General features: G+C 45.0%; 4 protein-coding genes across 5 annotated transcripts in view; 2 read left to right on the forward strand and 2 right to left on the reverse strand.

Annotated features, from left to right (window-relative positions):
- LOC125740713 (beta-1,4-galactosyltransferase 6-like) overlaps window positions 1-4,917 on the forward strand; it is a 14,611-nt gene extending 9,694 nt beyond the window's left edge. Inside the window, exons 7-9 of the mRNA XM_049012247.1 lie at window positions 11-133; window positions 408-509; window positions 985-4,917. Coding sequence (XP_048868204.1) covers window positions 11-133; window positions 408-509; window positions 985-1,132 — 373 coding nt within the window. The 3' untranslated portion in view covers window positions 1,133-4,917. The remainder of the gene's footprint in view (window positions 1-10; window positions 134-407; window positions 510-984) is intronic.
- On the reverse strand, window positions 4,907-7,344 carry ttr (transthyretin (prealbumin, amyloidosis type I)). Its single transcript, XM_049012249.1, has 4 exons — window positions 7,166-7,344; window positions 6,203-6,324; window positions 5,939-6,074; window positions 4,907-5,466 (listed from the first exon to the last, which is right to left on the reverse strand). The coding sequence occupies exons 1-4, from the start codon at window positions 7,229-7,231 to the stop codon at window positions 5,359-5,361; spliced, it is 432 nt and encodes a 143-aa protein (XP_048868206.1). The 5' UTR covers window positions 7,232-7,344; the 3' UTR covers window positions 4,907-5,358.
- Window positions 7,345-8,415: 1,071 nt separating this feature from the next.
- LOC125740710 (desmoglein-2-like) lies at window positions 8,416-22,593 on the reverse strand. The gene is made up of 14 exons (XM_049012242.1): window positions 22,357-22,593; window positions 21,180-21,299; window positions 17,385-17,540; window positions 17,155-17,296; window positions 16,798-16,964; window positions 16,446-16,580; window positions 15,408-15,593; window positions 15,035-15,294; window positions 14,756-14,901; window positions 14,334-14,555; window positions 13,798-14,025; window positions 13,438-13,556; window positions 11,916-12,233; window positions 8,416-11,125 (listed from the first exon to the last, which is right to left on the reverse strand). Exons 1-14 carry the CDS (start codon window positions 22,408-22,410, stop codon window positions 10,121-10,123), a joined length of 3,258 nt encoding a protein of 1,085 aa, XP_048868199.1. The 5' UTR covers window positions 22,411-22,593; the 3' UTR covers window positions 8,416-10,120.
- A 5,915-nt stretch (window positions 22,594-28,508) lies between these two features.
- Window positions 28,509-42,477, forward strand: LOC125740711 (desmocollin-3-like). Of its 2 annotated transcripts, XM_049012243.1 has the most exons (16): window positions 28,513-28,757; window positions 29,433-29,523; window positions 30,991-31,214; window positions 31,500-31,616; window positions 31,908-32,063; window positions 32,449-32,593; window positions 33,539-33,693; window positions 34,715-34,849; window positions 34,977-35,162; window positions 35,911-36,158; window positions 37,105-37,247; window positions 38,041-38,262; window positions 38,611-38,832; window positions 39,631-39,746; window positions 40,140-40,373; window positions 40,913-42,477. In XM_049012243.1, the coding sequence occupies exons 1-16, from the start codon at window positions 28,674-28,676 to the stop codon at window positions 41,108-41,110; spliced, it is 2,676 nt and encodes an 891-aa protein (XP_048868200.1). In that variant the 5' UTR covers window positions 28,513-28,673; the 3' UTR covers window positions 41,111-42,477. The 2 variants fall into 2 exon arrangements, 1 of the variants encoding a protein (XP_048868200.1); XR_007397739.1 differs by lacking the exon at window positions 40,913-42,477 and having other exon boundaries at window positions 28,509-28,757; window positions 38,611-39,284; window positions 39,426-39,746; window positions 40,140-40,172.
- The last annotated feature ends 28,857 nt before the right edge of the window (window positions 42,478-71,334 follow it).

Here is a 71,334-nt window from a genome sequence, read left to right on the forward strand (position 1 = left end):
CCCAACTCAGCCTTCCATACGCGGAATTCTTCGGAGGTGTGAGTGGGTTGACTGTGGACCAGTTCCGGAAGATCAATGGGTTTCCCAATGCGTTCTGGGGCTGGGGCGGCGAGGACGACGACCTCTGGAACAGGTCACTGTTACTGATAAGTGCAGAACCTCACAGCTGGAAACAATTTCTTGCATGTGCTGCAGCTTAGATGCTGCATGCTAATAGGATGTGCTCTGGCATAGATGTAGCTATAGTTACAATCCTCCATCTTTTTCGGCCATTGCCTCTGTAGCCCCCTCTAAAAAGGCAGAAATGAAGTGATGGCCATTGGCTTTGATCCGGTGAGATTGTAGATATTCGCTCTAGGATGTTCTTGGTTGTACTTAAGCGACATGCTCTGCTGGTTGGCTTTTAGGGTGCACTATGCGGGCTTCAACGTCACCAGGCCAGAAGGGGACTTAGGAAAGTACAAATCCATCCCTCACCACCATCGGGGAGAAGTTCAGTTCCTGGGGAGGTGAGTCCTGAGATGTTCCCGGGAGGGGCTTGTCCACGACCCCTGGAGAGGTGCCTCCGTCTTGGCCAGCAGTGCCCATGAGGTCGCTGACCCCACGGCCTCTGCCCAGACGCCTTTCACATCACAGGATCTTGACCTTTTAACCTGAAGAAGCTTCTGCTGTTGACGAAAGCCTAGTGCAAACAGTGGTTTGAACAGTTTCATTTCCTGTCACAGACGTTTTAATTGTAGATGCTTGCTGTGTGTGAAAATATTTCTGTAAAATTCCTTGCGGTTAGAATCGTTAATCTGGTTGTCTTAGGATGTGTTATTGCTGGAACCATACAGTAGAAGGTATAGCTGTTTAACTGTATTCTTAAATATTCATTTAAGTATTTGACACTTCATATCTGATGCTTAAAATGACGTGTTACTGTGTTTCAGAAGATGAAGCCTCAGTATAAATGCTGACTGGAGTTCCCATTTCACTTCACAGGTACAAGCTTCTGAGATATTCCAAAGAGAGACAGTACCTAGACGGTTTGAACAACTTGAACTACACACCCAAGATCACTCTGAGCAGACTATACAAAAACATATCAGTTAACCTTTCCCCAGAACTGGCTCCTGTCGCCGACTATTGAACTGGCTTGTTTGTCTCTTGAATGGATTCCAGGACCTGACACAAGCAAAATCCGGTTTCTGAATCCTTTCAGCTGTATGAAGGAAAAAAAATAAAATAAAAAAAAAATGGAGTCCGGTTTGACGTGGCTGGGTCGCCCTACGTGAAGAGCCGAGACCCACACCGCCGGAATGATCGCGTCGCCATTTGCATGTTAGGGGGGCCGTGTCGGCTTCCACTAGTAAATTACCATCTTATTTTGGAACAGCAGAGTGCCAGTGTTAGCCAACACAACGTTTACTGCATAGCCTTAAATCCACAGGAGTTCTGTATCACCAGTCTTTTGTTTGAGTAGTAAGGTGCTGTGGAAGGAGAGTGGTTGGCCAAGGGTTCCACTTTGTGCCAGGAGAGATGGGGTCGACGCCCTGCATAACTCACACAGGCTTCTTCAATCAATTCTTGCTGATTTTTTTTTTTTTTTTTAATTCCGGCGGTGAGGAGTTCAGGTTCAGAAAGTACAAATCCAGGCCAAGGTTTTGTTTCAACCTGCCATTTGAGTCTGAAGAGTCACAGAGCACTCCAGCTGGTTGGTTGAAAGAAAACCTTGGTCTGGATTTGCACTTTCTGGGCCTGAAATTTCCACCACTGTTAAATTCACCTCATTTTTGGGGGGCTGGGGGGGAGGTATGGCAAATCAAAGTAGGAACCAGTTAAAAAAAAAAAAAAAAAGATGATTCAAGGTAAGTGTGCAGTTCATTGTACAAATATTTGCTCTGTTCCTGGGAAGTGTTCCTCCTCCCCCCATTTGGAATGTCAGATCCGCTGCTAGCGTGGTGCTGTCAGGCTGGGGGAGCAGGAGACCCTGGAGCTTATGCAGGGCTTTGGAAACCCGTTTCCGTACAGCAGCAGTGTCAAATGAAACCCAGCCGCTCATTTTAACGACGACCTTAGGAGACAATGGGCCTTGTTCTGGCTGGTCGTCGTGTCCATTTTCGTTCACTCCTGACCGGGTTTAATTTCCTGAAGATGGTGATTTGTATATGTGATGTAAATTTTGGATATGTTTTATTTTTTTGTATTTATTTATTTCGTAGAAGCACTCCAGGTCATGTGAAACGTGGTCTCATTCCTCTGGCTGTATATTGTACTGTCGAGACGGTTTGCATGAAGAAAACCAATGTAAATACAGGCCTTTTAAAATCTAAAGCGTATTAGGGTTATTAGACAATTTAGTGCAACTTTGTTCATTTTCCTTTGGCAGCTATGACATTTCTCCAGATCGCTAGGCAATTTAGCTGAATGGAGCGAGAACCCGTCTGCTGAGATTAGCCACGCTTTTTGCGCACTGATCCCCTGGTTTCCGCACCAGATTTTCACTTGCACCCCCCCCCCCCTCCCCCCAAAGAAAAAGTCTGCGTTGATCGAGTTCTGCATGCCTTTATGATTTTTTTACATTTTTTTTTTTGCCTGTGTTTTTGGAAGTGCACTGTGTACCGGTCAGCCACGCCTCTGAGGAGTGGGGGACGCTGGGACAGAAGGGGGTCGCTGAGCTACGCTGGCGCCGCCCACCAGAATGTCCCCCATGAACGGGCGTGCCTGATCGTACGTCCCTCTCTCTGGGGGTGTATTTATTTTGAGCTCCGGACTGTAAAATAAGCCGTAATGTGAGGATGGCTGTTGCGCCCTCCTTGAACGGCGTGTAGAATAAACGTGGGCTATGACGACTCCAACTAAACGGTTTTGAGCGCTACATTGTTTATTTTGTTTGTCTTTTTAAACGAATGGCTTTTGTCTTCTGTTTGATGTATTTCCTGTGGGTTGTTTCTCTCAAAAAGCCCTAAATATCGTTGCCTTTGCTGTCTGTTTAGCGTGTGGGATCTCTGGCCGAGATTCAGGAGGTGTTTCACCCGACCGCCTGAACCTTCCATCCGGTTTGGATTGAGACTTGCCGTTTGCCAGGTTCTCTAAATGAGGGTGTTAAATTCACCCAGTCTCAGCAAACGTCCTGTAAGATCTTGGAGGTCACCCACGCCAGTTGCAGCTCCGAACGTGCACTGTTGTAAATTAGTTCGATTACAATGCCATAACCCTCTAGCTTGGTTTTATTGCTGATGCAAACGCATGGGTTACTTTTAACTTTACCGTGAATTTTCAGGGTTTTGGGTGGGGGGCCTCAAATACTATCAACCAAATGTAGCTCTCTGGAGTGTTTTGAGATTTTAAACAATCTTTCTAAGATGCATTTCATAAGTAAGTGGCGTTTATAGGCCTGCGTGATGATGCATTTATAAAGCCAATTGTTTAATGACCACTGTAATTGTGTCCGGTATGGAAGTGGGATCCTCATGCAGCTGTAACAGCCATTAAAACCTGACCTCAGTCACAGCAGGTCAGGTCCCAGTACTGTGGACAATATACAGCGGTTATACCTTTTGAAGGGGACGGCAGCTTCCATACCTGATACGCAAGTCCAGAACACAATCACCCGTATTTCATTTACTGCTATTATTAGTTTTTCAAATCGATTTCCAGCACCTGTTTTTTCAGACTCAAGATTGTATAAATGTAGAAATGGGTCAGCCATTTTGGGGGGGGGGGGGGTTTGTTACGATAAATTTGTGCTCTGCCCCTCCCCCAGCCAGTGAGTAGTCAAGGTGAGATTGCAAACTGCAGCGATGTTGTGGTTTATTGGTTAAACCTCAGAGCTTGGATCAGGTAACTTCCTGGGGATTTCATTGTGGTACTGTTTAAAGGGAAGTACTACTACTGGGAAGATCTGGAATGTAATTATGGCTGGGCTATTCTTTCTAAAGTGGCTTATTATGCGAGATGAAGATATCATGAGAGGTTTCTGCTGAAGTCGGTGCATTAGCGTAATGAAACTTATCTAGCATAAAGGCAGAGAGTTCACAGTTGATGGGTGGATTTCACTGGAAGTTCATCGACGTTTAAGTCTGGCTTCGCGGCAGATTTTGAATCTATGGTGGAATATTCTGTAGGAGGGAAGATACTCTGAGCTGATGAGCCTCCTGTCTTCCTGATGGAGTACCACCCAGCCCGATCTTTCATGTAGGAAATGGCGGTCCCCAACCAGGAAACGCTCCCAGTGGATTTGACGCCAGAAGTTGTCCTTGTAATCAACTGCAGCAGCTCCTCGCGTCTGAAAGCGCTGATGTTAAAAGCCTCACCTATTCGGTTTTTCCTCTTCTGCCACCCAAAAGTTCCTTTTGATGGTGTGTGATGGGGCCGCGTAGCGTCAAGCGTGTGCTGAGGCATTCCACCTCGGATACACGCGTTCCCTGCTGTCAGCGTGCTGGAAGGTTGTCTATACTCCGCGTGCATCACCAATAGGGTTATTTGTAATGTTGAGTATTACATATTGCAGTATTCATATTAATGTGCCTTGGGTTTTTAAATTTCAGTTGAAATATTTTAGAAATATTTGATTTTAGGTTTTTAGCAGTGAACATTGACTTGAGTTTATAGGAAATTTGAGTGCATATGCGTTTTTTTTTTCTTCCTTCCTCTTGTTTTTATTTTTTATTTGTTTTACCTAGATGTGAATATATGAAAATTTAAGATTATTATTATTATTTTTTTTAAAGAACATTTCACAAAATATTTTGACGTTGCTTTACAGTGTTTGTATAATCAATTGCTTTGGAATTACGTTCACACTGTTCTGTCTGATACAGTGGACTTTGTAACCCTGTTTTTTCAGTAAAGTAAACGATTATGTTGCCATGTTCATGTAACACCGCTTTAGCATATTTTTTTATTCAAATAAAGAAGTGAATTTCAGTGTCATCTAGTGTATTTAATGGAATTACTTCAGTACACAGTCGATACTGACGCTTCCGTCACCAGTACATGATCTGTCTTCCAGAGAAGGTCAGTAAACATCCAACTTTGAAGGGATGACCTTAGGTATCTTCTCTAGCCTTACTGGTTTATAAACCTCATCGAAGCAAATTACCTCTGCAGTCTTAACATGAGCACATTTGTGGGACATAACTGCGATTCACCTTGATATCATCAAAAAGTGCAAAGTACACTTGCATTCAGACTAGCCCTAGTTTACACCTGCAATATTTTAACCCCCCCCCCCCCCCCCCCAATTAATACACAAAGGAATGGATGTGCTACTTAAGGTCAGTTCCCTGCATGTTTAAATGATGATTGTGTTTGTGTTCTCTGTCCCTGTTACAGGCGTGTTGAGCTGGGATGCTTTGCGTGTCATTCGGCATGTTACTCCTGCGGGTTGGTGACCACAGCAGTGGTCGAGTATGAGTAAGGACTTAGTAGTAGAGCCAAGGTGTAGTGACGATGACCTTGCCCGTGGGCTGCGAAAATCACCTGTAAACAGAGTATTTGGACAGACAGGAGCTGGTAAATACGACGTTGCATTTCTCTCAGTTTGTGACTTCTGAAGAAGCGATTATACATGTCGTTGCTCGCATCAAGGAGTACAGATAGGGCACCATCGCATTAAGACTAGCATCCTCTAGTTCATATTTGATGATGTTGTGAATTAAAACATGAATGTGCCTGAGATGATAGATGTGCTCTGTTCGGCAACTGCGTACTTCTAACTTATTAATTACGCACCAGCTGCCACTCGGGTTCATGGATGGAAAGCGGAAAGGATGTGTTCGCATTTATTTTGTCACACGCTTGGAGAGGTGTGTATATGCAGGGCAGGACTGAGATTAAAAGTGAGCTCTGGACTTTGAGGTACCGCGTGACGGATCTCGTCCCACCAGGAAAATGCCCGATATGCCAGATGACCAGTCCAGTCCTGTATATACATGCACACATTTTTACTTACTTCTGCTGTCTCGTGAAATGCTTCCTGATCCTTTGACTTCCAGTATGCTTTGGTCTGGAAGATGACTTTGTAAAGTCCTGGCACAAAATCCTTCTCTTCAATGAGACCATGGACCTCTCCTGTACTATCAGTGGCCCTGCATGACGGATGCACAAGAGGCGGTAATGCGTAAAAACGTCTGGAGGAGGCAGCTGGAAGATGGAAAGAAAGGATGGAAAGTGTCGGACTCAAGATCCTTAAACGGTGATTTGTGGATCCTGTTACCCTTCCTGAATGAGGCTCCAGTTGTTGTCCGTCTGTCGGTACACCTCCAGCTTGACGGCGGAGGCCGGCAGCCCGCTCACCGCATCCAGCACTTTCACCATCAACGGGCACGTTTTGTAGTCCTGGTGGGTGATTGGGTGGGGGGGTGAGCCGTACCGGGGATGTAATGACAAGTTGTGTAAGAGATATCACCACCTTTTCGGAATATTTCAGCTATTGCAGCTGACTGTGTAGTTATCTATAAACCGCTGCCAGCGTTTTGATTAAAACTGATCTGCTGATCTTGGGTACGTTTCCCAGCAGCGTTAGTAATATACATAGTTGGAACCGTTCAGTTGCGTGGGTCCAACTAATGTAAGTTGCCAACGGCGGCTTTCGGCAAACGCACCCTGTGTAAATGCTGAGATTCGACATTTTTTATGGCGATTACCATAATCGTTAAACCGAGGATATGAAAGTTAATGGGGGTGGCTTTTATTTGTCCTGTTTTTTTGCACTGTCTGCATACTTATGAAATGTTTTCCCAGAGCAAACGAACAAACAAGCGGTGCAAATATGCGTTGAGATCTTGGATATTCATGAGGACAAACCGAGACTTTACGTAACGGGAGACTGATACCGATACGAAATGGTGTCATAAATTATAATACCAAGGCGGATTGCAACGCTGAATGTTTGTACTTTTACACTTAAAGATCTGTCAACCCGATGAAAGATATAACGTGATGAAAGTTATAAATGGTTATCTCATTATGTCTTCGTAGTTTTCATATCAGTAACTTTCTGGGGTGTATTTTTTTCCACATAGATTATAGGAGCCTTTAAAAGCCGCCACACTGTGATCTATTAAAAGTTTTAATACACTATTGTCACTGTGCGGAAAATCGAATTTGCATAATCCAGAAAGTGCCAGCAGTCATTAAGGATTGGTGGCACCCAGCAGAAAAGTTAATGGGAACTTACCTCCGGCGTGGCATCGCAAAACAGGACGGTTATCGCTACTACCAGCGAGATCGCTGTGCGGGTCATGCTTACTCGGCAGTACCGTCTCCGCTGGATTGTTCCCACAGCTCTCCTGGCTTTTTAAAGCCAGTCCCGGTAACTGTGCCTGCCTTTGCCCGTGACCTTGTGGCCGAGGACCTGCTGACTGCCGTTATTGCTTCAGTGAAGGGAGTGGAGTTTGGGGGGGGGGGGGGGCTCGTCAGGCTAAAATCGCATTGTAAGAATCTAATAAAAACGGGATTTACGTACCGCTGATTATCTCCTCAGATCACTTTTCTCAAATGGAGAAAAAGGTAAACAGTGGGCGTGCCTGCAGAGAACATTACATCCCGTCTTCTTGCCCCTCTTTTTATGAATAGTATTGATTGGACAAATTCATAAAAACCAACACAACACACAGGTCACAAATCACGGTCACTGCATGTTTTAAGGATGAGGAAACAGTTATTTCCACGTTTCATTATTTGCTCCAAACGCACTGCTATTTTTTTTTTTAGGTTCAGCCCTCAGATCCTAAATTACTTCTGGGGTTTAATCTTCTATGTTCTACTGTTGAAAATATTAGACACTTTACTATATGTTGAGAGGGTTTAATTATAAACTGGCCGGTGTTTCAGTATTGCATGCTTGGGGATTTGTTTTGAATTATTAATTGTAGGGGATTGAAGGGAAGGGTCCCATTTATCTTGTGTTCATATTATAATTTAGATATTTTTTAGAAATTAAATTGAAAGTATAGCCAATGAATGCTTGCCGGCCGCAGTATTTGAACTAACAACCTTCTAATCACGATCATGCAAGCAAGCGGCGTCACTCACCGTTATTTCTGTTTTTACACATATGAACGATTTCACAGCACTAATGAAGGCAACGGGCAAAACTTAGCGATGTTACAAAGGGCCTTATAAGCTGTTGGGCCTTTTATGTAAGAGTCTGTAAAGTTCAAAGGTCAAAAGGCCATGCCCATGTCCCCTCACATACAGGTTTTAAATATACTATATTTAGATGGAGAAGCGTTTTATATTCATATATAGCATGTGCAAGATCTGGAATACCTAGTTTCATACACAATCAACAAACCACAATAGCACTGGAAAATCCTTAAAACAGTCATAGCCCTGTATGTTCCCTATTCTGTTATCCCTACTGTGATGTACATTTGCAATGCACTGTACCGGCCGAGTGCGCATCACAATGACAGGCGTACACCGTTTAACAGCTGTTTACTGTTTATTGAAGAACACGTTTCAATCCAAATCGTCGCAGACTGCTGCCATACAATGGTGGATTTTACTAAGGTGCCTATAGTTTGGTGACAATGCACTGGCCATGCGGCGATATTGCCGGCGATAGGGCATCTACAGTTATTTACCGTGCACCAGTGTACAGTTTCAGGAATACCTTTTATGCAAGACCACCCAGAAGGTAAATAGTAAATATTACCTTTGTACCATGGATGAAGAGGGACAAGAAGAAAAAAAAATGATTATAGGTCACTTACAATGAACACAGTGAATAGAGTAATGTACATGTACAAAAATATGGTTATGGTTCTGATTGAATACTGAAGAGATTTTTTTTTAATACATTTGTACTCCACTCCATAATTTCCAACCTGCCCTGTTCCTGAATTGTACATTTAACCTAATAAAATAAAAAGAAATAAAAAACCCACAGCCAAGGTAATTTACCCAACGTACAACAGCCTTGTTACTTTGCAAAACGTTCAAGACCTAACTATGAATTCAGGGACGAAGTGCACTTTACAAAGAACGAAACAAACAAGATACATTTTCGTCTGACTTTTTTTAAATGTTCTATTTAGAAAAAAATACATGTCCGTTGTGAATAAAGATCTCTGCTGTAAACAAAACACCCAAAGGTACCGAAAGCCTTGCAATCGCTGTTTGATCCTGGGATGATTCCAGTGATTGATCATTTTCAATCAATTGTACAATTCAGTGCATTGACTTTATTGCCTCATAATAGAGGAATAATAGAAAATCATGTTGAACTATAGAACACAAATTATGGAAATATTGTTCTCAGCATAGGATAAATGGGCATAGAAAATGGATGGATGGATGTTTTCAGCATGTAAAATCCATAAAATGGGATTAACTCATTCATAAATTCAGAGTGTACAAGTAACGTGGTAAATACAGCAGTATATACAGGGACCAAAAACTCATCAAATCAAATTTTTGTGATTAATATTTGAAGCAGGTTAGCGGAATGCTGGCATCTGCAGCAATTTTCTGTTCTGTCACTAGAGGGAGACAGCGCACAGCCCTTCTTATATTAAAAGCAAGCTTTTATCGGAAAGATGGAAACGCGTGCTGCAAGTATGCAGTGTTTCAAAGAGTCCTCCTGTTCCTTGCAACTAAGTTGAATTCTGGCTCCATAAAAATGAAAACGCAATTTATCAGTTTGCATGTTTGCTTAACTTAGCTTAAGTCTGCTCGCATGAATAGATTTACCCGAATTTAGATAACGATCAAACTGTCCGTTAATACCCCTATTTTGTCACTGTGGTTCAGAACATGTGAAAACTAGACTAGGAATGCAGTTTGCGTCCTACAGATCCAGCGGTTGGTGTTATTCAATATACACCATGACCTGACTTTTCATAATAGGGGCTAATAACAGCATTACTGTGCTCCATCAATAAATCAAAGTGCATTTCAATAACGACGTAGGGACAGGAGCTTTTCCACCTGGAGTTTCTGAATACAGTGGAAAAGCAAACACGGCTGACTGAGCCCGACTTTGAGGAAGACTGAAGTCTCGTGTGATAATTCAGTGTCTCGGGTTCAGAAGTCAGGTGATGTGGACGGGAGGTTTAACTCTTTATGCGGACGGTCATACTCCTTAACATGTAACTGTTCCATTGTTAGGGACGGCGAGTCACCTTGGTCACCCATGGATGCTCCTCTCGGTGACGTAGACCTTTTCCTGGACGACCAGCTTGTTAGAACTTGTCTGGCTCAAAGCATTCAGGGCACCCTGAGACTCTACGGCCTCGTCTCCCAGTAGAGGCGACCCTTGCCGGGCTTCCAGCAGGAAGGACTTGCCTTCCGGTAACAGCAGGTGTGTATCACCGGGGAAGACCACCTCCTGCCTGGCGCCACTTTGGGCCAGCAGGCCCCCGTTCGCCTGTGTCGCGCCGCCCTGTCTCCTCTCCACCAGCACCACCTGCTGGGCCGCGGCCGTCCCGGCGGGGACGAGGTTTATCTGAGATGCTTGACCGGCGCTCACCTCCTGTTCCAGGATCACCACTTTGCCAGACTTGCTAAGAGTGCCGTGTGCCACTGGGCCAGCCAGGACACCGCTGGGCTTGACGGTGTCACTCAGCACGTACATGCCCTGCAGCGCCGCCTCCTGGTCCACCAAGTAGTGCGCGGTCTGCAATCTGGGCGCGGCCGCTATGTACATCGGTTGCGGCTGGAGGATGAAGGCCGGCTGCGGGAGCACCATGGTCCGCTGGGCTGCGCCGTGTTGCTGCACCGTTGCTGCGGTTTGCTGCACCGCTGCTGCGGCCGACACCATCTGCTCCTCCAGCACGGCGGACGAGGACGAGCTGGACATGTGGAGGCTACCAGTCCTCCCAGCTTCTGTCCCGGTTGCCATTGTGGCGAATCCTTTCTGAGCCATTGTGAGGCTGGGGGCGGGGCTTGGGCGGGGGTAGGCGGCAGGCTTGGGCTGGGGCGCTGGCCCCTCCACCTCAATGCTCTTGCCTGTGCAGATCTCAGCCAGGGTCTTAAACTTCGAGTCCAGGTGGTTCAGGAAGTCCAGGTCATTGTCCGCCTCCAGGATGCTACAGCAGCCCACAGAGCCTGCGAGGGACCCGCCCCCTTCATAATCGTAAAGCAGCAGAGCATCAGCATGGGGGTCTGATTCCATGGGGGCGAGACTTGCTCTCTATAAAAGGAAAAGAAAAAAAAAAACACACACAGACACACGTTACTGCTGCAGGCATGAAATGCCACATATTTCACTGTCTGCTTTTTACTTTTCAATATACAATTCTGTATTGATAAAATACACAATCGAAAGCAGTCAGGTCAGTGGGGCGGCAGGAAAAAAGAATCCAGATAATGCAATGAGTGACGCGGGCGGGCGAGCTGCTGATTCGGAGCTACAGTCTGCCGGGATTTACTTAAATCTCCTTGGTTCACTGTTCCAGCCACCTCAGTAACAGCATCAATTTTACTTCAATACGTATCCATACATAATATGAAGATGCTGGTTATAGAAACTCCTACAACTCAAATGAATATCATTTTACAGTGCTACACAATGGCTGAAAATGGATTTGAGGGAAGTAATTTTCCCCTAAAATACACGCAGTGGCATTGGTCTGTGATACAGAAAGACAGCGGAGATCTACGAAATGGAATCCTTTATTGATATCGTGCAGGCAGCGAGTACCACAAAATTCAATCGTCGTACTCGTCTGTGTCTGTGAGATGCTTGCATATACAGGTGAGGGAGAAGCTTGTGGTCAGAGTACAAGGTCGCCCATTCATCCTGCAGCCTGGAGCAGCTTCTGCGGTTAAGAGTCTTGCTGACGGGCGGATATGATAACTCTGCCAGCCACGGGATTTAAACTGGAGAACTGCCAGACTCAGACACAAACACCCACCCCACAGAGACGTACGAGCGTACACCCCTCCACTGTAAGGTAAAAGCCGCTTTTATGGTCACGTACCTGGCTGTAGTATTCTTGCAGAAACTCTTCAGACAGCGCTATCCCTTGGAAGGCATCTTCTGCCATTCCTACTGAGACCTGAGACGTATTTCCAAGATTATGTCTCCAAAACTCTCCTTTGCTTAGCCTTTCTGCTTGAAGATGGTTGTAGTTTTTCATGCTCATCGCCATTTCATGGCTTGACCCCATCCCAAACCCCCCAGCATACCCCGCCCCGTACATCCCCGAAATCCCTGCCCCTAACCCTGTCACTGTGTGCTTCTTTATTGCACCCAGAGGGTGGTCAATCTCCATAGTCTGTTGCAGAAGTGGGATCGCCTGTAGAGGGAACACAGGACACATTACCAAAGCATTGATAAATACAAATTGGCACAAAACAAATGGCGCCACCCAGAGGTAAGCATGGGCATCGCCGCCATTAAATCTGAGAGAGACGTGTCCCCCTCACATTTCATAATTATTCGTTTGGACCCCCCCACATTTAGCATAAAATATTACGTTATGTCCCAGAGTCCCTGCCAGTGCCCCCCCCCCCCCACCCATATTCAAAATGTTTCTGACGCCCCGGTATGGAAGTATTTTAACCCAATGAGAAAACTGCAGTCTTACAAGCTATTTAAGCACTAGCAATATCAGTAATTTATCTCTGTTAACTTATGTCTATTTTGTTACTCAAAACATTTTTTTTCCCACATCACTTATACAGCAGTACCTTGGTTTGCGAGCATAATTCGTTCCGGAAACGTGCTTGTAATGCAAAGCACTCGTATACCAAAGCAAATTTTCCCATAAGAAATAATGGCAACTCGGATGATTCGTTCCACAACCCAAAAATATTCATATCAAAATGGTTAATACAAAATATAAAGTAAAAATACATAAAACAAATTAACCTGCACTTTACCTTTGACAAGAATCATGGATGGTGCGAGGGAGACGAGAGAGAGGAGGGTTATTTTGTAGGACGACTTTCACTATAACTAACGGAATCACTGCTATCTCTTGGTTCACTGGAATCTTTTTCTTTTTCTGCGACTTTAACAAAGAACCTATCCAATGACAGCCGCTTTTGCCTCCTTTTCGATGTCGCAGAAATATGACATTGCATTGTCGTTAAACATATTCATCGCTTGCACTACTACACCCTTATTCAGGTGGTGATTTTCTACTATATTTTTACTATATGAGTGAGGCACGTTGACTGAGACCGAGCATGGGAGACAATTACCCACAATCCTACAGCATGACAGAGAGAAGAACCATCGGCTCAGCTGTGATCACGTGATGCTCGGCAGACAAAGCGTATACATAATACTCGTATTGCAAGACCTCGCTTGTTTATCAAGTCAAAACGTATTTAAAATTTGTGCTCGTCTTGCAAAACACTTGCAGACAAAGTTACTCGCAAAAGGTTTTACTGTATTTGCCCAAACCACAACGTTGCTGACTGAAAGCTATTTAAACACAACACCAAAAGTCACCAAACATGCTCACAACATAACCAGCACGGAGGGCCACTTACTTTATCCTCCCCAATTCTTTCCGTGTTTCCCAAGCTCAGGGGTGCCAAACTGTCGAAGGGAATGTCGAGAAAGTGCCCCTTAGTGCTGCAGGCACAGAACAGCAGCAGGAGAGGGACGACTGCGGGCACATCAGAGATGGCTTCAGCCACACACCACTTTTACTTCAATGCAGTAAAATATGTTGACATTTCCCTATCAAGCATCACACTTCGAAGTCTAAATATTTACGTAGACTGAAGTGGATGGATATGAGTGTTTTTATGGTGAAGAATGGCTGAAATAATGGAAACTAACCACGAGGCACTAGCCACGAGAAACCATTCTGCAAAGGAACAGCAACTGGATGTTTCGTTACTCACGTAGAAGTAAAAGCAACCCCAAGAGGAAAAGGACGATGGCCGACGGCCCGAACACAGCGGAGGACTTCTGTGTGCTGGCACACATGCCATCCTTAGCACATGTGCACACCTGGAAGTTCACAACTTGAGCTTGGCTGCAAGCCTTCCCCTGCTGGTCCCGAACTTCCAGTGCCACCTGGTAGGTGCCTGGCCACAGGGACTTCGTGGCCCGGAGGACAGCTGTGGTATCTGCACGAGAAATGCCACGGGTTTCCTGTACCGCTAAGGAGCTTGTCCATAAAGTTCATGTAAATTAGGCTATGAGTTTGTGCAACCCATATGGTCAGATGCTTTGGAAAACATATAGCACTTTTAGATACTCATGGAAATGGTAATGGCAACCACATGCAGATCTGTTCATAAAAGAATAATAATAATAATAATAATAATAATAGTAAAAACAAATCTCTGCAAGCGTTATGTCAATCATCTTCCTTCAACAGCTCATTCGTCTTAAAACAAGCGAACAGCAAATACGTCAACAGAACCGTCCTCACCGTTGATCCGTTCCACCGTCAGAGCCTCCTTGGTGCTGCCGGGAAGTAATGTGAACTCAAAAGGTGGGCCATTGGGCTCAAGGTCGTTGTCCATAGCCGTGACGTAAATGACATTGTGGTCTGTGCACATCGTCTGAGGCATTTTGACCAGGACTGGACAGTGGTCGTTGGTGTCCTCCACCATCAGGGCTATGGTCCCAGTGCTACTTTGGGAGTGCAAACCTAGAAGGGGACACAAGCATTTCAGATTCTTCATTTATTTCAGGTAGTTCCAACAAAAAATGCTGTCTATTATTAATACAATGACACACATTAAAATTAACAACCGTTCAAGCAAAATGAAGTTCAATTAGCCTAACAGAGTTTTCATTTAATGCCATATCTGCTTCCTCATGTGTTTAGCAGCAGAAAGACTAACGCACCAGTAGTCGCCATGCATATGATTTCGGCATAGTATGTCCCGTTTTTCAAGAACACAGACTCTCGGTCTGGCAGTTTGTTAAGTTTGATCTCGGCGGTTTTTTCATTAATAACCAGCCAATTGTCCGGGTCCTTTCCTTTGACATACCTGAGTTGGGAATTTAAAAGAAAACAAGTTAAAAAATGTAAAAGACACTCATAAACAATATGTCAACATTTAAAAATGATGAATAAGGAGGTTGCTTGTACCATGCATGCATAAACACGGCTATGCTACTAACCGGACATTTTTAGCTATTTCAAACGTATCTCCATCGACGGCCGGGTATTTCACTATCGCAGTGTGGATGTGGGTCTCAGTGCCCTCTGAGACGTTAACGATCTTCACTCTGGGCTTAAATATGGGGCCCTCCGGCACATTCTTCACCTTGATCTTGATGGGGTATGTCTTCTTAAGCACCGATGTGGAGACGTGGTACTTGGCTTTGTTTGACACCGAGATCTTAAGGTCCAGCTCTTTTAATTCTTCATAATCAAGTGTCTTAGAAAAAAACCCAAATTATTCAACTTCAAACCCAAATGCAATCAGAACAAGATTAACGAGAAGTTGCTATTTCATGTTTTTATGTTTAGGTCAACTGTACCGATCCATACCTTTTTGACTATTAATATCCCCTCATTGGTTTCTGGGTCAGTTGTGATGTTAAAGTAGTCCGCTTCATTCCCTGACTCTATAGTGAAAACTGCGAGCCAGTTGTCAGTGTTGACCTGATCTTTATCCAAAGCTTTGATCCTAATCACTTCCACATTGGCCAGGTTCTCCTCCACACTCCCTTCATACTGTAATGTCAAAACGGCAATGTTGACTATCTCAGATGCAAGCTACATTAGACCAAGACTAGGGCTGTAACATTTGTTGTGTGCTATTTGGTTACATCGTTTTTGAATGAATCAATACATTTCTTGACGTAAACTCACAAGTCGATGTTCGACACGGAAAACATTATGCTGATTATGGCTGCGCTGGTTATGGTGAGTGCTATTTACCCTCCCATATCAGTAGTCTGGGAACACTTTGGTTTCCCATAAAATTACACCAACACCAGAGAGAGAGTTGTTGATAAGACTAGGACTCTCTGTTGGCTCTGTGATATCGAACTTGGACATGTTGCTGGAAACACATCCAACATGTTAACTCATTTGAGACACCATCATCTGACTGTTTTACTGTTCAACAGCCCATCTGTTCCCAAGAGCAGAGCAGAAACAGCTTTTGCAAGTTAGTCTCCCTGTAGCACTTAAAGCACCAGGAACTTCAGACGGACTATAAAAAATAACTAATACAAAAGGTGTTTATTACTATCGACATGCGACCGTACTTGGTAGTTGAGAACATGGAATTTAGTTCAAAATGTTTGTTGTGATGCAGTCTAAGTTTTGAATTTCGATGTATTTTACATGTTTATTCTTACCATGTGCAAATAAGCATCTTTTCGGTTTTGTCAGACATGTCAACAGAAATAACGCCATTTCTTCGGTTTACAACTGTTCCCAACTGTTTGCAATTTTAATTATAAAAAATTTCAAAACAAATTTTGTTTTTCCAGCCGAACCTGGAAATTACACTGATGGAACAGTCACACCCACAAACGAAACTGCTTCTTACAAACAAATTGAATTAATCTATCTTACAAACTCCTTCTCCAGCGTTGGTATGTTATCATTGATGTCGAGAATCTTAATCACAATGGTGGTGGTTGCAGTATTTCCTCCAGCATCCCCGTCCAAATCTGTGGCTTTTATCACTAAACTGTAAGAGTCCACTGTCTGTATGAGGAAACAAAAACACGAAATTAAAGGACGACGACAACAACGGTGTAACCATTTGTTTGCATGGTTACCAATGATAGGCTTCAGAGTTTCACACAACAAAACTCAAAAGCAAAAGTGAAAGTAAATCACACTGGGAATCAAAGCCAACGTTCAAAAGGGCCTGCAAGTAGGTACACAAAGCGTCAGGAAAGCGGACAGCTTGCAGACATACTTCTCTGTCAAGGGTGGGTAATCGAACGTAAATCTGGCCGCTGGAGGCTTTGATGTAGAACATGCTTTCCCCGCCCGGGTTTTGTTGAATGATGCTGTACGAAATCTTTGAATTCAGCGTTTTTGGATCATCAGCATCTGTCGCCGTCAAGTTCAAGATGTACGTGGCTAGAATGGATGATGGATGGATGAGATGGATGAGATCTGTGAACACTTCATACACAAAAGTGCTGGTCCAAAAATGTTACCAAACTAAATAAGAAAACTTTTTATAAATTAAGTGTATGTTTTAATTCAGAAAGGTATTTAGCCTTGAACCAAATTCACAGCATAAAGTAAAGATAATTCAGTAACAGACCTTCAGGGCTTGACTCGTAGACTTCTCCATTTGGGGAGAAAATAAATTGTGGCGCACAGTCGTTTTCGTCTGCTACTATGAAACGCAATGCAATGTCTTTCTCTGCTTTAGTCTCGTTTTGGAATTTCGCGATTCCCAAGAGCTGGAACGCAAAAAGCATCCATAAAGGCACTCATCTCCAGACTGTAAACTCACATGTAGGCAGTACACATTAGAAAGTGAGCACTTACATGGAACACCGATCCTTTTTCTCTATCCAAAATCTTTGTGACTTTGACATCGCCGTTTTGCGGATCCACGATGAATAAACCAACAGGGTCCCTGTCAGCCCCTACTCCTTCCAAGAAGTATCTAATCGTATGATTCCTTTGCTCATCAGATCGAATCTGTGAGAAAAAAAAAATATTACATCAGGAGCACAGCAGCCCTCCCCAACAACAAAATAAAATTCAAATTTTTTAAATATTTACATATTCAATGACAAAAATCCTTGTTCCAATTTTTGAAGATTTCTGTAGGCAAATAATAGTTAACTAACACGTGTCTCCAGTATGGTTTTGCTTAATGGCCTTAGCTGCTAAATGTAGAATATGGGATCTGCCACTAGGGGCAGACTTCCACAAATTAATTGAGCTAGCTAGAATGGTTGAAACTAACTGACCAGCAAGAAATCTAGTGAAATAATATGTGAATCAGAAGAAGAATCCAGCAATACAGTAAATTCCGAAAGCAAGGGTCTCTGGAAACTCTGGCTTGGATTTTTACTGTGGGGACCCCTCCCTCCGTGATACCAGAATAACACTCATTCATCCAACATTGCTTTGGAAACTACCGTAAAAATACCTCATGCCAAAATATAGTGTATAGACAGTATGATGCTGCGAAAAATTAAAACTAGACAAATTAAGCCGAAGTTAGTATTAAACTGCTTGGATGTTACTTTTTTAGGTTATAAGCTATTTTATGTACATAAGCCCATGCCAGCTGTCTAATGTCAATCGTTTAATATTTTAATTTCACGCCAAAATTTAGATGACTTTTTTGTTGTTGCTGCGGGCATTTCTTTCCTGTGGTTAGCAAAATAAAACTGGGTTATATAATATTGTCTCCTTTTTATTTTATTTTTCACTTAAGACAGTAGTAGGCTAATGCTGATGGTTTCACCATCCATAAAATGGGCTTTGGAAGCCTTGGGAAAATGGGAGTTTTCCGGTCCTAGTTTAACTAGCATATTTTCATTCAATTTCATTAAAACCAGACACCTTGTAAAGGCCTAGCTCAGGCTTTAAATGTAGACAGAGCCTGGTAGATGCCAGTTCCTCCTCCTTATGTCCATTTGCACCTTGCCCGAGCTCAACACTGCCTCCTTATGTCCAATCACACCTTGCCAGAGTGCAGTTCCACCTCCTTATGTCCAATCACATCTTGCCCGAACGCAGTTCCACCTCCTTATGTCCAATCATATCTTGTCTGAAAGCAGTTCCACCTCCTTATGTCCAATCACATCTTGCCCGAACGCAGTTCCATCTCCTTATGTCCAATCGCACCATTACAGCTAAATCACATTGAAATATCTAAAAAAATTCCAGTACTATGCTATCAGTATATTATACAAAATACGGTATTTCCTGTTACGCTATGATGATCTAGTCGTATCTGTTTTTCCGACCAGATCGCAGTTAAAGATTGTGTCACATTTGTCCACGCACCTAAAATTATTAATTTAATTATTTTTTTTATGTCTGTGATACAATAGGTCAGCCAGAAAAAGTACAACACTAACAAGCTGAAAGGAGCGATATTTCCTACTGTAACGGATTTGGACATACAGTAAAACCTCGGATTGCGAGCATAATTCGTAATCCAAAGCACTTGTATATCAAAGCAAATTTTCCCATAATAAATAATGGAAACTCAAATAATTGGTTCCACAACCCAAAAATATTTATATGATTAATACAAAATATAAAGTAAAAATACTGTGGTGTCGGGCGGACCGAAGCATCGCGGGAACAGATACGAAAACTTGACGGGGAGAACATGCTCTTTATTAGCGGTCCTGAAAAGGACTAGGTTAGGCACCCAGCGAGCAGCGAACCAATAACAAACAAAAAAACACAAGGATGTCAGACGCTGAACTGTAAGTAGGGTGACCAGATAATCCATGTCAGGGAGGACACTTTGAGCTACTTCAGATTTTACGAACTGCATTAAAACCCGAAAGGCTCCTGTGCTTCACTAAATCGTTCAGTTATTCTTGTGCTTCGGTTTGTTTGCTTGATTGAAAGATTAATTCAGCTGTTTCACATTAATATTAGTGATACATGCATTATTATAGGAGACTGTCCAATCAGCAAACAGCAAGAACTCAGTGCTTAAGTGAAATCTATGTGCTTTTTATTTAAATGGTAGTTTACAAATCCTGTCCTAGATCAAACTGTGCTCCCCGACATGGAAAATCTGGTCACCCTAACTGTAAGATGGGACAGTGGAAGATTTACGTAAGTTAAATACACACGAGGATCGGACCGGATACACACAAGAAACTGGCAAACACACGCGCGCCAATAAGGAAAGGTAACATTAACATTAACAATAAGAACACAACAAGGGCTATTTAGTTCCTTCTTAACCTCCACCGTAATCACCTCCTTCTTCTTTTTCTTGATGGGGATCATTGTTCCAATACCGTTACTAAAAAAGTCACTACACTTGGACACAAATAAAAAAATGTGAACGTTAAGAGAGAATAACTATCGGCTCAGATCACGTGACGTGCACACGACGCGTATACGGGCTCATATTGCAAGACCTCGCTCGTTTATCAAGTTATAATTTATTTCATTTTTTTGCTCGTCTTGCAAAACATTCGCAAACCAAGTTACTCGCAAACCGAGGTTTGATTGTACTTCGGTCAATACATCGACTCCCCTCCCGCGCATACTGGGTCAAAGGCAGCAGTCCGATTAAATGGCGTAGTCGAGCTATAACTGTGCTCGACTTGGCAGTGCATGTAAACGTAATGCTTGACACCTTGATTTCGGTCCTGCATTTTTATATTTTGACTTATTTTGCTAATTGCTGCAGCCAAAACGTCACCTACTAGCTACGCTGCTAGAGGTAAGACCAGAAGCAATCTGTGAATAACTTGGTATTTTAATGCATCTTTACAGGGACATTACAAACGAATTAGCAAGAATATTACAAGTGGTGACGATGAGCCATTTTGATGCATTTTTAAGTTTCATTTGCATTACAATTACAATTTTAAAAAGTAAAGTAGTATGAATATGTACAATACCATATCTAATAAAAATTACTTTTTTTCCATAACATTTTTTTAGTCTATTATATATTGTGGTAACACATCCTGCCCACAAATTAACATACTGCAACTTAAAGATTGTGATAATAAATACTATGATAGCTAATAAACTAAGGTTAAAGAGTGGTTTATAGTTGTGCTAATACAACCAATGTTGACCTATAGAACGGCTTATTGAGGACCCCCCACTCTGTACCTGAAACCACCCAACCCCTGGTTAATCCCCCATTTCTTATGTGCTAATTAAATCCACAAATGTAATCAATAACTTCCTTAAGTTATTTCCTTAAGAAATAAACCAAGTAAGTGTTAGTGGAATTCCCAGCATCCCAAAGGGCAACCAGCTTTTCACATCAAGGACAGGACGAGCCTTCTCTGCCAAGGGTCCCATGGCTAAATACCCCAAGAGAATTAAGTAGGCTTACATCCGGGACACGAACGCCATTTAAGTCTTGGGCCCAAAACGAAAATGCATTCTGGGCAAGCAACGGGTGTAGTTATGTACTATCGCGACGGGTGATGCACATTAGGTAAAGAAATAAATTATATTCGGATGAATCACTGCTAATTCATCGCAGAATTAATGGGTGGCCTACAACATAAAACGAAAGGATGAAGACATAGGCTGCCATCATGTTAGAACATGCGATATTAACGTAGATCTTTATCAAGGAATAGATAGCGAGGGAGGAATTCTTACCTTAGCGATAATTTCTCCTCTGTAATCCTTGTTTTCCATGAGTGTCTTTGGGGGAATAATCCACTCTCTTTTTTTCCTGCTTAGTTTAGGCCCCTCGGCGTCAGCCTCGCACTTTAAAACCTTCCAGGAAAACACCGAGAAACACATGGCTTTGTACCACAGCGTTTGGGACGATCTTGGTTACATACAAAAGCGGATGATGTTCAGCCTCAGTAATTATTTAAACACTAAAAGCGGTTGTTCTGCGTTATACCAATTTTATGGATCCACGTCCTCCACGATAACCATCTGCCTTCCTTAATAATAAATTAAAACTTTAAAAGTTGCCGCAGTTGTGAGTCCTGCCATTATGAGTTGTACTAATGTTGGTTCTTCCTTTATAACTTTGTGTTCAATGAAGAAAAAAATGCAACAGTATAACAGTGCACTATTATAAATTGGAAAACACTTTCTATTCAATCATAATCTCATATAATGATTTCCACTAACAGGTTGTGGAGAAAAAAAATAAACTTCAAACGGAGAGTAAATATTATTTTTTATAATACGGTTATTATATGCCTGTATATGCTGTGATATGGTACGCATGCGGTCCTCGGGCGTTTTCCACCAAAGTACAGTAAGCAGGGTTTTAGTGCGGCATGTGTAATATATTTACCCAGCACACAGTCCCAAACACAGCAGAGGCGATGGGCGTAGTGCATAATGACAAGGACACGGTCACCGCCGCACAGAAATAACTAATTACATTTTAAACATTGTGCTTATTTAATACTTACATTCGACAATTATTAAAAAGCTATATGTAATATATGGATATAAAAGTGAACTAAGTTGTATAATCATTTGAATCTATATTAAATAGCCTGATGTAGCCTATACTTTAAATAAGCTTCATCATATGTTAATTAATAAAATTATAGATATTATATATAATTACATATTTATATATGCGCGTCTGTATCATCAACCTTTCCCGACGTGAAACCACTGAATTAACTAGACCTCTTGTATATTTTTCTAGCGTGATCATAAGTTGAGAGACTGGCGATCGGGTCGAAACTTCGACATTAATATACGGCCCACCAGTGAAAACTAGTCAAAAGCCACGAAATAGCACCGTAACGCGATCTAAAGGTGAAATATACCGCAAGCGCCGAGACCTGCGCCTACTCACCGTTAACAGCAAAAGCGGGAGCAGCAAGATATTTGCGAGGAGAACACGAGCCATTACAAACCAGCCTGCGGGGCGCAGATACCTGCAGCCGTCAGTCTAAGGATTAAGACAGACCTCGGAATTAGTAAGATAAACCCCGTGGTTTGCTTTAATAAATCACAAAAAAACAGAAAGAGATGTCTCCAGCATGAAGTGAGAAATAAGAAGTGAAGTGGGAGAGGAGGTTCTAGGCGGGTCCCTGTGATAGGCTGGTAGGGGCGGGGAGTGAGGAACAGCTACCGGCGGAGCGGTAATAGGGCGGCCGGCGACCTGTGTATGCGGGGCTCGGGTTTCACTCCGCACTATCAGCCCTGTACAGCACTGTACCTGTGACTGAAGGCAGGACACTGGCAGGAAAAGAAGAAAACGAAAGCAAAGTCGCCCCACACGCAAACATGATGTATTTTCAAAGAAAAGTGTCAAGGAATATATTGAACTCTCTGTGTCCGTTTTTCCAATAAAGATAGAGTTTTAACTATAGGCCTATAACACTTAACCATGTTTCAGTAGGGTCTATTGTTTTGTTTTTGCCATTGGTTATTTAAATGTCCATCGTGATCCACATGAATAATGTATAAATTAACTGTGAAACGCGAAGGGGGCAATTTAATTTATTTTAAATCCCCAAGTAGCCAAGAGGGAAGCGCCCGCCGAGAGAGAAGCGCCAGGCGGACTGCGGGTGACTCGCCCTCCCGCTAAACTTCACTGGGGAAGCTGACATTCATGTGAGGAGGGACCCTATCTGCCAAGGACCGTTTCAGGAAATCGCGGTACCACCAGCACTCTGCAGCGTGATTCAGGATCCAGTATATGTTTTAAATAGCAACAGGTCTTGGAGAGCTAATTCGCTTTTATTCAACAGTTTTATCCATAAATACTCTCGGCTATTGTTCGTTTTACAAACATCAGGATATTTAGCTAAATCCTACAGCCATGGTCAACGCCAATACGTTTCTATTAGTAATATTATTATTTACATGTAAAAAACAAAAAACGTTATCTAGATATGTTTTGTGGGTGTGTGTGTCTGAAGTGCACATCAAAAGAGCCCAATCTAGATTTCAACCTCTGAGGGAGCTGGGTGATGGGGGTTTGGGATATGCAGCGGCGATATAAAGTCACTGATCCGTGGATCTGTACTTCGGATTTAGCAGAAGCGTCGGGCAAGCGGCTGCCTCTCAGTTCTCTGCTCGGATATAAAATCGTTTCCCTGTCCGGACTCAGCTGAATAAAGTGGGGTGTTGAAGGGAAACTTCAGGAACCACTGTGCAAAGCAACTAAAATGACCAACAGCGCTGGTCTTCACATGCATCTTAAGATAGATGTACAGGACTATATTAAAGTTATATTAGTAGATCCTTATAGGATTAAGCAATGGTTCCATCCATCTATCCATCCATCCATCCATCCACCCACCCACCTATCTATCTATCTATCTATCTATCTATCTATCTATCTATCTATCTATCTATCTATCTATCTATCTATCTATCTAATCTATCTATCTATCTATCTATCTATCTATCTATCTATCTATCTAATCATCTCCCAGCCATTTATCCTGGAGTCCATTTGGTAAGAATTCATTTCTTCCCCCGATGTGCTAGCTGGAGACAGTGATAACCACCCTGACAAAATATCTAATTATATCTAGCTAATCTTAGCAAAAAATGATGGTGAGATCCCAATATCTACCCATTTCGAAAAAAGGAGGATGTTTTGAGGTTGCGTGGTGGGGGGGGGGGGACACTTGCCTGGAATGTTTTGACATGAATAAACTGGGTGTTTCCAAGCCACACGGCTGAGACTGACGACAGTGTTTCGTTGGTCACACTCATGCCAAAGCCAGGTTGGTGTGACAGACCGGGAGGGCGGTACCTCCATTCAGGAAATTCACGGAAAGCTGTGTATCTCCATGTTGCATCAGCTACAGTTCCCGGGAATTCGGCAAACCCACTTTCACACACGGGTCACGATAATTACAGTCTTGTATACCTGCCTCTTAGTCCGGGGCATTTGAATTTCATAGCACCTTGGAAATAAATCATTAACGTGGCAAATAGTGTAGACAGTAACTTCAGCAGCAAAGATTAGAAAAATATTAACCAAGTCAAGACAAAACAAAGACAAAGGTCAGCTGTATGGGAGTGAAGAAGAAAGAACGAGCCACAGAAGAGGAAAGATGAAAGCATTCTGTCAGGAACAGATAGATCCTCCATGAGTTATTACAGTATATATCAGCCATCTACCGTGCCAATTTATCCACCGAGGGAATCCGAAACAATGCAAAAGCTCACGGCCCATTTAGCTAAGCTAGTTGCTTAGGTTGTTTGACAGGGTAATTCATGCAATACCTCCCACAACTGACTGTGAACAAGTCTGGGGACTTGAGTCTGACAGCGCAATGCATGCAAAATATGCATGTGTTTTTTGGTCTATATTACTGAAACACTGCCCCCCCCCCCTTCTTAAAGACATATGTTCTGGATATTATTTTGGTGATTTTCAAGCATGAATATCTGTTGGTGTGGTTCAGGTGGTTTGACAGGGGAGCGAATAGGACAGATGTTTCAGCGAGGAGTTCACGAGTATGTTCACAAGTGCACGTTCTCCGGTTGTTTGGTCACGTCCCTAAACGGTTTGCAGACTCCCTCACTTTTCAGGTGTCTTCCCACATGTCGTCTGTGTGTGTGTTCGTGGGTCCGATATACATAAAAGCCTGATGTTGTAGGGACCTATTTTTTTCAGTCCTACAAGGGGATATTTAAGGGGGGGTTTTATAAAAAAATATGTGATTGCAATCAAAAAAACTAAAAACGCTAAAAGACATATTTTGTTTGGTCACTTCTGGTTAAGGTTAGGGCTGGGTTGGGGTTAAGGTCGTCATGGCTGGGATTAGGGTTTTTCCCTTAGAAATGAACGGATGGTCCCCACAAAGATATGAGTTCAGGTCTGTGTGTGTGTGTGTGCGCATGAGCTCCAGGCAGCATCTTCCCCTTCCACATTTACCCCCATACTTCCTGGCACTAGCCGTGGGTCACAGCAACCTTGATTTAATCAGCACTCACTGAAAGGCCACAGACACCTCATCCGGTACCTGCCTGGTAATACCGTGCTTTGTCTCTGGGGAATGGGTGGACACAACATACTACACAAACTTCAACAAAGGCAGGCAAAATTAAACTTTACTGCTTTACTGTAATACTATTCATTAAATAACAGCAGAAAACTACCTGAAAATCCCTGCTGTAGTTAGAAACCTCAGAATGGAAAAACCTGTTTTACAGTATGTTTCTTCTTAATGTGGCTGAATGAACTCCTACAGTAAATATATAAAGCAACACATCCCTGGTAATGCCCATAACGAATAAGCAATCTTTCATACTAAAAAGCAAATACATGTCTTTCACACAGGTCTTTCCTGAGTCAAACGTCATTCATCTTGATGATTTTCATATGACTCAGTTTTCTTCTTCTGATGAAGCACAGAGTCAGTGTGTGTATGGGGGGGGTGTACTGGAGGATGGCCAGAGTGCAAACACACCTGTGATTGTTTCATTAACACATGTCACTCACTCCAACATCTCGTAACCCACAGAGACTCTACAATGGAATTCTGAACAATATCCTGTTTATTGAACACACCCCAGTGACACATAGCAGGAAGACATCAATGCAAGGCATCAAGCAAAACATACAGCACTGTGTGAAAGTCTTAGACAGTCAAAAGAAATGTTTAAAGCTGCTTATCTGGATAATAAGGGCGCATTCGCTCAGAACAAAAACAGAATTTAGCATTGGAACATGTGCAAATTAAGAGTAACAATAAAAAACTAGTAAAAATTCCTTCTGTTCTCCAAAAAGTTACTGATATCTTGTTGGACGGCCGGATGAACATCGCTTCAGTTCCCAAACCTCTCCTCAGGGGAACCTCAGCCATTCCATGTGTTTATTAAATTTCACCACCAACCCACTTAACTAATTTAATTTGTTAAATAAATCGATGACATATTGATTATCTACACGAGGTGTGCTAGTGGTCGAGTCAAAAAATACATGGGTGTGTTGTATGCATGCTGGAAATAATGGGGTGATTTTGGTAGAGGTTTTGAAACAGCTAAGCTAACACACTGTGACAGGCATAATATCATAGTCTTACACCATTATGAAGGTCATTTACATGTCATTTTCTTTGGCTGCCTAAGACTTCTGCACAGTACACTATCAAACCACATTCTAAAGAGGGAAAAGAAAAACAAGTCAAGTTTGCAGGTGCACATCTCTGCATCAGAGCAGGAATCTGCATGATCAGCTAAGGCTTGTCATTGTCAGACTTTTTTTTTTGTTCTCGAAGGGTGTTTTATGTTGTCTCATGCTGCCTGTTCAAAGATAATCCACAATACCACAGTGTCACGAGCTTGATACAAAGTGGCATCAAGTTTCTGACGAGTTTATTGGACGATCATTCAGAAGGGATGGTTTTTGTGCAACAACGAAACGAGGCAGGGTAATTCACCGCAAATAATGGAGCTCAGAGTTGCTCCCTTAAGGATGTAACTTACACAGGTACGATTCTGTTCGACCACAAAGAAAACTTGCGGCTGTCCTTCTGCAAACATGTGTTCCAGCAACACGAAGCGGATAGATGAAATCACAGAACCTGCATGTTTAGCTATTAGCTATTAGTCTGTGTTCTGGAACGACCTCATATGCAGAACTCCGGCTATCAGGATGTCAATACCCCTGTCACCTGAAATTACACGCACTTTCAGGGGCAGCCTGAATATTTAAACCCCCCCCAAAGCCGCTGTTAAGAGTTGCCTCTTTATCTCTCTCCTGGCAAAGACTACATTCCATGCAAAGCCTTCTTGCTGTTCTTGGACACGGCCTTATGCCTTGTTGTCTTACGCAGTAATAACAGTTGTCGGCTGTTTGCATCCCACTAGTAGAACATTTAGCTTTTGTCTTTCACAGTGAACCTACCCATTATATAATAACAATGTGCCGGAGCAGGGCTGTATAGAGACTTTTTGAGAGGTGGGTGTTCCGGACCTTCAAGCTGACATGTAACTTTATGTTACATACCCACCCCCCTCTTTGCCCGATATAGTCCCTGAGACTATCGGGTCCCTCCCAGGTAGAAATTATACCTAAAAGCAGTATGTTATCAACTAAAAATAAGGTTTTGCTTGGGTTTGTGCCTGGCATTAGTCACCAGTCGATCTATTATTAAATTTAGAAACAGCAGGAATTCCAAAATACTGTAATCCTAATATAAAACATTATTAGGATTATTGGCGGAACAACGTTATTGGCGTTTTTACTTGATGTTGCATTTTTTTAAATGTGCGGGTGGGCCGCCTGCTTTCTGTTCTGGACTAGCATCACGGTTCCCAGGGTTATCGGGGTGATAGCAGCCTCTTCCACCACACCACACACCCCACCCCCCGCCTCTCCCATGCCGCTCCCCCTCACTAGACGCATTCCTCCGGTGTTACTGCAGAGGTCATTTTCGCTCATCCAGCCCACAGGAAGGCTGGGAGTGAAACAGTGAGTGTGTCAGTTCACACGTATCTGTGCGGTAAACGGGAACTACGGTAAAAACAAAAAAGATAAAATGATCACATCAAAATTTATGATGTGCGTTAAGTAAGTGAAATATCACCCATGCAGTTAAGGTGGTGTTCTGAAGGCGCAACATTGCTAAATACAATAATAAAATAAGGATAACAGAAGTTGACGGCAGCTGACATACAGAGAAATCGTACGTTGCTTAGCGCACTCAGTGTTATTCCGTTGAACCTGCATTTCACAACACAGCTGCATCTGTTCCGCCAATGACTCTAAGCAGAATAACACGAGGCTGTATTTAATATACAAAGAAAGCACATGTGACCACCAAAGACTTAAAATATCTAACTGAAAGGTATTTTGACTTTCACTAAAGAAAACACAGAAAACCCATCAATAACTTAAAAACTCGGGACACACACGCTGTAAAGCCCCTAATGGACTCATCTGGATTAGACACAGTGCAGGAATGCATTGTGATGACTGAGTTGCTCTCATTTGGCTGGAGAGAGATAAGAGCTAAACGGGGCAGGGTGATGCGAGCTCACACACACACACACACACACACACACACACACACACACACACACACACACACACACACACACACACACACACACACACTCTCTCCCGCCGACCCACAGCCTCCTTCCCCGGCGCACATCGCACCTCTTCTCTCCGCTAACCGCACTGCGCTCCATCGCGGGATGAGGGCGGCGTTACGCCCCTTTCGGATCCAGGCTGGCACGATGGTTCCGGGCTATTTCTTACTGATCTGTCCCTTTTTTATGGTAAGTACTTTGCGCAACTATATTATACTAAACATTCTGACACATCTGTGCATATATACATCAGCCGTTAGGCTTGAGTGTAAAACTATGCGAAACTTATTATTTATAAGTATTGTTATTAATCAATAACGGGGAAACGGTAGGCCTGTATGTGTCGCGCTTTGTTACGTTACCGCACAGCATTAGATGAAAATAACGGAGACCAGAGTTTCGAAAGTTATAATAGTCTACGCAAAATAACGGCATGACGAGAAAAAAAACTACGGAAAAGTAACACTGCCGTGGCACATAGCGAAACGCGTGCATCATGGTAACTCCTTCTATATTTACGTGTCAGTAATTATCTGGTACTACGTGTGCCGCCGCGCAAATGCTCAGCACATTTCTGACATATTAAACTCATGATTAAAACGAAGTTATATTATCAACATTTACATATACCTCAGTAAAATGTCATGAATATGAAAAATATATTTCATATTTTTGTTATCCTTTCTTACCAGTTGTTTAGTACGTAAATGTTGGTTATAAATAAATTTGAAGTCAATGTTGTTTTGATTGCTCAGAATGAAAATGACTATATTTATTCTTCAGTTTGTAAATGTTGTACAAAACAAAAAAGTACGAAGACAAGAAATGGAAGAATTAATATGAACTTTTCCCTCATATTTAAAGGTGCTTCTCCGGTCAGCTGTGCCCTGCGTTCCGCATTTCATACAGGCCACAGCACCACAGAAAATAATGGCCGGTTACGTCATTTCTAAAGGTAATACTGCATAACCAGTAATCAGAGCCGTGTTAGGATATCATTAATACCTATGGTCCAGACATGAGTATTTAACTGAAATGAAAAAGAAAATATAGTGTAAGCACTTTCTGTCACAGTTCCGGCAGGTTGTGCCATTTCTACAGACTACAGACGTCAGGGCTACAGACTGGTACAACAAAGACAGTTTATGAAATTTGAATTGACAAGAGAAGCAGAACTGTTTCACGGCTTCCAGGTTTGAAGTTCCAGACATGTCTTATGTAAATGAGAATCCCAGTCGAAAAGCAATTAGTTGACTATGCGGCACAGCTAACACAGTTTGCACAGTTTAACGTGTTTGCGGGGGACTGTGTTCTGCTGGTGACGGCCACGGTGAGCTCGTGCACTTTTTATGCAAATATTTTTGCATTTTGAAACCGCACCGTGCAAGTGGCAGTCGGGCTGCAGCGACATGGCTGAAGACGGACAGACCGTGTGCAGAAGAATGACTCATCCTGCGTCGATGAGAGGAGACAGATGGGATCTTCGCAGGGATGGACGTCGCCGTTTAGCGAGAGCTGACTTACTGTTCATGACACCCGGAACCTGCTCGTCTGTGGATGCGGTGGTGTTGTGGGTTTGGGTGGCCTGCCGGTTCTTCGCTGCATCCCTGCATCTTCCGACTGCGTTTCCGGTAGAGAGAGGGGCTCTGGTGCTGCTTCCAGGCAGCGCAGGTAGAATGCGAAGACATGCAGATGGGCATGGAGTCTCTACGCTGACCTGCAGTGTGTGATTGAGTGCGTGACCTGAATGCGATGGACTGGCATCCCATTCTGGGAGTCTCCCTGCCTTCATGCAGGCTAACCAACAAGAGGAAGGTGACATTGTCCTTCTTTATCTCCTTGATAAATGGGTTTCTAAGCAGAATGTAGCCTCAGTAAATGGTCGTCTGGGACAATGTGCAAGGGCGCGGGAGTAACTTTGGTTTGAACATTGGGGGCGGTTGAGATCTCCACCCATTTAGGGGGAAGACATGATTATTGGGGGAGGGTTGTATTATCCGGTTTTGATCATTGGGGTGGGGGTGGGGGGGTAGCGACCCCCCCCATCCCCCGCCGTTATTTACAACCATGCATGCAGAGTATGGAGGCTCCTCCCCGTTTTCACGGTGAAAGTAATCCAAACTGAACGGAAAAGTGACACCGAGCCGCTTGTGAGTGGTCACTGAATACGTTCGGGGTCCCGAGGGAGTTGACACAGGCCTCCTGAGTGTTCCTGACTCCTGGGGCGTGGAGGCCAGGCTTTGTGGCTTTGTCACGCCTTTAATGAGCATGACATGGGCATGAGTGTCCATGGGGGGGTGACAGCGGTCCAATCAGCCCCCGCAACCACACCAACCTAAAGAAGCTGATTATCGATTCCATTTCCCGCTTTTCACTTCTTTCATTCATTCTACTGCAATTATTGATCTCCCCCCCCCCCCAGTTGATTTAGCACGATGTGGCTCCAAGGTTCTGCAGCTGAAAACAAGTGACCCGGACTTTGTGGTGCTGACGGACGGCACCGTCCACGCGATCCATGTCACCACTGTTCCACTGAGAGGCAGGACCTTTGCGATATGGGCTCAAGATCAGGTCGGCCAAAGGACAAAAATCGATGTCAGCCTCTCTCAAGCGGCGTCTCAAGTAGGAACGGCCCTTACTCACGGGGTAAGGACCTAAAATTGTGGGCTTAAGCTTGCTGTGGCACACTTCTACAGCTGGTACTTGACTTGAAATTTTCCAGCCAGTATCTAGTTGTGTGATAAAATAAAGCCCTTAAAATTTATCCAGCTCATGGTGGATAACAGGTTTTTGTTCCTGTGAGTTTATATTGCAAGGTTTTTATCAAAACTGGACACGGTCGACTCTGATATCAGATAATATCCTTATTTAAAATACGATAACCATTATTGTGCTATAACTGGATTGTACACATTTCTTGTTTGAGCATAGCGTCAGCCTGCAGTGTCAAGCATAGCAGCTAGAAAGCGTTCTAAAAGGAGGTGGAGTCCCCTACCCTTCCACATAAAGGAAAACGGCACCCCTCCGTTCCCAAAGGACATCGATCAGGTATCCGCTTAAACACTGGCCTCATCCCAGCATCTTAATACCGGCGCTTCAAACTACTCCACGTGTCTGACCAACAGGCGGCTGCACATTTTCGCTCCACAGCTAACGTACGAGACCTTTGGAAAGTTTCTCAGGACAGGCGAAACTGAAGACGAGCATATCGGGGTCACGTTTGTCCACGTACTCTTATTAAATGTGAAGTAAAACGTACAAAAAGATGAGAAGGTTCTCGTCTAAAATATATATGTGGTTTTAATTATAAATGTGTTTTTCTCCCCTCCTTTTATAAAGATCATATCAGATTCCTCTGTGAACCACTCAGTATACTACACCATCAGCGGTCCAGGAATTACCCAGCATCCTTTGGGCCTGTTCTCTTTGGATCCAAGTACATCCATGTTGAAGGTTCACAAACCCATCGACAGAGAGGAATACCCACAATTCAAAGTGAGATATGTAAATGTATATTTTCCATTTAATCTCTCCGTTGCTAGGATGGGATTTGAAGGTCTCTAAGGAGGATTGTCATGTTTCTTGGATCTGAAGCTTCTGACATGGTCTTTGAATGAAGCCGAACTGGGGATGAAATCCCACGTCAGAGCGGGATATTTCTTACTCATCTTAAATAATGAAATATGCGGCATTTCTTAAGCAGTTTAAATTCCCAGTCCTGTTCATTTTGACTTGTCTTCATCCACTTTAGCCGCAACTGACTGACAAAAGGCAGAACTATTAAGCCGAGAATGATGCAGAACGATCCAGAACAGATCCCCCCCCGCTCACCTCTCTCCCTCACAACCCCCCCGCCCCCCCCCATGTCCTACACCTTCAGTTCCTCGTCAGGGTGTTCGAGGAATCCACCCACAGGGAGACGGACCGTCCCCTAACAGTCACGGTCAACGTGGACGACGTGAATGACAACAGGCCGATGTTTGCGGGATCCCTCCTGTTTTCCACACAGGAACAATGTGACACAGGTCCGAACCGGGTTCGACATTTCCAGGAAGTGTGGTGACACATCCAGGCAGCAGAGGGCACCGATTGCTTGGAAGTGTCATAGAACACACAGCAGCTCCTAATAGTGCTTTTCCACTGGTGTACAGGAACCGAGCCGTAACTGAGCCGTACTGCTACCGTGTAACATGAGCGAAATGGGTATTACCTTGTGTCAATTTGCATGACAAATCCATTCTATTCAGCTGCTCTGTTGTACTTCTTTAGGTAGGCGGCTGGAAATTTTAAAGTTCCAAGTTATCAGGATTCCATCAGTAAATTGTGATGCATTATATTACTAATAATGAATGATATGTAGAATATCCCTTTTTTCCTTCAGATAAGTCATGCATGCCGATGCAGATTACGGGTATCTCAATGCGTTTCGACCAGAATGGTTTGATCACACTTTTGACCCTGCTGGTAAGTAGGGCCATGTACGGCTCAGATAGTTTACAATGGAAAAGCATCGGTTCACGGCCCGGTTCTCGGTGGCAGTGGAAAAGTGCCGCAAGTGATACATTTAACTGTATAATGTCTGCTTGGGGTGGACCACCATAGCACACTGGTTAACACAGTTTGCCTCCTAACTGTATGACCAGGGTTCATACTTCCTCACTGACTCCCCTTGTCTGTGGACTTTGCATGGTTCCCCCCCCCCCATCAAGTCCCAAAACATGCTGAAGTGACTCAGAGATGCCAAATTGGTGTGAATGGTGTCCTGTCCTGACTTATACCCTGCCTTGCACCCAGAGGCACAACTTTGTATAGGACAAGTGGGTATAGCAAATGGATGGGTGTCCCATTCCAGTAAACAGTACGAGGAAGTGGTATAACATTCACAATGTAAGGGGCATTTAATTTGATGGAGATGTTGCCTGTGTAAAGTGATTTATCGTGATTTCGTGTAATTTCATCTTTGATCGCAGGAACTGTAATCGGTGAGATCAGTGCGACCGACATGGACGACCCGCAGACGATTCACACCAAGATCAAGTTCTCACTCCTGTCTGGCACCGAGATGTTCCACATCGGGCCCGAAACAGGCGTGCTCACCACCAGGACCGCCCACCTTGACAGGGAGGTCCGTTTGGCGTCTGTGATTCGTACGCGTCACCTTATAAACTGCCTGTTTCTGCCACGACTGGTTCTGACCTAGAAAGCCTCTGGTCATTTGCTAGATGCTACAAGATTAATTCAACGCAGACATATTGAAGCGACATACATCGGCATCCGCTTTTTTGTAACTTTTCGAAATGTTACCTAGAGGTGCTGTATGTGTGAATTCAAACGTGCAAATAAGTTTCACTGGACATTAAATTTATCCTACCACCTCCCCAGTACACAGTCTGGGTAATTTCCCACTGACCTCCATTTATGAATGGGGCAAGAAATTGTCCGGAGAATTTGCCACGAGCGAGTGGGCATGTTGATGACGATTCTATCATGTGATTCTTGTGGAAATCATGTATTCTTGTGGAAAAGAATACAAACATCAGGCTGCAGATTTCCTTCCAGTGGGATTTCTGTGTGCATAGTGCAGCTGCTCTGCCCTCTTTTCTGCTTGTCTTAATATAGCTTTCCATTCGTTCGCTGATATTGCAGATTTGTCCATATGCATGCAGAACTGGTGTCTTCCACGTGCCGCAAACAAAATGCCTCGATCTTCGCAGCGTTCCTTTTGCATCATCTCCCCCCCTTCTGTAGACTCTACCCAAGCGCCACCATCTAAACCAACCGTGGTATTTCTAGCGGGTGTGAACAAGTCTGAGATGGACAATCTACGGCTGTGTGCCACATTTGCGAAAAGGCAACTCGGGAAGATGCCCAGACCTGATTCGCCAGACCAATTCAAACCAATTTATTTTTATATAACGACTTTCACAACAGAGTCGCCCCAAGGCCATGTCTGGCATTCATGTGTGAAAACGGCTTTATTAAATAATCAATAATTGTTCACCTATTCAGTGATAATGTTCTTGATTTATGTCAATATAAACTATTCCATTGCTAAATTTGCAATATATTCCATATATATCATAGTTATATGCATAATATATTGCAACAAAAATAACTGAATTGAAACTGACGTGTTTTTATTGCAGGTGAAAGACACACATTTTGTAGTTGTGCAGATCAAAGACATGAATGGCGCGTATAACGGCCTGCAAAGTACAGCCACAGCTACAATTGTGCTAAAAGACATCAACGACAACCCCCCCACCTTCAAAAAGTCATCTGTAAGTTCCTGAATACGGCCCGGCCGGTGTCGTGCCGATTTATAATCACATGAAAATCCCACTGAAGGTGAATTTATACAGATATAAGCTGTTTACAGATACTGAATGCGGCTTTATTTTTTTTCAGTTTAGTGTGGCAGTGGAAGAAAACCGAATGGATGCCCTGATTCTCCGCATCCCAGTGGAAGACGGAGATTTAGCCAGAACTCCCAACTGGAACGCTGTGTTTGCCATCACGAAGGGAAACGAGAACGGGAATTTCAGGATTGAAACGGACGCTAAAACTAACGACGGCCTCCTGTACATTTCCCAGGTGAGATAGTATAAAACATCTCACGCGCGACTTTCACATTAATGAAAGTCCACCAGGAACTTTAACCTTTTTATACACACACTTCAGGTATCATCATTAGGGGGGGGGTTACTTAATAACGGTGGATTCTGCAGTTCACAGCCTAACCAGGTTAATGGCTCTAACCAGGTATATTAATTTACACATTATATCGTTGTAGGGAATTGCATGCTGGTCCCCAATTTTAAAGCATAGGGTTTTTACATAGTACACCTAAGTAGGCCATTACTAGGATTGTAATTAGGCTCATTATACAGTGCCTGGCTATTAACAGCCTGATCTGTGCAATTTTTAAGTGTTCTCTCCTCTGCTGAAGGACGTACAGCCCATCCACACATTTTTCTACCAGACAGTTCTTAGCAAACAACCAAGGCGAGCAGGCACCATTTATTAAATATGGAATATGTTTTAAAAGAAGGTTATCGCAAAGCCCTTCACTGTGTATTTTCAAGGGGTAACAAAACACCATAAAAAAACTATTTCGCCGACATGATGAAAACTACATTTTTTTCCCCTGACCGCTTTCAGCAACAGTCGCTGAATAATATTCCTGGAAAATGTGTCTATCTCCAGGAGAACCCTGAAAGGCTGATGTGTCGACTGGTTGTGGCCGATGGTAGCCGGGGGTCAGGGTTAGCGATGCTGGGATTTTGTTGTCCAGTAGCTGGAATTAGGTGGATTTGCCTCTTTAAACATTCCTCTCCCTTAGCCTTTAGACTATGAGAGGACCAAACAGCAGCGTCTGGAGGTGCTGGCCAAGAATGAGGCGGAGCTTGTGGGAAGTCCCACCCCATGGGCCTCGGTCCCGGTAGATGTCACCGTGGTGGATGTCGACGAGGGTCCGGAGTTTTCTGTGCAGAATCTTCTACTGAGGATCAAAGAGAACGTGCCGATCGGAACCGTCATTGGCACGTACCAGGCCACGGACCCAGAAACCAGGAGCAGAAAAGGCATAAAGTGAGATTTCGTGGGGAAACGTCACTGCAGTGTTGGGGAAGTTCCCTACAAATGTAATCCATTGCAGACAGAGGTGGAAAGTTCAGGTCCAGAAAGTACAAATCCTGACCAGGATTTTGTTTCAACCAACCAGCTGAGTACTTTGTGACTGCAGCTTACTATACTCAACTGGGTGGTTGAAACAAAACCTTGGTCAGGATTTGTACTTTCTGGACCTGAACTTTCCACCTTTGTCTGTAATGGATTACGTTTGTGAGGAACTTCCCCAACACTGCTTAACTGGCAATATGCAGCTTTAACTAGCGACACTGTAATGGGATCAGGTGAACGCTATCAAACCGGACAGCATCTTACACATTTATAATGTTTACACAAGATGGCTGCCGCTTGTGTGCGCTTACGTCAGCAGTAATAGTTTATACTTCATGATTATAGATCTAAATACAGATGCATCCATTGGGTTTTCATCTGCATTACCAGAGGTTCCCAACCCCCCGGGGGGCGATATGCAGGCAGTAATTCACAGGGCCATGGACCAGCGGGGGGGTTTGTAGGAGGGTTAGGGTAATTTCCAAAAGTTAACTGTATATTTTCAAGCCATGCCTTTTTTTTTTAACCACCCCGCTGATATTTGTTTGCTCGTTCTTATTACATCTGAAAAAAAAATGGAATGAAATTTATTAAATCTGATCAGCAGATCGATCCAAAGGCAAATGCTTTGCTACCCTGGGCGCTGATGCTATCAACCAAAAGTCCATAAAACAGTAGCACAAACAGGCTTCGACGCGGACAATATTTTCCTGTCAATCACGTATAATCCTCCATTCTGGGAAATTTCTACACAATGGTTAGAGAAAGATGAGAATCCCTATGCTATATCTGGAAAGGAAATGTTATTTTAGTATTTGAATGTATTGCATCTGAATATTACAATCTCTGTTCGTAGCTACTACAAGCTGACAGACCCCGCCTTCTGGATAGATGTGGGCGTGACTTCCGGAGACCTCAGGATCAGCGGCACCGTGAACAGGGAGTCGTCATTCGTGAAGAGTGACGTGTACAACATCACCGTGAAGGCTGTCGATGCAAGTGAGCAGCGGGGGGCGCTTTGTTTCTTAGATTACCATGACAACAAAAAACAACCGCAGCTGAGTTAACCGCAGAGGTGTAAAGAAACCAGAAGAACTTGGACAAGCCCTTTTGCGTGTGTTTATGCCACGTTTGATTCTGATTGGCTGGACGTGCTTATGGTCGCTCTTGATGTCTGTCAGATTGTGATTATTTCTAGTGCTGCTAAGGAGCAGAATACTTCGTTCCAGCAGGACTGAAGGTGCGTCACGCCCTGCCTCGCCCTTTTCTCATCTGATAAGGGGCACTGATTGCTATCAGACGAGAAGACAGACTGGTGTTATGCTTCGGTGGAGGGGAATGGGGTGGCGCCTTGACTTTGGTTGAACCTCTGCCCATCCTTTGGCTTTCTGGCATCTTGCAGGGGGGATTCCTGCCCATGTTTCCTCTGATTCTTCCAGAAAATAATACTCTAGTTCAGTGTTTCTCAACCGGGTCCCCGGCAACCTGGACCATTTGGGGGGCCGCCAAGGACCGGGATAAGTCACACTGCTCTAGTTGGTCTTGATAATTTCCTGTACTAATATAAAAGTGTGTGTGTGGGTTGGGGGGGGGGCTTGGTGCTGCTCTTGGTGTTCTGCTGGTGGCTTGGGGTCTGTTGGACGGTCTGGCCTATCATGAAGAGCCCCTCCCACACATATAATTAAAGGCTGATACGCTGGGAGGGTGATGATTTCCAGATGGAACCGGACAGGTGGGATGTTTCATAAAAAAAAAAAAAAACTTTCCACAACTTCTATTTTGGCTATTTTAGGCTCAAAATCAGCCACCGGAACAGTCATGATTCATATTGAGGACGTCAACGATAACACTCCGGAGATCCTGCCCAAAGATCTGACTCTGTGTCACGCTGATGGAATGCAGACATTTGTTCGAGTGGAGGCAGAAGATAAGGACCTCTCCCCCTTTTCTGGACCCTTCACCTTTGAACTAGCAGATAGGCATGATGGGAGATGGACCATAACAGGCTTCAATGGTAAAACCTGACCCTTGTACTGTAGAAATAACCTGGGAGGAGGTCTGTAGTCAAATATAATCAAATACATAAAATAAGATAACGTTAATACTATAATTAAACTGTAATGTTTGCTTTAAGTCATACTAGGAGTCAGAAATACCTCACAGTTTCTGTGAGGAGTCAGTGCTGTAGGGTTTAGTTTAGCACCGTAGTTTGTTCTGCAATTCCATGAATGCCGATCGTAGCAGCACGTACTTAACAGCCTTTGCCACGCTGAGCAGCACGGCATATACAGAATTCATACCTGCATGCTAAAAGCCAGGTCCCGCCAACTCCACACGCAAACCACACGGATTTGTACCGCAGGAACCTCGGCCGTGCTACAGCCGGTGGAGGAACTGCCCGCCGGCATCTACGATATTCCCCTCATGGTCAGAGACCAGCAAGGCTTGGGCGAGGAGCAGACAGTGACCGTCAGGATCTGCCGCTGTGCCTATGGGGAGTGCCTTCCTCCCCGGAGATGGGCCTCTCTGGACTGGTGGGCCATCCTGACCATGCTGTTGGCCTTGGTCTTGCTGCTGCTGCTGTGTAAGTTCAGCCTTGTCCGCTGAGGGATATGTTGGAAAAATGAGATCAAGACAGGGGCCCCTGGGGTTCATACTGAGAAACCCTGCTGGCAAAAGCGTTCTTGTGGCACTGAGGTCCAATCCTTTCAGGAGTCGGCAATAGGAACCTGCTGATCTACGACTGGAAGTTCGCCAGCCTTCTTAACGGGATTATGGCAGGCTGAATAGGCCAGTGTATCTCAACTGACTGTTGCAGGAGCCCCCCAACTAATGAATGTGTGGGGCCATTACAAGCTGTCAGTCTCCTGAGTGGAGAGACGTGCTTCACTTCACTGTGCACCTCCTCTCGTGGCACGTCACAGCAGTGGGGCTCCCGAGCAGAGCGGTCCGTGACCTTTATGCATCCTTAGATCACGAGCAGAACAATGAAAGGCAAATTTCAGTATCAACTGCGGGGACGTCTCTGTTTACCTGGTAAGATTAGAATTGATCTTGTGTTTTCATGGTGTTACCAAGTTCACTGGGATTTAGATGGTTTTATGATAAGTAGGCAGGGATTGAAGCTGCAGTGCATTTCATTTTCCATCCACTTTCCATGCTACTTATCGGATACAGTGATAGAGAGTCTGCAGCCTTTCCCAGGAGAGACAGCGCTGGGGACACCGGACAGGATGCCAAACCAACACCGGACACACGCTAATTGAACCATCATATCGCCTAAAGCACACGTCTTTGGAGGAAGCCTGCAGAAACACAGAGAACTTCTTTATGTAGTATTATTCAAATGCACCGTATACTGACTAACTCGCATCTTTTTCAGGTATTTTCTTTGTACTTACCTGCACTACAAAAACAAAGGATGTTTTCATTGATGGCAGCCTTGACAGTGGAGGCGTTTTATTGAAGTCAAATACCGAGGGACCAGGTGAAGAAGTGGTAAGGCCCTAGCTCCTCCAAGCCCACAGCCAAACACCTCAGTATATACACATGCCAACAGAGTGCCTTCACAATAGGGTTATCTATCCATCCCTCAAATTTCTATGCCTTGTTGTAGAAAATCGGGTTTCAGAAAGTACAGAGCCTATTGCAGGGAACACAGGGATTCCAATCACAGAGCGCACGCACACACACACACACGCGCACACGCACACACACACACACACACACACACTGTCACTGAGAGCAATTTAGAGACACAAATCCATGTAGACAGTGTGTTTTTTCTGATTATGGGGACAAATAAGAGGAGAACTGACACAGATACAGACCCAGGACCGAAATCAACCCCCCTGATCGCATATTAGCATGTCGATCTCTCATTGGCTTCAGAGCTCCATTGCACTGAAGGCCCCCATCAGCGAGGGTGAAGGGCGCGGACTGGTAAAGGCGACGGCCGCCGGCGGCACCGAGAGTCTGCAGAAGCGTGAGGAGATGGTGCTCATGGACTCGGCAGGGAGGCACGTCTCGAGGGCGGACGCTTGGGCCGCGTACAGCGGGCGCGCGAAACCCGCCGACATGTCCGCTTATGCCATCTGGGAAACAAATGGCTTGTATCTGACGAAGGTAAAACATTCTGGAAACCCTTTACATGTGGTGAATGGATCTGCGGTGGCTTTTTGTCTATTAATCGACTGGCCAAAGTGGATGTTATTTCAGTTAATATCCAGAACAAAGCAATAATGGAGCAACACATCTATGTAATTTCTTTTAATTAGACAGTTTGGGACATTTTTTTGTTTTTTTCTTTCCTCTGTAAGGAATTGCTGTTTACTGCATATAAAGTCAAAGGCCTAGCCCTTTTAACGAGCTGCTTACTACACAATAAACAATTAATTATCATTAATGAGCTAAACCAGCCCCCTCACATTTTCACAATGGGAGTTTTTGACGAAGCACCAAAATGGAGGTGGGCCCTCAGACATAAACACGGTGTTATTCACATCACAGGTTGACATGAACAAAGAAAACAGATTCTCTGTCTGATCCATCACCAGATTTTACCGTTAATCGTTCTGATCTGAATTCCTCAAGCACACGTCTGTCACAGGTGGCTTTCACAATGCACTTTCCATTTCCAATCACACCTTCCACGCTTCTTGCAGAAGCTGGAGGATTTTGCAGAGGAGGGCGAGGACCGCTACGCGGACGACGTCCTCCACGTGTACGGGTTCGAGGGCCGGGGCTCCCCCCCGGGATCCGTGGGCTGTTGCAGCGACTTTGGGGACGACGGGGGACTGCAGTTCCTGGATACACTGGGGCCCAAGTTCAGAGCTCTGGCTGAGGCCTGTGCCACAAAGTAATTATTTCTCTACAGGTTATGTTCAAGTAGTGACCAAAAGGTGGCATAATGGTTAAAGGCTGTCGATTTGATATGTGCAAAGTCAGACCTTCGGTTATTAAACCAGGGTGCAGTTCTCCAGACTGGATGGTTGTTAAGGTTTCTAGCAAATTAAAACTAACCAAAAACATTAAAATTCAACGGGAAATGTATTGCTATTTTCTAAATATGAAATACCTAAGTGTTGCCTCAATTTTTGTACAGCATTTTGAAGTATATTTGCACATAACAAATGCATATGGTATACACTGGACAAGATGCATTACCAAAACATAGCTTTGATATGCAGTGGAAATATTTTGCTGACATGTTTGTTTTTATATATCTTTGAACGCCGACAGGAATGCGAGCCAGTGTGAGTTTGCTTATATATATTGTTATAGGGGCCTTTAATTCAGCCCTGAAGCCTGTCTACTGAAGTAACACGCTAGTCTGTGCACATTTGCACAAAGGCGTCAAAAAGGTATTAACTCGCATTCGCTTTTAAGGCTGTTTTACATACATTTGTCTCTCGGCTGCACGTCAGTTGGTTGCGAAGCATCAAAGGGACGTTCAGACTCTCAGAAAAATCCATCGAAAACCAGCTCTGTTACGTATCGTGTGAAATCCCTTAACGAGCAAATTTGACATTTATTGGAGGTAAAATCCGTAGTGTTCCCGCCGTCTGTCAAGCCAGATCGTTTTAAATGGCTTTTAGTAGATCAAAATATATACGCGATATCTAAGTGGTTGCTAACAGTATTACTGATATGTATGGTGCCTTCCCGTGTGTGTATGCGTGTATTTAAATTTTGTAATGAAGTCTTAAGCTGTTTTCTGGTGTGTCTGCGGGACCCTTCCATGGTGCTACTGGGCAGAAAAGTTTATACAACATTGTCTTTTTTTCTACTCTGGAAATGCTTATATTTTGTACCCATTTTACTGACTTTTGCCTGTAATTAATTTTAAAAGACGACTGAAAGTGAAAAATGCTTTAAAAACTGAAATTCTGGGAAGACACTGGGTATCTTTATGCAATTTGGATGCGCGAACGAGAGGACACTATTCAGCAGAGTGTGCAGACTGTTGCACAACACGTGTGGGTTTCATAACAGCATGTGTGTTTCTTGGACGAGCGCTACTGTTCAGGACTCTAGGTGGCGCCAGAGATCTGTTTTACCGGTAATCTGGGCACGGTGCTGTTCGTGTGTTTAAAACTCACGTCCGTCTGTGTGCAGTTCTAACATTTACCTGTTCCATGTGTGCTTTTGGATTCACCTGCTCTCTTCGGCTTTTTGTTCAAAGGATTATGGGATATCACACTAATAAACAGGGTTTGAACTCCCGCGATCTGCGTTGCATTGGTCCTCTGTCTTATGAAGTCTCATACACAGCCCTCCACTTAATCTCCATAGTGACAATCATATTCAGTTTTTTTTAGCACTTCGTCTTACGGCGTCCTACAGTAATGATAGTAGCACTCACCTAGATCTCAGCATATACAGATCATTAACAGAACACTATACGGAAAACAGATTCACAAGTAATGTGACATTTTAACAACAACTTAATTACATATAATACAGAAAACTTAATTACACATTAGATATAATACAGATAACCTAAATTAGTTTTAATGTTCTACAACGAGGGAAAAAAAACAAACAACAGCAAACCAGTTGCATATGAATGTACTGCAATTACCATTCAACATAGAAGCACAACATCTGTCTCTAATTTTTTCCATTCAGACGCTGTTCTCAACAGCATTAGTCAAGCAATTTGGTTGGTAAATATCCAATTAACCCACTTAGGTAGACAACCCTGAACGACTGGAGGTTACACTTTGTTCAGATTGAGCGTTTTGCTGTGTTACGCCTGCATAAATCTCGTCTTCTCTTAAATTAATATGAGGGAATTGCGAAATAAATGGCATTGTTCCTGTAAGCAATGGAAATCTCTTTCGAAAGGGACGTGTGCAGTCACAGCAAAGACTGTTGCCTGGAACCTTTGGAACCCCGATAATACATTTAAAGAGCTATCGGATGAACAGAAATTGTTTCACCATTTGCAAATAATTGAAATTAACGAATGACCCAGTTATTTCAGGATCCCTGACAATGGGCTGCATTGTTCTGAAATACCGTAATGAATAGTTAATGCGCTCGGCCTTGTAAAAATGCTATTTCGATCTGCAGGGTGCAGACCTTCGCTGGAAGCTCATATCAGTACGGGCAAGTAAGATAGAGAGGGAATGTTTCACTAACGGCCGGAGCCGTGGTCCGAGTTAGCAGAGCCGTTGCCTTCTACCGCCTGGGCAGTGAGTTCATATCTGCTGTGTGTGTGGAATTGGAGTGTTCTCCTGTAGAGTGTCCATGGAGCTTTCATCTAGGTACTGCTGGTGTCGCTCCAGGATGTGGAGCACGTGAGGAGGCGACCCCAAGCCTCTCTTATTCTGCAGGTGCCTCGTGATGGTGCGATCTTTTGCCCGCTGTGCACCGTTTACCCCGTGACCCGCGCATTCTGGCACAGGCCCCGGAATCGACGTGTCAGCGGCTCGAAAATCGGTTTCCTCGAAGATGGATGGATGCTTAAATAAGGTGATCAAGGAACAGGCGTGGCTCTGAAAGACCCGGCGTTAAACTGAACAAGTCCAATCACGGCCTGCACTGCTTATCCGTGTCAGACCTTGACGGCTCGTACGGTGTGACTTTTAGTCGAGCGGCTTGCGTTAACTGGGGCGGGGGGGGGTTCAGAACCTATGGCGGGCTGGATTAACCGAAAGCTGTCAATCACTGCCAAGTTTAACTCAACGAGAAGCAAGAGAAGTTAATGAGGAGCAGATTAGGTCACCCAGTGACAGACAGCCCATAATAATCCCAGGTTTTTCCCGACTGCTGCCATATCAGCCTGGGGTGTCAGTAGAGATCTACCTGCTATTTGAATTGCAAGCACCATTCATTAACATCTATGTGAACCTAACAATGGTAAGATGGGGGTTTTTTTTATATCAAATGTGCTAAATGCTGCATTGCTGAAGACACAAACCTCAGCTACGTCACCCCCCCCCCCCCCCCCCCCCACATCGCCACCTAGTGGGCGGGGAAACCCGGAAGGATGGCTTCATCCCCAGGACAGGAAGCCGGTAATCCACCATGGTTCATATCAGCACCGGAACCACCAGTGTCTCAGGTGTCAAATGTCCCACCTGCGCGTCAAGAGGCCACACCTCTCGCATGTCCGGAATGTTCTGGGGAGCCACGGCTGTCAGGCAGGTGCGAGATTCCATTCCCCCGTGACGCTTAAGTGCTGACTTGGGCCCCAGCGGCTCACTGGACAGGCTCGGGAACGTTGGGCTATTTAAGGAAGCGATTTAATATGCGAGACACGGCGGAGGACAGGAATGGAGGCCCTCCGCTAGGCGTCCGGCCTGCATGCTAAAGCGGGGCCTGCCTTTAGGTCACATCCTGATATTCCCGGTACAGTCATAATGAACAGCAGTTAATTTTCCCCGGCACTGCAGCATTTAAGTTACCAATCGTTTTAAAAAGGTCACACATGAAAGTAGTACATGTCTGTCACAAAGCGCTGAGTCAGCGCTCTCGAAGATCCCGGCATCTCCTCAGAAGGCACGGACTGCGGCCTTCATCAGCCGCACACGTCGGCGATGAATTAATGCGTCTTTTGCTCCGTCTTCAGCGAGTCGCGGGGGTTTCTCAAGTTCTCCTTTTAAACGGCGGCTCAGAAACGTATTTGTTGCTCCTCGTGTACTTTGAACGCGATCTCGGGAGGGCGGATGCTCGTTCTCCATTCAGAAGGCGTAACCCGCACTTGGCTGAAGACTGCATTGCTAGTCAGGCTCCACATGCACTGCTCAAAGCGCGTATTCTGCATCCCAGTGCACGATCCAAACCTTCAAACGCTCAAAAAAAACAAAAAAAAAAACCTTTTTTTTTTTTTACTATTTTCTTGGATTCCGTAGCCTGTGAGATATTGAATACATTTCAATATAATCTGTTTTCTGTGACTAAGATAATAATGTAGGATTGTGAAATATTTCTCATATTCCAGATGACGTACACTGGGGTACAGACTGACCCGCAGGACACTCAGAATGGGATTATAATATTTTTGATGCTAAGAGATTATGTACCAACAGGGGGCACTATTTCCTCTCAAGTCGCAAACCAAGTGCTGGCGCTCGGCGTGCCTGGCGAATAAAAAAATAAAACTAAAATATTTAATTGGTTCTGATCTGTGCTGAAAATAATGATTAATGTAATGTGTGCCGATTGATCATTCCGGAAAACACACTGCAGGCCAGTTGGCCGTGTGCGTGTGGGGTTTACGTGTCGTGCCCGTGTGTCTGTGCAGGCCTGCTCCAGGACCTTGGGCCCCCTCCCACCCAGCCGCCGATCACCGTTACGGCGGATATCCGTGTGACCGGCTGAGCATGAGAGTGGCCTGTCACCTACTGGCCCCCGGTCTCGAGCAGGTGTCGCCCCTCCCCTACCCCGGTGTTCCCCAAGGAGTTGCTCCAGATCGCCGCAGCCTTAATTCGATAAGCGGTTATTGGAGACAGATGGGCAGCCGCCGCGCTGACATCCCGCTCCATAAGCGACTCGTATCTGCTTCCCGCTGTTAGCCAGTGCGGGGGCCAAACCCCATTAATGATTAAAACATGCGTGCTGAAGCTCGCCGGGTCCGTGGCCCGTAAATGTTGCCCCCCCCGACACGGGCTGCCCCGCCCCGCGGGCGCGTTAAACGGTGCAGGTCGCGTAGCGAGTCCCACGAACGGTGAAGTGACACTTCATAATCGAACGGAATGCCTAGCCGGAGACCCCTCGACACGGAGAGCTGAGAAAAGTGCCCCCCCCCGTCAGAAGCCGGCGTCGCAAGGAAGCGCGTCGCGTTCCAGGGACAAATGGATATGTTAATTATGCATCTGTGTTTAATTATGTATTCACACTCTTCCTGGAATGGAGAGCGATGGGCCTTTGCTGCCAGGCCTGATGCTCGCTCTCCTACTGCGGGTAGGCTGGTACGAAGATGATCTTCTGGGCCCCCCTTCCCCCACGTACCTCTAATTGGCGTGGGGGGGGGGGGGGGTGTAGCTGTGGTGCCATTCCGGACTAAGGGAAACTGCCGGAAGACCCGACTCCTGAAATCTCATGTCGAGAGTTTCGGTCTATTGCTCCTATTGTGTAATCGATTTATTATCAATTAAGCTGCTCTGAACCAGCTGGCATAACGGCCCATTTATCAGCCTGCACAGGATTTTTAAAGATGCACTAATTCAGTTTGCGCTCTTTCCCTCTTTGCAAGTGCAGCAATGGATCCGCCTATTGTGAGCTGATCCAGGTGCAGGTGCAGGAGCTGCTGTTGAAGAAGGACTTACCCTAACTGGCTACTGTAACCCTTACGCTGCACTCGGGGTCCGAATACCACCGTGGCTTTGGTCCTGCTTTCCGGCGAGCACCACGACCTCCCAAGACACATGCACACGCTGCGCGGTCACTAACGGTTACCGCGATAAACATTCTGTTATTGCTACAGTGAGCTAACGCCGTTAGTAACGTTTCACATAGACACAATAACAAGATAAAAATCACGCAAGACGTTTAATAACCTAACCAGAGCAAACAAAACAGACAAAAAAGCAGAAGGACACAGGTGACATCTTTCTGCTTGTCACACTCCCCCTAAGCCTTTCAGGGGAGGCTTTCAAGGGAGTTCGTGTCTTTTTCAGCGGAGCCGAGCTCCCCTTAGCTCCCCCGTTACTCGAACCATGGGTGCCCTCCCCCTCAGTCCTGACTCACTCTACACCCCATCCTCTAAACCCACGACACGTTGTCCAGAAGAACAGATTCAATGCCTACTCGGGAACCTCTTAAACGAAAGACGACGACGATAACGACCACAGCACCAGCGGCTTCCGCGAGACAGATTTATCTCGGAAGGGCTTACGGGTTTTGAAAGGACACGTGGCGCCTATATGCTAATTCACAAGCCCTTTCGTGATACGGTACCACACTGACAAGTTAAAAACACGCGCGCATGTGTGCACATGCACTGCCAGGCGGCTGAGTCATCGCCGAAATACCCAAACGCGTACAAGGCACACTGCTGGAAAAGTGTGTTCGTGTAACATTCATACTTGCCCATCAATTGTCATAATTACACCATCATTTTCCACTAGAGGGTCATAATGGAGGCTTGGCACTCCAGTGCTACGGCTTATTTAAGAGCATTGTTAAGCATCGCATATTACCCAACAGTTAATTACGGCCACTTTCAACCTGCAGGACAGGCGTTGTTGGGCGTTTGATCACTGAGCTAGGTGTCTTCCTGCATCACGAGCTACAAGATGCCGCATAAGGAGGCAGAGAGCCTGGCAGGAAGGCCCCGTGATACGAAGAGTCTTATAATCGCAAGGGAAGAGGCTTATTCAGTCACTCAGCTCTAAGCAGTCCATAAACTATCCAACCTCATGTCTCGCATTGCGACACACAACTGCGAGCCATTGTTTTATTCATAAAACGATTGAAAATGGCACCAGGAGAAAAAAAAAATCATTCTTTAAACAAAGGCTACAGTTGTACAGTATCACATAGACCATATGCAGTGAATCAGGGAGACATCCATTTTTTATGAGGTGCTTTAACGAAATCACAAATATACATTTTACCTAAGGGTTCTGACTCATGTGAGACAAGTTATTATTGACCCAGTGACGGGTTCGGAGTACAGAATCGGGCTAAAACAACAGGAGATGAAAGGGTCAGCCTGAGATGGCCAAACAGCGGGGGACACTTAACAGAAACACTCACACTGCGTTATGTGATATCTTAACAATAACGTGTAAAAGGTATTTCGCAGAATCAAAGAGGACACTATTTATTTAACAAGAGAACGGATTAATAATATTAGAAAGCAACCCAAGACTTCAGCGCTTCCCAGCTGCCCGTGCTTATCCCTAATCAGTCTGAGCAGGGCCAGCTGGATTTCATTAACTGGAGGCGCTGTGGGCATTGGGCGGCTGATCAATCGCCATGGCAACAAGAGGTCGCCAAAACCCGGCACGTTGAGACCCCCCCGCCCCCCCTTACCTGGGAATCTCTGACGTAAACACAGCAGCGCTGAGACACGCGTACAACTCATTTCCGACAAAGACAATAAACTTCGGACAGTTGTTTCTTACATTTCCTTTTTAGTATCAGATTGTATCATTTAAAAATTAATGTTTTTTTTAAATAATCTACACAAAGCTCACATATTCAGTTTGACCCACAGGGATTAGAAGCGCTCTTTTGAAGTTGAAAAAGACTCAAAATAAAGAGATTACAGTTTCCTGTTGCATAACTTATTCCCAGACAATGTGAAATTATTTTTAAAAAGTGCCCGCAATAAAAACAGGCACGGAACAATAATAATGTTCCCGGAAATGCAGTTTTACAGTAAAACAGCAGCATCATCTAAGAGCAGCGGACGAGGGGATCAGGAAACTCCACCCTAATCTTCCGACCGAAATTCTAAACGAAGTGCCGTCAGGGCTGAGATGAAGCCTTTGGTGTGGGGATAGGAACGGAGAAAAATGACATTTAATGATGAGGTTAAGGGGGGGGGGGGACACAGACTTTCACAGTGGGAAATTCAGGATGATCAAACGTCGGCCTTATGATCGCCCTGGCGGGGGTTCGCCTCCGTCCTCACCGCTGTGCGATAAGAGAGTAGAAATAAATGGGAGGTCAGAATGCCCTGAAACTGCACTAATTGGCCCAGGATACGCTTAGATCACCGGGTAGGTCAGACATATTTATTCCCCCCCACCCCTACCTCCCCTTTAAAATGATCTCACGGAATGTGGCATTTTACATCCATTTATAGACTTGTTCTGCTCGACCGGGAGCCAGCCTGCCTGGGATCGTAAGAAACGCTTCCCATTTTCAGTAGCGCCATATGATAATGAGCCCCGCTGTAATTCCAAGAAAAAAATCAAGCAAACGAAAGCAGTAAACTGAATAAACACAACCCCGATTCCTCGATACGGTATCAATATTTAACTGTACAGATGCTTCCCCCTGCCCCTAGCTGCAAAGTTACGTAACTACAAATCGGCAGTCCATCAAACATCTGAGGTATGATTATTTTAAAGGATTCACTAATTACAGGTTCTTGTTTATTGGCTTTATATAATTAAAGCGAAACTGATTCCCGTCTCCCACGGCAGGCCGTTTGTTTTTGTTCTCCCTCGTTTCTGTCCTGGTTTCAGGTTTCGGTGATGGGCTACGCTGAGGAAGAGCCCCGTTAATTCTGTGGAGGTGTGGAACAGACCGTTGACCTTGACCCATACATGCCATATCGCTGAATCGGTGTAACCTGAGTCAACAGTGCGGTGTTCTGCAGCTGGATTTTCTTAGATAAAACCCCCAGCCATCCAGGCGGCTGGCACTTAACTTCAGGTAGGAAAAAAAGCACAACTTTCTCACAGCTCAGACCTACAGCGGTTTCCTCCCAAGTCTGCCTTCTTATTTTAACTGTTCAGCAGGTGATGGTGAGCAAACCAGGTTCTACGGTGCCTTTACACTATTTAAAAAATATGGGCAATAGTCACTATGCCACGTACAGGTGGCTAGCATCCTTCATTAGCGTAGCGACGATGAGGTTTGGGAAGGCAAAGACACTCTCTTACAGAATACAAGAGAGATACTTTATTGATACCCTATGGTGATACTCTCACCCTCCATGAAACACACAGACACATACACAGGTAAGAGCAGGCTTGGGGGGGGGGGGGGGGTCACAGAACAGGGTCAGCCAGCATGCAGCCCCCCTGGATCTAGGGGTTTAAGGGCCTCGCCCAGGGGCCTACAGACATGTGGCTTTTCTGCTAACTCAAACTGGCGGAGGCTTAACTCCCAAACATAGCCTCGTAGCCTTGTCCCACTTGTCCTATGAAGGATTCTTGGTCCCACCGCTCAGGCAATTCAGGATTGTCCTTGCGTCACAGGCTAGAACATCACTTGTGCTGACACCGGCCACGGAAAGCAGGCTGTTAATTGGAACACGCTGAGGGCCTTCTGCAAATCACGCTACTGGAGACCCGCCTTGTCCAAATGTTTAATTTAGTCCCGGATTACAGCTAATCAGAGTCTGTCGCTAACTTTAATCCTCTGCTTTTTTCCCCCTTACATCACTCTGACTATTGTTCACTGGGGACCTCATTAAAGTCGTCCACCTTAGATGTAGCCTCTGCCCAAGTCCACCCACACGAAAGGTCCATCTGATTCGGAGCCTCACCGCGGGGGCACACAACCATGACTGCTTCATCAGCGCCGCTGGTCGGGCTTATCCCCGGTACGTTTGGCCCATTCTGGCCGCTGTCCCGACTTCCTGGGCGTTCCTGCCTTGGACTTGATCCCATTCCCAGGCCCGATGTTAATTCCGAGAGGCCACCAATGGTCACATGTCATTCACTGGCTACGCAGCCCTATGGGACCAATCCTGAAGATAGGGTTAAATAAAATTAATACATCCGTGGAATGGGAGAAAAATCAAACCACGTGACCCGTCGTGAAAAGAACAAAGAGGGGGGCATTTTTATACAGCATTGACATCCCATAATTTATCAGCTGCTTGACGGGGCCATATATAGCGCTCTTCATATTATAACCTTTTTTCAATAAAAACTCAGGGTGACACTTTTTCATTTACAGATGAAAGTAAACAGAAACACGATTGTTGACAATCGCTGCTGTATAGAGAGTAAATATGCTCTTTGGTGTGTAAACAGGATTGTTATAAAATTAATACTTCCCAGTGGTTGAAAAATCTATATATACACATACACTGTACACACTCAGCTAAGTCTGTTCTGCCTTGTTTACTTATAAAAAATTCCTGAGTACTCAAACCTCATAGAAACAATTTTATTCCGATCTCTCCACTTTTGTTGAGGCTGCTCCCCACTTGGGTTTTTTTTTTTTGGGGTGGAGCCGGGGGGGGTAAGAAATAGACAGTGTTTGTATCCCCTAACACCAATACCCAGTTAATGCATTTATCGACTTCCTGCCACCCGGTTATCGTCGGCGGCCCCTGGTGGCAGATTCATGCTCTCCGACTCCGAAAACGACAGGAATTTTAACAGTGTACACACAGCGGGTAACCTAGACAGAAGCAGCTTATGAACCCTTATAATCATTACATACTCTGTCAGCACACTGAGACGATAGTTTACTGCGTATAACGCCCTTGACACAGCGAACAGCATGTGTAACACGATGCGGTGGCATCTCATCGGGGCCCGACATTTATGCTACGTATCCCGGCAGCGGCATCCTGTCATGCGAGCGTCGAACCATCAATTTGCACAAAGCCCTCATCTAACTCGCAGCGTCGGGCCTAAATCTGCCCTCAGCTCTCCACCTTTAATCACCTTCATCTCCCATTGATTGTTCTCCCTCTTATCTTGCAATCAGTCCACTGCCCGTGTGTGGTAGCACTGAGATGATGCACTGGGCAATCACTCAGCGTCATGTTGATACATATTTAAAGGCTCTAATCTGGCACAATCACAGCGCAGAAGTGGCTAAATTTAGAGGCTAGACTGTTGCACCGGTAAAATTTCTCTGGCCTTTCTGCAAGTAAAGCAAACAAGTGTCAAACTATCGCTGTCCGTTGGTTGTCATCTGGCCGATTCCTCTCGGTTAAGTGGTCTGACGGGAGGTTATACCCCAAAGCCCACAAGCTGCAGTTCTTAGCCTTCTCAACCAGCTGTCAGATTTCTCCAGAAAACATGCTTCAGGGTGAAATTTATACATAAGGAGGCCACTGAAGTTGGACTGTGAATTTGTTTATTTTTAACAGTTTACTGACTTCACCTACACCCCTTCCAGAGTGCAGTCGCACCTTTGATCTTCCCGCCAGGTGTTTCCAGAATCACCATGACGCGGCGGGAAGATCAACGCTTGGAGGTTATGAATGGCAATTATATCCTTGGTACTGGGTGCTTCAGAAGAGCCACAGCTGAAATCTTTCCGTGAACCGAAACACGACAAAATTTATTTAGCTGACGAGCGCTTATAATTACGCTCCTGGGCCATGATGTTGTTATTCTTATAATTACGCTCCTGGGCCATGATGTTGTTATTCTTGATGAGGACCGTTAAAGAAGAAGCTGTCGTCAAATGTAAAGGCGAAGTTCCATATATTAGGCTGGGGAATCTGCTCGTTGATCACTCCTTCTGATTGCGAATTCTATAGCTCTCTGAAGCTGCCTGCCAGGTAGTTAATGAACGATTTTCCCTTGACCCCGCTGGCATCCTGAAGGAGGGAGAGTGTCTTAGAGATGCTACGCTCCAGCGCCCATGATAATGCAACATGTTTCACTCGCGGCGTCATTATTCTCTGTATTTTTTCACCGTTTCCTCTGTTTCTGTGAGGACCTGCGTGGACACCTGTCCGGGGGGGTCGCGGGGGGGGGGGGGCGATCGAAAGCTTCTCCCTGGCAGCACCTCCTCCCATCTCGGTTGTGTCTTCAGGTATTTAAATGAGATAACTTCCAAAGAGGCTGGGGCATACTAACTGGCATCTATCTGGGGGTGGCCATGCGGGAAATTTGAGAAAATCCAGACTCCCCCTGACCCGGGGATGGGCGTGTTCCATGCCAGGACGGCTTAGTCTCCCCCGTCATGAACTGGCAGGCAGGAGTCAGCAGAGGGCGGACGGTGGGTGAGCAGAAACGCGGATTGGGTTCTCGACCTCGCCTGGCGTTCATCTCACGCCACGGCTCATTTCCAAACGATCCCTTGTGGACCTCCGTCCGGGCTGAGGGTCTCCGATAAGGTCGCCACGCAGCGAGGAGTGCCCCATTCTCGGTCACTTCCTCCACCTCGTTCGTCCTCCAGCAGAATGACCTTGGCTTTATTCCCATCCTGCACACCAACTGACCTCAGATCAGGACATGGGACCTGCGCATCGACATAAGGAGCAGAGAGAGACGCCCCCCTTCAGTACAAACGGATCAGCCAATTACACCATTATACCTTTAGAATGACCCATCCTCCCCCCACCCCTCCCAGAAACTCCCAAGGTAGCCTCGGCAACGACGCTGTGATCACTTACACTGATATGGGTCACAGAGCTGACATTGGCAGGACGGTCAGGTTCGTGGCTCCCAGTGGTATATAAATGCACCCTTTACTAATAAATAAAACCGGACTCACCCAAAAGTCACCTAGTATAAGCATTTTGCTGGGGGTATTTTCCTGCACCTAATACAATTCGAATAGTGAGCGGAGATGCTCAAAGGAACACGTGGGGTGACTTTGGAGACGCTGAAGAATGGCGGCCATTATTCCAAGGTGACATTACCATTGTTGGCACCCGCTATTATTTTTCACTGTCTCTCCGGACTGTCACCTCCCTCGTTCTGCCCTCGGTGTCATTCGTCTCGGGACAGACCTCTGAGGCGGCGAGTGGCGTTCCTGAGAGCGTGGCGGCCAGGCGGCGGCTTGGGTGCGGAGCTAATTAAAAGACTATAAATAGGCGGAGTGATGGATGCCGTGTCGGGATCGCGGTGCCGGGGGGTGGGGGGGGTTGGGGGCTGATCGATCCTGACCACCGGACGCATGACACCACATGTTCTTTTAATGAACCAACAGTTTTATCTGTTAATTACACCACGCCGCTGGCTGGCCGTACATCGCTAATCCGTAAGGATAATCTACAGAAGTGCATCAGCTCAGTACTGACAATACTTCTACATTCGCAGGTCAACCCCGTTTTATTATCCGGTTATAAAACTCTGTTACACTTTAAATGATGCTGAGGGGTGGGTCATCTGCTGATGTGATTAAGAATAAACTGAGCGCGTAACAAACATTCCGCTCCATCTATTAAAAAATTCCGCTTTTCCCTTGTTAAACAAGGGATTTGCTTATACAGTGGCCCAAAGATGAAGTGCAAAAGCATCTGTTATTTCATTCACTCATCCAAATTACATTCATTCATTCACCCCATAACATAAAAAAAACCTTATAATCAGTCAGTTTTACCAAGATATGAGGTTTGGAATTTCTGAATTGTTTTAATATTGTATTTGTTTTCGATGTGAGTTAAATATCATTTCCAATTTACTTTGAAATAAGGGGATTTTTTTTGTGGCTCCCCAGTGATGGTTGAGAGGCCCATTCAGAAGGAAGGTGCTAATCTCACCACGGCGATCAGGGAAAATGCAAGTTCCATCGTCGCCATGGCGCCAATTCCCCCGCATCCCTGGTGACTTGGATCAAATTCCTAGATGGCTCTCTGTATGGTCTGCTTTGAATATCGGGCAAATTGCACTTCATATTTAAAAAAATCATTATTCTCTTGAGGGTTAAACCCACATTGCGAGTATGACAGGCCTGAATATCTGTGAAGTTCACCGTACCCAGGTAAGAAGTACAATAAAATACTATATTCATAACACAACTGATACAAAATTTACTGAAATGACTATTTATAAGGTCTTGTTTCCGAGAAGGCAGAACTACAGCCGTCTGTAGCTGCTTTAAGTCACCTGCTGTTAGCAGACACGTCCTTTTAACATTCTACACATCGGATGGTACCAGTCTGCAACCTTCATCCCAGAAGATCCGGAAATTCTCCACCATATCCGACACAGAGTGATCTGCTCACTCCCACACAGCTCCTGTTCCGTCTCCCACGTAAAAGTGAAATCGATCCTGAAATCTGGAAATTAAATAAAAGATTTAAATGATCCCTACGCCTTAAACAGCCCTCACGTCAGGTTTAGTCAGACCGTGGCCCTTTACCGACCCGGAATTTGCATTCAGGGGCAGCACAGGCTGTTCACTGCGTGTTATTTTTAATGAGCAGTGGGAAATGTGCAAAAAAAACAAAAAAAAAACCCTGAAATATTGTACGAGCTGCGAGGGGCCGGCATCAGAATGCCGGAGACTCCTTCAAGAGGTCGCAGTATCGAGCCGTCCGTGCTCGCCGCTGGAGCAGGAATGGAAAACAAATCCGGCCGTATTCCGCCCGCATCCTAATGCCAGAAGAATCGCAGAAACGATCGCTCCTGTGTCCAGCCGCTGCATCGCCATTCGATATTCCTGATAATCTGGGGATCAAACACCTTAATCAGATTAGTACATCGTGCAGTGAGGAGTATAATTATTCTATAATCAGAGCTTTCAGATTTATTAGGGTTTAATGCATCATTATTCTATTCCCATGTCCAGTAACCGTCAGTTTACGGTGAGGATCGTCACCTGAGCCATCGCCACCAAGCGTGAGGCGTGATCACAGGTGAGGCTTCCGAAGCTTCATTCTCTACTGGGGTGGGCTTGGTGTCCCTCTCCCCCCAGTCTCTCCTCCCTAACAGCCTGTTGGTTTATTTTTAACCATAGCAGCTGTATGTAGGCATCCAGGCTATTGCTTATGCTGACAAAGAAGCAGGACTGAAGGAGGTTTGCCCGCAACGCGATGGAACCCGAGCCCCAGAGCCGAGAAACAGAGGGGACCCAGGAAGCTGTCACTCCTTCCTGAAAGCTCGGCATGAGTTCTCCTCACGTAGGAAACTTACGAATAAATAACTACACTGTCCGAAAGGCAAGCTCCGGCAGCCAAAGTGAGTTTATGCATCTCCGCATAAACTGAACCAACGCTAAAACTCCATAACTGTAGTTTAGCTACACGCCATGCTGCGCACGTCGCTGCATAAACCACTTTCCGTTTTCATTTCTTTTCATGCTTTTACGTGAACGACACCTTTTCCCGAAATGCTAATGGCAGGTTTTCAGAGTGCAAGTTGTGTTTTTATTCCACAAAGGAATAAGGTACAGAACAATATCCCCTTAGCTAGCTTGACAAAGCTACGGGCTAATCACCTGGACGATAACAGAGATGAAGATTTACACATAATTTCTTCAGGTTTCTAGAATATTCCGTCCCATTACAAGTGGAGTTCAAGCCCGTCGAGTACAAAAGAAACACAACAGCTTCCCTGTTGTTTTCATTTTGTTGTTGTTTGTAATTAGCCCTGCAGACTCTTTGCGTAGGACTCTCCCACCAGTGCTGCATGGCTTGTCCACCAGTCGGCCTGTTGACCGAAGCTCCTTCTTGGTGAGGCATCGCCTTCACCATTTAGGTAAAGGACGACAAAATGCCTGTATGATTGGGTGTTACTCTTGGTGTCTTTTTTTTTTATAAGCAGGAAATATCTACGGGAGACACCTTGCTATCTGTGTCAAACACTCTAGCGTAAAATATATATACGGCAAGAGCCTTTATCCAGAAACAATGACTATTTATGAGGAAACATGACCTCAGAAGGAGATCTGAAGAGACAAGAGCGTTTCATTCTGAAAGCGGCTGGCCTCGACCCCTCTGCACACCGGTTCCCTCCTTTTTTCTGAAGTACGGCCACATTGACTGAAACACCTCCGCACTGTCACTTTTGAGAGCTTTTTTTCTTTTTTTTTCTAACCCAGTTTGTTCTGCTCTTTCTTGAAACCTCCCCGGAGCCCCCAGTTCTGCCTCTGACATCCGGGTTTCTTGCACCGCGCCTCAGTTTACGGTCCCTTCCCCTCCCTCCCGAGGACACCAAGGACACTCCCTTCCCCATTGCATCCTCCCCCCACCCTCTTCCATCTGTCCTACATGCACAGTAACCTTTTACGTTAAAAAGGGTGCGAAAAAAATCGCCAGTTATTAAATATTATCAGAGCTACGTTGCTGTCTAATATTTACTTATGGTTATAACCGCTTGGCTGGAAGGATAGTGAAAGCAGATGATCCCCTAAAGGCCATATTACTAATAAATGATTGTGCTTCGCTATTCAAGCACCTGTAGATTTATACGTATTAATTCGGCTGATTGCTTTCAAGATCAGTGCTGTAAGCTGGGAGTCGGGGACACGAGTTCCCTTCACCTCTGCCCGGTTACCAGCTACACTGGGCTCCATATTGCTGCCTTTTCCAAGACCTGACAACAGCTTTTTCCATCCCGTGTTTCCTCTGCGCTGAAGCTGAACCGACTGCGTTTATCATCTTTTCCTGCTGTTTCGGGGCCCAGCATCCAATCCTGCATCCAAATAAAATCTCCGTTCCTGCTTCCCACCCCCACGCCGCCTGGTACAGCTTGCCATCCCGCCTGGTGGAAAACCTTCTGAACATGAAGACGGGCCATTAATGCAACGCGCCGTCCAGGGACCAACGAGCTCACGGACGCTGCTGCAGGGGACAGCGCTGAAGCCCGCCAGCAAGTGGGAACACACCCGAGGGTGCTCTTGAACTTACACAGCGCTTTCGGTGTTCCGGAATTGTCTGCCGGACCCCTTATTGGCTGCTTAGATGTAGCAGCGAGTGGTTCAGATCTTCTCATCCCGTGTCCTGCCGTGTCTCTGCCGTCGATCTGAGCTCTGATTGCATTCTGCTACGAGGGCCGCACCGCAGAGCTGATCTTCAGCAAAGGAAAGGAGTTCGATATCGCACCCTCTCCTGAATCACCTTCTGCAAAAGGGCCTAGGCTATCCATCTGTTAGGAGAAGCATTCGATTAGAAAGTTTTTTTTTTTTTTGTTCTGTGAAGCTTTTCAAGGAGAAAACACTGTAAACAGTGATGGAGAGCAGGACATAACGAAAGGCTCGAATAAGTCTGTCCCGCCAATAGCAGTGAGAGGAGGGTGCCCCGCGAGGTTTACGGCCCCCCTTCAGCAAAATGCCCACAACTTCGCCACCGTCGGCTGTAATTATGACTCCGTGGTGAACCTTGACTAAGATTTACCGCGGCCGTTTCACTCTCGCTGCTCTCTTGGCCCGGGAATCCATAGAGATTTTTCACCACAAGAGCAGGAAAACTGTGCCAAAAATGAGGCGCTGGCTGTTTAGAAACACTAAAACTCTCTGGGTCGAAATAGCGAGGGATGCTGACAAAGACCACTTCCCTGGAGATGACCCCCCAACCGCAGGTGCAAAACACTGAAACACGGAATACTTATACTGTACAGTCTTTATTTTTATCTTATGAAGGCATAGCCAAGTCACCTATCATCATATGCACGGTATCGTTCATGTTGAGCCAATGATATGCTTTGAATCGGTGAGTGACAGGGGACAAGGCATGCCGGAGGCTAGTCAGATTTCAGCTTGGGCCAGTTCCCCAGTGGCCCTTCCCCTGTATAATAAGCCCTTGACATATCATGAAGTAGAAAAACCAGAGAAACAGACCTGGGAAAAATAGCCTTCAGGCCCCAAGGCTCTCTTCCGCAATTACAAAATATTTAGCAAACTTTTGAAAAATATACCGCCGACCTTAAGGTTCTCAGTTTAATTAGGCTTTTTTTTTTACTGGTAGAACTTCAACACATTGAATCAAAAGAGCCATTTGAAAGTATCAGTCTGACCTTCAAGTCAGCACAATGTTTAATTCAGTCTTCTCCCCAATTTAACTTTTTTTTTCCAATGAGTCCTCATAAAAAAACTATATCTATCATCTCTTACTGCGCGAATTCTCTGCTTAATGACTATGTGGAGATGAAGGACAAAATAACACATATGGGACTCTCTGTCTGAGGTACTACTGGTGATATATCATCCTTTGACGGGCTAAAAGAGAGAAAATATATAATTCACAAAGTGTAGACATCATTACGCTCGGAAGCAGCGTTGTACAATGGCCACCACATGAGTGGAAATATGGGTGTTTACAAGCAAAACAGAAAGGGATTAGGAGGAACTTCAAGACAGAACCATAGGCAGCCTGCTTTAGGATCTGCAGAGTCCTGGGGGCAGGAAGGGTCATCTTGCTACTGAAAACATGCAGCAACCATCTTGGTAATGAATTTGTGCAGTAACCTTGATATCGCTACTGAATACATGCAGTAACCTTGATATCGCCATTGAATACATGCAGTAACCTTGATATCGCTATTGAATACATGCAGTAACCTTGATATCGCCATTGAATACATGCAGAAACCTTGATATTGCTATTGAATACATGCATTAATCTAAATAGTCAGTAGGCTTGGCTGAATCTTCTTACATAAGCACAATGCAGCTATGAAGGCTGTGATTGGTTCTGCACATTCTGCTGGCATATTACTGTTTTAAGCACGTCAACATTAATGTTTTTTATAACAGCACGACATCGTAAATGAACACGCTGTTGCCGGTCTCCCTCTCTCTAGCTCCCCCACCCCCTCCTCTCTTTATCGGAATAACAAAGGGAAACTCTGTCACTGTTCTTAGGCTACTTTTAACCCGGACGTGATGCAGCTTATTTTAAAACTGGGACATTTTTCGATCTCGAAATTTAATTGCCCTAAATTGAATCTGCAAATTGTGTGATAATTAATGCAACCGCCAGCTCAAGCTCAAGGAAAAAAGAAATAAGAAGCTTTTTTTTTTTTCTGTGGACAGAAAGAGAGATCAGATGTTGGGTATAAATGAACTATGCAGTGTGTGAAAAGGTCACTCGCAGAAAGTGTGAAAAACATGGATGCTGGTGTGTTGGTGCACATCACATCACATCGGCTCTGAAGAATGTATCTCCCCCCTCCAGGAGATGCTCTGTTTTCGGGGCCAGGGAGGGAGGGGGGAGGTCAGGAATAATTAGTGGGGCTGAATCATACATCTCACTGCACAGGATCACATGAAATCACATAACAAATCATGCCTGTCACGATAGGGACCGTGTTTGTCATTGTACACAATCACACCCATCACCGCAAAGTCAAAATGCCATAATTGACGCCCAGAATCGCTTGACCTTTACAGCTTAACAAGCACTTAAAAACTTCGGTGAGAATAGCAAGACAGTTAAAGCGCAGCCATTAGCTGAACAAGTAGATCTCATTTGGTTTGTTAAGTCCTAAATTCTCCCGGTGCATTAAATCCTACTTATGGGCATTATTAAAATTAAGAATAAATGTAGCAGTTCTGCTTTTGGCAAAGTATGAATTAAGAGGTATTATTATAACTCCACCCTGATTCGAGCGATTTAAAAGAGGACACGAAAAGTACGGCCTTTCAGCAAGGTATTTAACCTAAATACCTTTCCTAAATATCCGTCTGGATAAACATGGAACCTACGCAAGATATTTTGATAAAACAACCAAATCTGCACTTGTGTAATAAGCAGACAGATTGGTCAACATCTGCAAAGAACCGGAAAAACGCAGCTCTGATGTTGAGGGAACCTGTCACACCTAGTATTGTACCGGCAGTGGCTGGTGTGGTGGCATTGTGGCTGAGGTGGGAAGTCTGTGTCCAAAGAGGGTCAGAGGTGCACTGGCTCCAGCTGACAGCTGATCGGCCTCCAAAGTACTCCCCTCTGTCAGTCACAAATTCAAAATATATCGTTAGCTAGCGATGAGGTTAACCTTTCTGTATAAATTAGGGCCCCTCTTATGCCCCCTACCTTAAAATAAGAATCACCCCAGGTGTCTTGGGGTTAGGCTCGTCATGTAACCTGTGCGTAAGCGCGCCCATATCTCTCTGGAGAAGCTCCACACTAGTTTGGCTTTTGACTGGAAAAGTTGTTATTCAACAGGGAAGGATTAGGACATGGAATTTTGATAAATGCACGTCAGAGATTCGAATCACTGGCTTTTACCACTGCATTTCTTTTGGCCATTTTCTAGGCATGACCGCCGCTGTCCCAACCTGATACTAACCGGAACATTTTGCCTCACACATCTTGTTACTCATGTTTTCAGGCAGACTGTGTTGTGCACAGGGCAAAATCCGCATGCTTTCAAAGTGAGGACGGAAGTGGAGCATATAAAAAGGAAAAAATACGTCAAATAATTTGCCGTTCAAGAGACTCCACTGCGGAGAAAAAACTGGTCTGAGGTCAGGCCGCGCCACATTCAAGCCAAGGTCCCCCGAAGGACGACGCTTTATGTCGTTCAGATGTGTTAATAAGCCGAATGAACATAACAGGGATGCCGGAGAATGGAAAGGTGAGCGTTGCTGAAAGGACGGGTCAGGACAGGAGAGCGATCAGAATGCAGCCACTGGTATTATGAGTTTAACATGAGAGACACTCAAAGGCTCTGTAAAAATCACAAGATGATGCCGAAACATCCGGAACATTCCTCCCCACGCAACCTCTGACACGCTGAAGTGCTAAAGTTTATAGACAGATACAGCAAAACTTAGTGACGACTGATTAAAACTCACCCTGTTCACCAAACCTGATGCAAAAAATCTCAAACACTGAGAAAACACACATTTATATTTTATAATAGTGTGCCTGTACTGAGACACTTTTTGATTTCATACAAGAAATTGATATTCAGTCTCCTATAACACTGAGAAATATTAACATTCAGCATGAAAAATTGTGCTGTGGACTGACACAGTGAATCTGAAATTCCAATATGTGTATGTTGAATGATTTGGATCCAGACAAATGACAATGAAGTAAAGGTGGGTGGGGGGGGGTAAAATGGGAGGGGTCGAGAAAATTTTGCCGGGCTGCCATTTATGTACAGCGCAGATAGCAGCAGGTCTCATTTGGCCATATTCCTCCAGACTGATCCTGCAGTCTTCATTCCGGAAAGTTATGGTTGCCATGGCAGCCGTAAAGTAAAACCCTTCACATACATTAAACTCGCTCCTACATGCGCCTCGCAGAAACACAAAAGATGGCATTCGTCGGGCTGATGGCGTCTATGCTCACGTGACACGGCATTGCGGGCGAAGGTGACACTGTAACGTGACATAAAAACATTTGTCGCAATGAGGAGCCCCGTAACAGAACTAGGCTTTAAACAGCAACGATCAGTTCAAATGGCAGCAATGGTGTTTCACCACAGGTGTGACAATGGGGGCTGTTACATTTAACAGACCATCACCATTTCGAGGAGCCACATCACTTAAGGGTGACCTAGACCTCCGAGGCTCCGGGTCTCATGCACTTACCACGAAGACCCATAAGGAAAACGAAAAACAAAATAAAATAAATAAACCTTGACGGTGCGTTAAGAAGCCACCAAGAACTTCACAACAAGCAAGAAAAATCCGAAAAGAAAACAAGTGAGAAGCCATTAGCTGTATCATGCTAATTAAGACCTTAGCGCGTTAAATATGTCTGTTGAAAGCCGAATTGGAAGCTGGCAGGATTTCGTGGCATTTCCGCTCAACATAAATTACCGAAGAACTGATTGCTCGACAGCCAATTTTCTTACCTTTTATCCCCCCCCCCCCCCCCCCCCCGCGCCCCCAGTACTCAAAATTTTCCCTTGCATATAGTTTAAATACGGGCAGGAAAAACTGTCACCATCACAAAGGAGCATTCAGCCATTTCTATTGTTCGTATGAATGTCCTTTAATAAACATTCACACAAGCTGCAGTTTCCCCTCTTTGTTCTTTGACAGCAAACTCTTGATTTAAGCACCTTTTCTTGTCACATCAGGCATTCAGTGCCACAATCCTGCCACAATTTCCCTTGTAACACGGCCACGGATCCCTATACGTCAAGTTCGGCTGTGGTAATCACTTGTGTTCTTAACGTTCACCCTCCTGCTGGGTGCAATAAAATCTGGGCGCATTCAACTGTAGAAAATGGCAGCCTGGTTAAGAAATCAAAAATCCCAGAATGGGAATTTTCCTCCAGGTTGTCCTGAAATGTCAAAAGTTTAAAAATCACTTTTAATGGTCATAATTTGTCTTTGTTGCAATACAGTCTTTTCTAAAACATTGATATTCATTGGAGCATGCCATTGTAGCAGTTGTCAACGCAGGGTGTCAATGTCATATTGGAAGGTTCCATTTATTGGATTTGGTGGGGGTGTTGAGGTAATGGCTACTTATTAAGCAGAGCAACATCCGCTGCCTGTCGATTCACACGTTGTTTGCGTGTGAGCCGGGAATTGGGGGCCGACGTATGTAATTCTGCATCAGTGGATGGGGCTACAGAATTTGCTCCTCTAAGTCCAAAGCTAACATTTGGATAATCCCGTCCCTGCTGCCTGGGGGGGGGGGGGGGGGGAATGTTCCCTCATTCCACCTGGAGTGGTTGGACTCCTTCCATTCGTCCGTGGCAAACCCTCCAAACAGCTACGTGCCCAAATAAGGAAGCAGATGAAACATTTCAGCAACCACAGGATCACACCATGAACTGATCTGCAGCATGGCCTCATCATGAACATCAAACACGAGGCTGCCTTGGCCATATCCTCAATGTCAGTGTCTTACAAATAGAGGGATTTGATGGTAGCAGCATTAAAACGCGTGTTTCCTTTACTTGCCGCGAAACAATGGCTTTTGTTTTCATCGCACGTCGATTCGTTTCTTCACGATAAATTGTACGGTGGTGTGTAATAACTTCGGGTCAAACAAGCCTCTACCCTTTGCTGTGAGGATTTTGGCCGAGAAGTTGAGGTTGGACTTAGAATGGCGAGTGTTAACTCTGATGCAGACGGATCTAAAAGAGACAGAAAACAGCCCTAAATACAATGGACTTATAATAAAATTAAGAAAAGACGAAAACAAAAAAAAAAAAGTTGTAGGCATACCTAGAGTTCCAGCTATTTCTTTCAAAACGAAGATTAATTCAGCCCAGATATGTTCCTCCTTAGGATCGTGCACCATGAGAGAAGCACAACAAACAGAGTTACATTCATAAAAACAATGTTTTGCAGGAGACTCGAAGCGCAGCATCTCTCACTCTTGTACCATCTGCCTTACGCAAACGCGAGGCATCGCCTTATGTGATCCTAAACCCGGCAGACTTACACCTGAGCGGACCGGAGCCGCTGATTTAGACGTTAACGTTTTTACGCCTTATTGTACGCTACATCATTTGAGCCGCTTAGCGCTCCGCACTTTTATTTACATGCCAGTGTACTGCCCGGTTGTACGCGCTGATCAAACGTTACTGCTAGCGGCCGGTTGGAGGACTGGCTTAGGGCTTTGGCTCAGCCTTTGGGGAAGCTCTTCATTCCACTGCATATTTTCATTACTGCACACAGATGTGTAGAGATAAGAAGGACATGTAGTTCCTTAATGTAGCAGTATCATATTATGCTTTCTTTTAAAAAAAAAAAAAAAAAAACTTTCCTTCAGCCCTTTATTAACTTAAACATCCTTTGAATCACTGGTTTCCATTAAACAGTCTGATCCCGCTGCCAGCCCTCACAACGTCAGGCTCAGAGAGCTCTCCGGGTCTGATAGGAACGACAAAAGGAAGGTATCTATCTGCCAATTCATAGCCCTCGACTGGCGCGTCAAAGTGGACCCTGTTTTCCGGGAGATGGCTTGACAGAACAAGGTGCAGCAAAGTAAACACGACACCACCTGACTCATTTGGTGTGTGACAGGTCACACTCGAGGGTCGGCGACAGATGACTGAGGCAAGGCTGGTTTTTAAAGTCATGGTTCGCAATTAAACATTAAGGGATACAGCCAACTCATATTTATTGCATCTTTTGGGATGTGCATTATATTTTTCTAATTTAACTAAATCCTCTAATGGCTTAACAAAAAAATGTGCTTTGAATTTAAGATTGGACTGCGTCTCAAGCCTTCGCTCCTCTGAAGTGAGTCACCACATAAAAATTTTGGCCAGTTTACTCTGCTTTTGCACTGAGTAAATATTCACAAAGACACAACCACAAAACATTTCCCACCAAAGGAAAGAAAGGAAAGAAAAACAATCCTTAATTACCACTGGCTCCTCCATGCTCCGCATGTAAGAAGTGGGAGAACACAGTGTTGTCTTCTCATTAAAAAAAAACGGGACAATTGAAAACGGTTTACGGAATGAAGGAGAGAGTTTTAACGTGCCCCCTCCCACATGTCCTCCAAGCAAGGACAACTCACACACACATCCCTGGGGAGGCCGTTTGAAGGTTTTCTTTGGATGGGACAGCGGAGAGATCCATGTGACTCAGGGACTGGAGAATGGAACAAGGACTTTATTTGGGGGGGGGGGGGGTTACCACATTGGGAGGGGTGGGGGGGGTAGTAAAGGAGAGTTGGGGGGAAAATGGGATGGGCACCTAGATAAGGCTGGGCTCTTGGGACTCGTGGGCTCAGTAAGTGGTCAGGAGCCTGGTGTGACAGATACTATAACACGGGGGAACCAATCACAAGCGAAAGGGGGTTGACACCGGACAATGCCCCGCCCCCAGAGATGCATGCCCACCAATCGTCTTATGACATTCAATGGTGTTTCATGCGCCGCATCTGAGACTCATTCTGCCTGGAGACCTTGCTACCTCCATTAAATACATTTTCTAACAAATACAACATGCCCCAAATGGTCAATGAGGGTTTGTTATGAATAAATGCCCTGTTCCCATCCAGTGTGTCTATTTTCATTAATGCTTCGGTGATAAGCTGTTCTAAGTGAATAACTGGAGCACATTTCCACGCATAAAAAAGATCAATGCCTCATACTATAATAGAAAAAAAAAACTGAAAATTCCAAAATGCTTAATTTTTTTTAGGAAGTGAGGCAAACCATTTATTTGTAGCCATCAATTTGGTAAGAAAAAACTCTACGGAATTAAAGGTGTCGCATGATAGAAGTCCAGTCACGTCGCTCCAATCACAAGCCAGTTCGCACGAAAACGCACAGTGCAAAAGTCTCTCATTTGGAAACTATCTGGGGTTTCTATGGCCTGACCTGAAGCCTCTTTGGTATGTGTGTCACCTGTATGGTGGGGGGTTCTGAAGAGGAAAAACAAAAAGATCAGAGTCGACTACATTTTGACCGACTTCAAACAGCCTTCCACCAAAGAGACGCGGAATTGGCCATCTTCAGCCTACATGCACACGGGGTGTCGGTGGTAGGCGGCCATTTTAAATACATTCATACCTGCAGCCAAACACACGCCTCACAGCAGACGCTTATAAAAACTCTCAGGGATATGCGGCATGGTGCATTTCAGCCAGCAACTGTACACTAGACAGTGTTTTTTTTTTACCATTTAATAAGGTTCTAAAGAGGCTTGTTTGCGTGGAAGTTGGTTCCCCACAAGAACCAAGTGGAAGCTGGGATAGCAGGTCAGCTGAAGGTGACCAAGCCCCCCCCCCTCAAGGTCAGCTCAAGGTGATCAATGATGAATGATGAAACTGAACAGCCGACCGAATGTTTGCTGAGTAGAGGATCTACTGAGGGGGGGGTGGGGGGGGCAGGGTTGCCAGCCCACCCGCCTACGCAGTCCCCCCCCAGGCATGTGACTATGTCACTATACCAGGTGACAGATGGCCCAGGTTCTGCTCCTTCACTTCCGTAAAGTTTTCCTCATCTCTCTCTCCTAGGCCTCCTTAAATTCCCCCCAGTCAGCAACCTGTCTTATCTGTGCAGATAATACTTGTTCTAGTTAGTGACGATAAAATCAGAGCTTCCAAATCCATGATGGGGGGATCAGTCACTGCCATTCCTGTAACTGGCAGAATGCTGCTGGATTTGAAGCCTCCCGTCGCTAAATTGCTCCAAAAATACACGTGGCGTCACACAAAACCACTTAAGTCATATGACAATATGAGGACCTGAGTGTTGCCCCCACCCCAAGCCCCTCCAATCAGGGTCCAACGCCCAGGCCAGGCATGTCTTCCTGCTAAGCTAGCTGAAGCGGTTCCCGCCAGATGCATGCAGGTGTTAGCCCACCTTTCCAGAAGAGCGCTGGCCTGCTACACATGACCGCATGAACTCACTCAGCCCATCTCTGGGCGCGCTAAAGGTCTGCCGGAAAGCCGGAGGGCCGCACAGAGAACCTGGACCAAGCGGCCGGATTCGGACCGTCCAGAGGGCCAGTTCAGATCTACATACGACGCAGCTCCTCGAAGGCGGAGGGGAAGATGTGATGCGGCCATCCTCCTCCTCTATATATCGGCAGTTATATAATTCCGTGCGGCGGAGATCCAGGGAGCGCTCAGGACGCACGGATGCGAGGCGGAAACACAGAGGACCCCGTGCTGGTCGCCAGCTGCTCGCTGGCATCTGAAGGGAAAGGCGTTTTTTTTAATCCCAAACACCGTGGGGCAATTTCTGCTCCTCCATCGAAAGACGAATTAAAATGTAATTAATGCCTCACGACTATTTACAACCTGGCCAACAAGAGACAGCAGTGGGGGTGGGGGGACGGTTGGTTTGGAGGGTGCACAATGCCATTATTTCATACCCACTTAAAGTGAATTTTCGGGCCTGAGGAGGAATGTATGGACAGCAGACCCCTTAGAAAGGATTTTCCAGTCAGTTTTAAAATAGTTTTATTTAGTGATTCTGTATATATTTTTTCCGCATTCATTTAATTTCGTTAAATTCTAGAATACCGTGAGTTTGCTGGATACATGACCCCTTAATATGATGCACACGCTAATTTGTATAGAGCATTTCTCAGGTTTCACCCCACTTGTATCGCCTTAAAACTTGCTTGTGCACGAGTGCAGCTCGGCATTTCTAAAAGCTTTTTATTCGACTCGACAGACCGGTTCTGTTTCCGCGATCACGTCATCTTCCGATCTGACAAATGACAACTCTTATTTTGGACAGTGGGAGTATTCAGAATCGCTCCGGTTTCACTCGGCATAAACATGTTCGCGCAGAACAACCTGCCACAAAATGAAGTTGGAGGCGGACAGCAATACGATTACCTGAAGGATCAGTGGGCAGGCGCAGACACTGCGCGCAAATAAAACGCTCGCTAGTCTGAATAAATGTATCCTGCCAAGGGGCAATAAAAAAAAAAGCCGCCATACATTATAAAGCTAAACGGCAGAGCTGAAACTCCGAAACATGGCCTGGATGATGATAAACAACTTATGATGAATCGTTTCAGTCTGATATAGAAAGACAAATGAAGTAAGCAGTTATAGATAAATGGGGGCAGGAGGGTAGAGTGGTCTCACACCTCCAGCGTTAGGGGTTCGAATATCACTTCAGCTCCAGGTGTGGAGTTAGCATGCTCTCGTATGGGTGTCCTTACAGAGAACGACCGTCGGGGATGATTGCGTGAATGTGCGTGTGCGTGTGCCCTGTGACAGACTGGCATCCCGGCCAGCGTCTACCCTTGCCTTGTGCCCTACCCTGCCAGGAAAGCAGCTGGCTGGATAGCTTACAGCTGCAGATAGAGATGTTTTCTTGCTTTCTGGGGGAGGTCAGATGTGCAGGCGACGCCTCTGGACAGAAAGCGCGGCGATTCTCAGCTGTTCCAGTGCAGCCTGGTTTCCAGCATAATACGCATTTATGTGGGAAAACAGAGACCATCACAAGGGGAGGAAAGAAAAACCACAGAGCGTCATGTGACACAGAAGATCCCTTCGGCATCCCATCAGCCTCGGGAGCTAATCATGCGCATGGAAGCAGGATGGAAAAGCCCGCGGACATGCCCGCGAGACGCCCGCACCTTCCCTTAAGAGCCGCACGGGAACGGGCGACGTCCAGGTGGCAAGCGGAGCGACTCCCTGCAAACAATTAGCTTAACCCCCCATAAACCGGCCAAAGTACACAGCTCTACCCCATAACATGCTTGGGTCGGGGCCCATTAACACAAAGCCCATAATGACTGCCTCTCCACTGTAGATGCCCCAGACCCACGCTCTCCCACAATGGCTCTGATACCCAATTACCCACACATGTTGCCTGGTGGAGCTCTCATTAGGGTAGGCGAGCTTAAAGTCATCATCAAATCCTGTCCGCCACATTCTCTGCCATTTATTTTTAAATACAAAGGAAAAAATTCTCACTTTAACACACCCAAGGTTTAATGGAATGAATAGTTATTATTATTTTTTTTTTGCTTGGAGATCATTTCATCTGGGTGTCTGTCCCTAAGTTAAAGTCCACAGAGATGTACATGATAAAAAAAAAGAAAAAAAACACACTTTTATGATCAGACTCCCGAGGTTTAACAGGCGACCAGCACAGATATACGACTGAAAGAAAACCAGCGGAACAAACAGGCCCGTGTGACTAAGCCTTCCAGGACATTTAAGGAAATCGTATTTCTTTCAACACTCATCACAATGTAATGCAGTCTTAGCACGTGACATTTCCCGTAGAGAAATCTGAGAATCAGCTGGAACTGAGACCTACAGCTTACCATCTCTGGCATGCCAGGTCGCACTAACACTAAAATCAGGTAAAAACACGATACGGAACTACACTGTCAGATAAGCTGGCCAGATATTCATGGAACCACTGGTGTGTATATACAAAGACGTTTGCTCCGAACCACTGACCCTAGACGGCTGAAGCTATTTATATTGACAATTGCTGTGTAAAGAAGAACAAAATGTTGAGATACTCATTTTAGTGTCTTTCCTGTATTAAATGTCTTTTTTTTTTATACAGTATGAGCCAGAGAGTGAAAAGTCTCATGGCAGTTGTGTGGGCACCCATGCATGTATCGGGTGCCAAGGTGAGGGCAGGCCCACTTAATCCCTGTCCCCACATGCATGTAACTTGGCACTCCCCGACCAATCGCCGTCCGCGGAAGACAGCCTTCTGGAGGTCAGACGACGAGTCAAATCGCAGGATTGGCCGGCGGACTTCCAAGCTTCCAGATCACTGACGTGTGCAGCCAAGGGCTTCGTCAGAATCTTCAGCGTGAGGCAGCAAATGTCCAGGAAATGGGTGGCATGGAGATGAGTAGGAAAAATGAAGTGGAAACCGAGACCGGCGACGTTACGGTGTCCTAAACACCTCGCACGGGACGACTTAAATCACCCTCCAGCTTCTGGTCCTTCGTTCTTCCGAACGATCGCGCTGGGTGGCCATTAGTATAAATCGAATCGGGGATGGGAGGGGCTTATCTGGGAAAATGAAGAGCGAATCATCGACAGAAATGATGGGAGATACTGGGGTCGTAATGCCTCCTCCGATGCCCCCACCGAATTGCGGCGAGTTCCCCGGGATCGCCGGCTACAGACACGCTCACAGCTGGAAGCTAATGTGCAGATGGAAAGATGCCGCGCGGGATTATTCCCGCTCACAGTCAGGGCCTCCAGAGACTTTAATTATACTCAACTACTTCAGCAGGAAAAATAACGGGGAAAAAAGAAACAGACTTACATCAATAATTTATAAAAAAAAAACTGTTTTACTGCACATACACTCACGAACCGTCTGAGCCGTATTCTGCCTAAACAGATGGGACTAAAAATGTTTTGGGGGCTTTTGTTAATTAATTGTCAAAACTTAAAAACAATCCAATAGGCAAATGTTCTGAGAGCTGACGCTGTGTGGATGTTTACAACTGCAAGAACATGGTGCTTATAGGGAAGCAATTGTGGAATATTTCAGCGTATTTTTTTTTTAAGAGGTAGAGATGAACACTACTCACCAAATGCTTTTTAGCCAACGGGTGTGGCTCTGTTCCCAACCCCCCCCCCCCCCCTCCCCGACCCCCCACCTCCAATGTCCCTCAGGAATTCGACACCCTCATGCCAGGATGACCTGGTGCAGAATCTCTTGAAAGGCAGAGCTATAATTCAGAGCGACGCAGGATGAAATACCTCGCACATTATTTACCGGAGGAATGTCAAGAGGTCAAAAGTCAGCTTTTAATGCGAAGACCCCCAACCACAAAGTCTGCTGCAGTTGTGTGCATGCTGAGCTCCATTTGTAAGAAAAAAAAAACACATCTTTTAGCTCATAATCTAACGGGGAAAAACATTACAATTTCAACCCCCAAGGAAGCTGTACGGTTCAACATTATCTAGCAAAACGAGACTGAATACAATTTTACAAAGCTAAAAAGATCATAATATTCATAATCTAACTAAACGAAAATTCTTATAATTACATTACCATTTTCAAATGTAATCACACCGGATTACAATTACAGTATAGATTTCATTACATTGTGGTGAGTCGTATGGTGAAGTTCAGACTCTCCGTTTTCCGTAAAACTGCAGAAGCATATAAGGAAAGCCGACAGCCACTCCGTGGTATAGAATTTTCCAGAGATAACGATGTCATATATTTTCCTATTCATGTTAATCCATTCTCGACTTTAACTGTTCACATGACATAACACAGGCTTGGCTGGTAGTGCGAAAAAAATAAAAATCTGGCCAGCAAAGGCTGGGCATTGGTGAATTGGGTCTAGACGACGGATCCTGATAGGAGGAAACCCCCCAGTGTGAGCATTTATTTACTCTAATGGACCCTATTTAATTCCTCCAGCTGTACCGCATGATCCTCAAAGCATCGAGAGCATTATTAAACCACCGATGAAG

This window comes from Brienomyrus brachyistius, chromosome 4 (assembly GCF_023856365.1).
Source record: "Brienomyrus brachyistius isolate T26 chromosome 4, BBRACH_0.4, whole genome shotgun sequence".
Classification (NCBI taxonomy): domain Eukaryota; kingdom Metazoa; phylum Chordata; class Actinopteri; order Osteoglossiformes; family Mormyridae; genus Brienomyrus; species Brienomyrus brachyistius.

Excerpts from the sequence above, each read along its gene's own strand:
- LOC125740710 (XM_049012242.1), bottom strand. The coding sequence starts at position 22,410 with ATGGCTCGTGTTCTCCTCGCAAATATCTTGCTGCTCCCGCTTTTGCTG. Across the intron at positions 14,902-15,034 it reads GAAATAGCTAAAAATGTCCG|GTATGTCAAAGGAAAGGACC; the intron begins GTTAGTAGCATA and ends TTCCCAACTCAG. Across the intron at positions 14,026-14,333 it reads GACGGTGGAACGGATCAACG|ATACCACAGCTGTCCTCCGG; the intron begins GTGAGGACGGTT and ends TTTCTCGTGCAG.
- ttr (XM_049012249.1), bottom strand. The coding sequence starts at position 7,231 with ATGACCCGCACAGCGATCTCGCTGGTAGTAGCGATAACCGTCCTGTTT. Across the intron at positions 6,325-7,165 it reads TTTGCGATGCCACGCCGGAG|GACTACAAAACGTGCCCGTT; the intron begins GTAAGTTCCCAT and ends ATCACCCACCAG. Across the intron at positions 6,075-6,202 it reads TGGAGCCTCATTCAGGAAGG|GGCCACTGATAGTACAGGAG; the intron begins GTAACAGGATCC and ends TCCGTCATGCAG.
- LOC125740711 (XM_049012243.1), top strand. The coding sequence starts at position 28,674 with ATGAGGGCGGCGTTACGCCCCTTTCGGATCCAGGCTGGCACGATGGTT. Across the intron at positions 37,248-38,040 it reads CGTGAAGGCTGTCGATGCAA|GCTCAAAATCAGCCACCGGA; the intron begins GTGAGCAGCGGG and ends TGGCTATTTTAG. Across the intron at positions 40,374-40,912 it reads ATGGCTTGTATCTGACGAAG|AAGCTGGAGGATTTTGCAGA; the intron begins GTAAAACATTCT and ends CGCTTCTTGCAG.